Genomic DNA, 56,430 nt, shown 5'->3' with positions numbered 1-56,430 from the left:
TCAATGGGGAAAACAGATTTTAATATTTACGTTAATGTCATGAAAATTTCGTTTAAACTTGTTTTTTAGCATAAAATAAAAATAAAATTTGTTTGTTTGTTGTGTAAGATTTAATTTTATTTCATCTCGTGAACTTTAAAAACAGTATTCGAGAATACTGTTTTTAAAGCCCACTCGATGAAATAAAATTTCATCTTACACACAAACAAACAAATATCCTCTATATCTCCCATATTAACGAATGCGTGTTTGACCACTATTTTGTGAAAATGATATAGAACAGAACAGACCAAACAGTTTATTCAAGACTTGTACAATAAGTACATAATCATTATACATATACATAAATAAATAGTATATATATGATTTGATGTCACAATGGAAAATAGCACATTATCACAAATTCATATTTTGAGAGGATGAACTGTATTTAGTTATAAATGAGAAAGTGCGAGTTTAATATAACTTGCAAGATTTTTCAAAATAATCTTATTGTTTACATTTAACAACTCTACAAGTTTAATTACACTTGGATTGATAGAATAATAACGTTTAATATATTTTTTCTAATATTATTATAGCATGGACATAAAAGTATACTTCAAGGTCCTGTGTATTGTGTATTACAGTATGTACAATAACGCTCATTTCTAGCAACTCTATTCATACCATATCTACATGTTTTTATGCGTAAGGGCTTATTTAAATAATTAATAACCTTAAGTTACTAGGCAGTATATCAAGGTATGGCTCATACAAAAAAATGTATTCTTAAGGTTTGTATACAATGTTAAAACACCACTGTTCTCCTTATCAACATGCAAACTTTGAATAAAAGTGTCTTTCAGTCTCTGTTTAAACAAAGATATAAATGATTTACTGTTAACAATAGTAGGATCATCCCAAACAGAGTTAAAACCATATTGATATAATAATTTTTTTACCTTAGTTAAACAATTACTTTTACCGTTATTGCCATCACTAAGTCACAAATTATACAGTTCTTTAAGAATAATGTTATCTGTTTCAAGTAAGCGAAACCAATACTTAGTTATCTTAACATATCTCCAATATACAATGGGTAACGAGCCAGTTCACCATAAACAGCTGCATTTGAAGTTCTTATATTTACATTTAATATTCTTTTACAAAACTTTAAGATGTATTCTTTCAATTTCTTTAGACTTACTGTGGCCACAAATCTCAGCTGCATAATTTAAGATTGTTCCAACAAAGGAGTTAAATAGCTGGCATAATAACTTCGGTTTCAGTTTCTATTTATTACAGTTTATCAGTAATACATTTAACGCTTACAAAAAGGTATGTCACGTGATCTTGTGGTCAAGTCGATAAAAAATGTAGTGATGAAAAATTAATAAATATTGAAATATAAGCGGATAAAAACAGTGTTGAAAGTTATTTTTGAATGGAATTACGATTATTTAGTTATTCAGTAAAATCTATGGGGAAAGGAAAGCGTACACGGACTGAGAAAAGGAAAAAAAGCAGTGAAGGTGACAACAATGGTATAGATTTTTTCTGAAGATATGTCTGCTATGATAACATGTTTATTTAATTATGTTTAAAACAGTTTATCCTCAACACTTTACTACCAATTTTTGTTAATTTGAAATAACATTCTAAAATAATAACTAAAGTAACGTGACATTGTCTTTAAAGTTTGTTTTAATGCATTGGAAATTAGTATTGAAAATGTATTGTAATGTATCGCAATGTATTATCACACTATGTATGATTATGATTATGTACTATGTACAAGTCGAAATAAAATAATGTTCTGTTCTGTTCTGTTCTGCTTACAAAGCTTTACCAACAAGCTGTTATTGGTTTAATGCAAAATTAACATAATTAAAAACTGTACCTAAAAAATTGAAATCATTTACAACCTCTAGGCGTTTGTCATTATACAAAAAAATTTCAGAGGGACAACAAACCACCATTCTTCCTAATAACTATAACTTAAGTCTTATCTACATTAACCTTTAGACTCCACTTTGTAGTAATTGTGTAATAAAACTAAACTATTGTTTTTTTCCTCAGGTGAATTGCCTAGAATGGCCATATCGTCTGCAAAAAGCAACAGTATTAGAATGATATCATTCAACTCTAAACCACAATTTATATCATACTGCAAAAATAACTCAATGTCATCAATAAAAAGAGAAAATAAAACCGGCGAAATTATCTCCCCTTTACGTTAGCCTACAGCATATTCGAAAAACTCTGAATATCTATTACACACTTTAATACATGATTTAACTTTATTGTACATATCCTTAACAATACGCAATAATTTACCCCTGATACCAAATTTATGTAATTTTAACCAAAGTGCATTTCTATAAACACTGTCAAAGGCCTTTTTAAAGTCAACAAGTACGCAATACAAACGTTTATTGTCGGTAATATATTTCTGAACAATAGATGATAACACAAATAAAGCATCAACAGTAGATTTGCCTTTTCTAAACCCATACTGGGCATCTGACAGTAAACAAATTTATTCACAATAGCTATAAATTCTTTTGTTTATATAGATGCAAATATTTTTGACATACAGCTAAATAAAGTTATGCCTCTATAGTTATTTACCTCATTCTTATCTCCCTTTTTGTGCAAACGAATTATTACTCCTTCAGTCTAATTATCCGGAAAATATCCGCTATCAAGTATTTCATTAAATAAATCACATGAATGTGAAGACAATATATCAATTGACTCAATAAAATATTCATTCAATAGAAAATCGTGTCCGTAAGCCTTTCCTCGTTTCAAGGAATTGAAAGCATCTATGATGTCATTAAATAGATATTGGCCGATCTTAAAAGTCATCAGCATCATCACTAAAGTTGAAATCATGAGTTGAGGCAAAATCCTCAGATTCAACATTAACATTTTGAAATATATCATTTCCTAGTTCAGAAAAGTATTTGAAAAATGACTCTAGGGAAAGATTATTAGTAACAACATTTTTTCTTTTAAAATATTTCCAAAACTCTTTTGGTTTTGATAACCTTAAATATTCAATTTCCTTACCTTGCTTGAGATTATAACAATTTCGTTTTCTCCTCATTATAGCCTTATACCTAGCCTTTAAAAAGCATAATTGTTCCCTATTTGTTGGAGGTTTAAAACGGTAAAATTTTGACAAAGAATATATATATACAACTGCCTTGACCGTTCACATTCATGGTCAAACCATGGCTAAACAATATTTGAGACTGCGTTTTTAATAGTAACATTTTGACGAAATAAAGGATCCGTTACATAATGAATAATAGACGTAAAATTTAACAATATATTATCTATTGACGATCTATTTTGCAAATCAATCTTACTAGTCAGATTGTTTCCAAGAGGTAATCTTGTTAAAAGACTTGATCTAAAATGATTTTTCAAATCTGCAGACCATCTATAGTAAACAAATATTTCATTATCATAAATACAATTTTCAATAACAATATTACAATGTAAACTAAAAGAAATAGGACAGTGGTCACTCCATTCGTTAAAACCAAAAATAATAAAATCTCTAAGGCTTGAAAAATTACCAGGTTTTGTTAATTAAATAATCAATAACAGCCGACCCTTGCCTCGAGAAATACGTGCAATTTCCGATTATATAATCACTATATAAACGACCGTTAACTATTCGAATTCCAGTGCTTTTGCAAAGATCAAGTAAACGATTACCAAACGTGTTACATGTTTTATCTGTAGAGGCCCGGGCTAGGGGTTCATCTGCTACATAATCCTGTAAATCTAGTTCATCATTCAACGTGTCAAATATCACATAATCATGTTTGAAGGCAAACAAGACTATTCCAGTCTCCGACTAAATAAATATCACCATCATTATCAAATTCAAAAATATCATTTTCAATAATTTTAAAAAGATCTACATTATACACTGTCTACGCATGAGAATCGTCACACCATAAATAAATACCACCAATATATACATCTGATTCAAATCTAAAGAATGTTTTATCTAGTTTTAACCATACAATTATGTCATAGTGAATGCGGATAATTTGAATACCGTCTTTCAAAAATTCATGATAATAAACTGCAACCCCACCACTTGATCTCCGTGCATTACGATGCTGAAACTTTCTATAAAGTTAAAAGATACATATCCGTTTAAATCAATATTACTTTTTTGATTTGTCCATGCTTCATACAAAAACACTATATTATATCTATTTAAGATAGAAATAAAGTCCTTATTACATTTTTTATCATCAGTCAGTCAATTAATATTCTACGATAGCACACTCAGATCATCCCCGGCGTACCTCTTGTGGGCGCTGTCCTTGAAAGGATATAAATTGTATATGTCATTGTATACAACTGGTCATATCTACTACATAATCTATAAATGATATATCAGACCACCTCGGATAAGTAAATGTACGATATGGTCATACTTAAAAACGTTATGGTATGCATCAAGTTTATAACCTATGAATAGTATGTATACATGTATATCAACGAGTATAACATGCGACAGATAGGTTTTCCTGTAAACAACATGTAATGGTTAATATAAAAAATAACAACTTCAAAAAAGTTTAAATCCGTAAAGAAAGCAGCGTATGTTGAAGATAATTACATATTAAATTAATAAGTTATAACAACCTATGGAAATATATATATAAATCTGATGTTAGGTAATTGAATTGCTTTAGATATGGGTTACTTTGCTCGAATCCTCGTAAATCGGTGATCGAAACGTAGAACTTTGAATTGCTGGTCTTTTATTGCCCCTTCGTGCAGTAAACGTGCCAACCATTTTTGTCTCATTCCGTTTCTCTATCTTGTGTGTTCTTCCAAGACTCTGTGATTTAAAAGAATGATCAGAACCTTGGGCTACTCCTTTTGCCAGAAGAGGACCATTCTTGTGTAGAAGTAATGCTGGCCAAACAACAAATTCAGTATAGCGTCCCCGTCTTGTGTAGTCCTTAAATGTGGTTGTATCAAATCTGTCTGGGGCGTCCTCTAAAAGTTCTAAAGGCGGGTCTTGTACAACCATTAGCCATCCAATCTCGATACACATTGAAAGATATGAGTCAATGTCCGCAGACCGGTACTCATGGAGACGAAGTCTGGGCAAAATCATCTAATAATGATAAACGAAATAGTGCATCTCTTGTAATCAATGGTATGAATGTAATACTTCATAGAGGAATTTTTAAAGCATTTTGTTCATCTTCATGTCGACCAAATATAATTGAAGGAAAAAAATTTTTTTTATTATTTAAAAGCAGTAAATCAACTGTGTAAGTGTAATTTTAAAAAAGGTAATAAAATCAGTAAAATAAAATCCATATTCATAAAGTTCGTATATAATGTCGTTATAAAACAAGGTAATTGCCTGTAATTAAAGTAAAACGGTTATACAAAGGGTTTAAGAAAAAACAGAAACTGCATAAAAAATAACTAGTATTTCATTTGTAGATTAAATTAAAATAAAGTTTCCTTTTAAAAGGAAAGCTTGCCCAGTTGTGTCATCATCCCATCCCTTTAAAAATGATGGGGTTTTTTTTTTAAAAAAAAAACTCCTAAATCAGCTCTTTATGAAACAGAAATAATTATAAAAAATACTAAATTAAATATTGATGTTTTACATCAAAGACGCCGCCAAATGATGTGAACAGTCAATCAGCATTGAAAATCGTTCTCTATTACAGTTGAATATCCGAAGCACAAATCAATTTCTCCATGTTCTTGGTATGTGCTCGTTTGATAATAAAGTTGCATATTTTTGTGAAAAAATAGAACCTAATGCATAAATTCACAAAGTAATGCTATGTCTGTATTGTTGTGTATATTCGCAATTCTATTAAATCTGGTGTTAAGATAGTAAAAAACCATTATGATACGATACTTTGGTTAAAGTTAGATAAATTGTTTTTTGATTTTATTGATGATGTTTATATTGGCGGTGTTTATATACGGTCGGATGAGTCACCTATATGTAATATTATTAATGCAGATCTTTTTGATATAGTTGAACAAGATATTTTCTATTTCGAAAAATTAGGTACAGTTTTGCTTGCATGTGATTGGAACTGTAGAGTTGGAAACAAAAATGATTATATTTTATGTGATCGGGAAATTCAAGAAATTGATTGCGAAAATTATGACCCCGATAAACAATAGTACGGGCCTCATCCGATACTGTATGTAACACACGGGTATTAAATTGCTCGCAATTGTGTAAGTCAACGTGTATGCGATTAGCTAACGGTAGATTAGGTGATGATTTTGCCACTGGCTCGTATACATATTATTTGTCGTCAGACGTGCAGTACTAGTACATAGATTATCTCTTGTTACAAGAAAAACACTTTTCCCGTTTTAATACACAATTTGTAGAATAGTGAATTCAATATTTATAGCGACCATGCGTTACTTTTTATTTACGATTAAAGCGCTTCACCCGGTATCGATGAAAAAATAACAAAACCCCAACAATGGTGTTTATTTTTAAATGGGATGTCGATTGTAAGGATCAGTTTTAGACGTGGGTATTATAGGAATTTTACCACGATTTAACGATATTTTGAATAGCAATGTTGCCAATTCTATTGAAATAGAACAAATGGTTCTTGATTTTCACATTTAGTTTCCGATGTAGCAGATCCATTATTTAAGCATATTTTTTCAGTAATGGTAATAACCGTTCATATCCAGAGAGCAAATGGTTTGATTCTGAGTGCGCTCAGGCGAAACGAATATATAAAGGTGCATTAGCTTTATTTTAATAATAATAAATCGACTGAAGTCTAGGGTTTTCCCTTTGCAATAAAAAGAAATCTTATAAAAATTTTGATACGTAAAAAGAAAACGCGCATATAAAAATTAAAATGGCAGATGAACTTACCCGTCTGAAAAACCAGTAAACCTAAAGATTTTTGGAAGCATTTTAAAAAACAAGCGAGATACTACTGACTCACAAATTCCTAATTTGATGATTTCCGCGATTATTTTAAAGGGATTTTTTACTGATATTCAAAAGCACATTTATCGAACAAGGTTTGAAAATTTCATAGCAAACAATGATTTCAATATCAATAATGCAACTTTCGAGGAATTAAAAATACTCCTATTACATGTAATGAGGTTACTGTCAGCAATTAAAACGTCTTAAAAGTAACAAATCATCTTGCCCAAGCGATAATTTGTTAAACGAATATTTTATCTCTACAGCAGATATACTCGTTGGGCATTATTACAGATTTATTCAATAAGATATTTGATTCTGGTCACTTTCCCCGAAATTTGGTCTCAAGGCTTTTATAGTGCCATTACATAAAAAAGGCCCAAAAAATACCCCGAATAATTATCGTGGAATAACTCTCATTAGTAATTTTGGAAAACTTTTTACTTCTGTTCTTACTAGAAGAGCTGAAAAATGGTTTGATGATAACAGATGCACAGTTTGGCTTTCGTAGGGGTAGTAGTACAGTCGACGCGGTATTTGTTTTACATAACTTGATAGAACATGTTTTAACTCAAAAAATGCGACTGCCATGCGCTTTTATAGATCTCACGAAAGCATTTGACTCTGTTTATAGAAACGCTTTATGGTTCAAATTGTTTAACATGGGTTTTGATGGAAAAATTTTAAAAATGTTCCAGGCTATGTATACTGTTGTTAAATCATGTATTAAGTATTGCAACACATTCTCAGACTTTTTTGAAATTTCAATTGGTCTCCGTCAAGGCCTGAATAATTCTCCGGTTATGTTTGCACTTTTTTTAGAGGACTTAAAACTATATTTACAAAACAGAATAAATTGTGGTTTGTCAATTTTTGAACTTTGTATCATTTTTTACTCTTTGCTGATGATATGGTGTTAGTAGGACATTCTATAGAAGATTTACAATCCAGTCTAAAACTTATTATATGAATATTTGTACATACTGGGGTTTACAAGTTAATACTTCAAAAACAAAAGTCGTATATATTTAGAAAAAGGGGCCCCTTGAGACAGAACGAAAAACTTTTTTTTATAATAATGAACAATAGACATAGTTAATGATTTCAACTATTTAGGAGTAGTTTTAAATTATACGGGTTCATTTGTTTTACATAATCAATATATTATTGGAAAAGCCATAAAAGCATGTAACGTTCTACAAAATAATATAAATAAGGTAGACTTATCACCATATATTTTCTTTACAATTATTTGATTCTTTTGTTGGCTCTATTTTGAATTATGCATGTCCTGTTATGGGGATTTTCTAAGTCAAAAGATATTGAAAGTGTACATTCTCAAATTTTGCAAATATATTTTAGGCCGTTAAGAAAAGTTCCATCAATAGTGGCTGTATACGGAGAATTAGGAAGATACCCTTTATATATAAACAGATATGTTCAAATGATAAAATATTGGTTGAAAATTTCAAATACAAATAATATTATTTTAATACGATATATAATAACACATTAAAACAATGTTAAAATGGTGTAAAAAATTGACATACAATGTTTAAACTGATATTAGAAAATTATGGTTTTGCAGATGTATTTTTTGAAAACAAATGAAATTAATATAAATGCATTTTTGGTACATTTTAAACAAAAGAGTCTTGGATTGCTTTAAACAAAAATGGCAAGCAGATTTAAACAATAATAGTGTTTTAAACACTCTTTTATTCATCTAAAAACAGATTTAAAATTTTGAAAATTATTTTTAAATACTATCAAATCTAAATATCTAAGGAGTAGTTTTACGCGTTTAAGAATTTCTTCGCATAATCTTAGAATTCAAACAGGTAGATATTGGTAGGAATAGAATAGATAGACAGGAAAAGATTATGCCAAGTGTGTCAATGCTCTGAGATTTGAAGACGAGTATCATTTTATTTCTTATATGCAGTGTTTACCATGAATTTAAAAATTCGATTAATTAAAACGTTTTATTTTTATCGTAGACCCAGTATGTACAAATTCATAGAAATGCTTAAGTCAAACAATAAATCTGTTCTTAACAATCTTAGCAAATTTATTTATTTAGCCATAAGAAAAGAAACGATTTATTGAATTTCATATCCTAGACTTTAAGACTATAATTAAATATTCATTATATTCACTGTTAGACACTTTATTAGTGAACAATTGCAGTTATTCAATATCTAATTCATGTTAATTAAAGCTTATTCTCCATATTGTATAAACTGAAACATTAATTATTCTCTTTCATTTGAATACCAACCGTGACAAAATGTTTTATATGTATTGATGTATAACGAGATACATGTATATGTATAAGTTAAATAAAACTTTCTTCTTCTTCTTCTTCTGAAATTCTAAAATGTTTTTCTGTTGCGACAAAGATTGAAACGTCTGGTATAAGTATAATTGAAAATGATTGGTATGAATTCAAGACAATATGTGCCGAGAATATATCCATTTTTTTAATATTGGTACGAATTGCATAATGTTCGAATGATTTTGAGGACGAACTGTTCTGCAGTGATCTCCCCTTACTGGCCGTAGCCTAACGAGTTTACGGTTGCGGAGGAACCGCCTCTCTGATAATGGACGTGGTTTAGGCTTTGTGACTTGTAATTTAATGATTCGAAAAGTGATATTGATCAAAGTTGTCCTGGTTCCCTTCTGCCCTGTCAACGAAGACTAAATGCGAGCATACGGAGCATCATTTTAAATTTTTGCGACAATTTGAGGCGGAGCCGAACTTCAACAGAGGCGCGAGCAAATGAAGTAAGTAACACTGCCTCCAGTCGTTACCTCTTTCAAAGGTTAAGTTTTAGAACGATCGACTATAGACTGGCTCATTGGCACTTAATTTATTATGTAAATAAAATTAGATAATGATAAAAAGAATATGATATTCAAACATGGCATTATCATTTCACTAAGACGTTTATTCAAATCCCTTAAAGCTCCGTGGCATGTTGTTCATCAGAAAAGCTATTTTATTAGAAAATTTGAGAACAGTGTGATTTTGTTAAAACAAAAACAAACACACAAAATTGAGTCTAAAATTTTCCCCATTGCTGTATGGACAAACGCATATCTGCAAGCGGCGTCTAATAAATTGACCTTATATACCAGTAACAAACAAGGTACCTATGTTTTTACAGGTATACTGTAGATCGAGGGTCAATTTATTATCACTATTTTTTTTAACTATTTGTATATCAAAAAGGGTTTATTTAGTTGCTTTTTTTTTTTTTCTCGAAAAAAAAATGGTTCAATTTTAAAGGGGAAGGTAGGGTAACCCCAAGACTAGACGAGCACCTGTGCCCATTTGTGCGACCAGTGTTATGCATGCAAATTTTGACAAAAGAGGGACCAGAAATCCACTAATTATAACTGAACCGGAACATGCTAACGATAAAAGTAACAACTTTTTGTAAAAACGAATATTTTTTGTCAAAAACGATTTGAAATCTATTCTCTATTGTATAAAACTAATAAAGAAAATAATCAATTGTAACAATACTAATACTGACTCTCCCACATGAAGGAATTAAAAATATCTATCTATCAAACTGAAGTGAAACAAGTGTGCACATTTCATTCCCACTTTTTTCGCAGAGAGAGTCCTTCGTTTTGGCAGTTGCTAATTTCATTTAAATAGCTTTATAGACAAGTAAATGCACTAAAAGACTTCGTTACGTGGTGCCGCAATTAATATGCATGTAACAACTATGTTACATACCGACACAGGATGCGCTATCTGTAGATCAGCACGTGGTAAGGTTAATGATATGCATGGGCTATTTTAGATTACCTACAGGAACTTGAAATTCTATCAATATTAATGATAATATCCAAAATATACCCCCTATACAGTATAAATAAACACAAGGAATGAAACGCCTTTCCCCCACCCCAACATAATTTCATAGAATATTGATAGTATTTCAAGTTCCTGTGGATTACCTTACACTGTAGTTTTAACTCCACGTTAGAATTGCGTTTAAATATAAGACACAGTAGATCTAACTATTGTATAAAACTATTAAAAAACAATAATCACTCATAAAAGAAACTACCTTTTGGGTCTTGAAAACGAATTGAAACGGAACATTTTCGTTTATAATTTATTTCTTCATTCTACTTACGCTTTAAACCGATAAATCAAGTAAAAATAGAAATCCTATTTATATAAACAAACTGAGATTACCTAACACCCCAGTTACACAGAGCCATCGGTGATTGATCGGTATTATTTTTAGTCAAATTATGGAGTGAACCGACGACAGCGTATTTAACACCGATATCACCTATTGGTCACCTGTTTTCCACCTATCAACTGCTATTGGGGAAAGATAAGTTTCATCGGTGAAAAATTACCGATTGAGATTTTTAAACACGTTTAAAATTCTCGATCGGTGAAAATATTTTTAAAATAACCGACGGCAACCTATACCACGAGATATGCAAGCTCTTAATCACCGATATCGCCGATCGGACAAAGATAACCAAATATGAATCACCGGCCATATCTGACGGAAAGTGTTTAACCACTGATGACTAGCAATCAAACACCGATTAAATAGGGATACACCCGATTTAGCTCCGATTTACAAGCGATAAAAACCAAAGGTATCTCAGCATTTAATCATCGACCCATTCCCGTTTGAGTTTGCTTTCTGTCACCGATGGCCGTTTACACAGAAAACCAGAAATAAAATCACGCATGACAACCGATCATAACAGCGAGTAAATTTAAAATTAAATGACCGATTGGGGACCGACCGTCTGTGTAACTGGGCCCAAATTATAAATGCTTTTAAAACTTGTCAGGGGTGTTAAACTTTGTTTCTTGTCCATTGTTTTATTTTTAAATTGGCTAGAACTAATCTTAAGCTGTAGTTGAAAATGGCCAATTTCTCCGAAAACTAGGTCAAATTACCCGAACATTTTGCCCGAAAGGGTACTATAAATTTAAAACTTGTCATTCATTACCATACTCATTTCTTCTTAAGAATAAAGGTCTAATAACTTGTCATATATTTTAATATTCACAATAATTCAATGATTGTTTTTAATCAACAAACGCCATAAATATAAAGCGGCTTGTATCCTTCAGTCGTTTTTCAAAATGGCGGACAAAAAATTCTGTTAAAATGTGATCTATATACTTTCTTTTAACTGATTAAGTACGTATGCGTCATTATATTGCATTAACTTTGATATCAAAATGTTACAAAACGTTTTCCCAACTCAACAAATCATTTAGACAAAAATAACAATTCAAATTAACAATGGAACCCCACAGCTTTACAGCATTTAAGTCAGCTGCCATTTTGCCAATTGAGGATCACTTAACTATGGTGTCTGATTTGTGCCATTTCGTTATTGTGTTTGGTTGTGGTTGTTACAAGTAGCAAAACCTTGAAGAGAGACAGAATGAGAAACATATATAACAATTTATTTTTTCACACACCTTTTTACCTTTTTCAGTATTTTGTAAATATAGGCCCTTCAACCGCAACAACACAAAAAAGATAAAATGATGAGAGGGGACACATTGTTTTCCATGTGTCATAGGGTGAGAGAAATGTGCAGCCTGACTGGAACTCGAACCCGGGACCCTAAATAGTGAACACTTCTGAACCGTGACATACTCCCCTGCTATATTGAAATTCTTCCTCGAATTTCGCAGAGATACAGAGAAATGGAAATGAAATGCTGAGCTAATTATTATTCAGTCACGGTCCCCCATTGGGCGCAAAGTGTCAATGGCTGAGAAAAATATGCAGCCCGAGCAGAAATCGAACCTGGGACCCTTGAAATACCATACCGCTGCTCTATCGACTTAGCTATCTGGCCGCGTACACATCATCTCCCCAAAATAGTGAAAAATTCTTACCCCTGCTATATTTAAATTCATCCTTGAATTTCACAGAGTTACAGAGAAATAAATATAAACTCTGAAGCTATATTCAGTCACGGTCCCCCGTTTGCCCCCCAAGTGTCACAGGGTGAGAAAAAAATCTGCAGCCTGAATGGAACTCGAACCCGGGACCCTCAGAATACTGTACCATGGCTCTATCGACTAAGCTATCCGGCCGCTTACACATAATCTCCGTTAAATAGTGAACAGTTCTGAACCATGACATACTCCCCTGCTATATTGAAATTCAATTCCTCCAATTTCACAAAGTTACAGAGAAATGTAAATTAAACTCTGAGCAAAATCAGTCACGGTCCCCTGTTGGGTGCCAAGTATCACAGGGTGAGAAAAATGTGCAGCCTGACCGGAACTTGAACACGGGACCCTCGGAATACTGTACTGCGGCTCTTAGTCATATTAGCTATCCGGCCGCTTACAAATCATCTCTCCTAAATAGTGAACAGTTCTGATACGTGACATACTCCCCTGCTATATTTAAGTTCATCCTCGAGTTTACTGAGTTACAGAGAAATGTTAATTAAACTCTGAGCTATATTCAGTCACGGCCGTCCTTGGGCGCCAAGTCTCACAGGGTGAGAAAAATGTGCAGCCTGACCGGAACTCAAAAAATAGATAAATACAAAATCCCTAAAGAAAGCCCAACACGGCAAAATTGAAAATATTTAGCGTACAATCGGCTTAAATTTGGCGTTTAATCATACTGTCACCTGTGCGTGACCCATCGATGACTCTTTTTTCATTATTTTGTTCTGTTGCAGTCAAGGGGGCAAATAAAGTGAAGTGAAGAGAGCAAACAAAATAAAAATAATTATTGTGCAGCCTGATCGGGACTCGAACCTAGGACCCCTCGAGTACCATACCACGGCTCTACCGAATGAGCTATCCGGCCTCTTATACATTTTCTCCCTAAAAGCTATTGAGATAATTTCCTGCTATATCTAAATTCATCCTCTTTCTCAGGCTACAAATCAAATTTAAGTGAATTTAAACTCTGGGCTATATTCAGTCAGCTTCAAATTTTGGGTACCAAATGTCCACAGATTGAGAAGAATGTTGCAGCCCGACCGGGACTCATACATAGAGACCTTGGAATACCGTACCACAGCTCTTACTAATTGAACTATCCAGGGGCTTACACATTTTCTTCCCTGAACCGTGACACAATAACTATAGTATTACATCAAGAACTTGCCTTTTTTGTTAACAAAAATAATACCAAATAAAAGGTATTGGGGAAAGGTCTTGTTTATTATAGTGCCTCACTACTGTAAGGGCCAGCCATTTCTGACTTATGAGACACCTATAAAATTTCTTGCATACCATGTACCTCCCAACTCCTACCACTATGCCAGGTAACCATTCAGTTTAACTACCTAGCAGCTCAAGAAGCGACTTTTTAGACACGAGTCCCACGATAAACATTCATACTTCAATTACCTTCCCTGTGGGGGCTTGAACCTTCAACCTCACAAACTGAAGGCAGACACCTTACCACTAGGCCAACGATACCAAATACATGTATACACTGAAATATGTTTGTTTGTTTGTTTGTTTGTTCACATCGACACAGTATAGGTCATATCGCGACCTTCCAGCCTTACTGGTGGAGGAAGACCTCAGGTGCCCTTCCGTGCATAATTCAGGCACGAACGGAACCCCATTAGCTAAGACCACCGACATTCCGTAAGCTAGTGGATAGCATTCCTCACATGAATGAATCAAGTTCCTGTTCGGGGATTCAGACACAGCCGTGAGGGCAAGTATTTGAAGTCCAACGACCTTACCACTTGGCCACGGAACGCCCTGAAATATGTATTTTACCTTTGTGAATTTTTACAAACGACTCTGTTGAAATCTGCAGGGAACCACATTCATTCTGTAAATAAAATTTCCATTTAAATTTCTTAATTTAACAAGTTCCTTCTTATATACATAACTATGGTTTTTTCATTGCTCACTCACCAATATCCTCTAACAAGTGAATATCAATTTGTATGATTACATGAACAGAAATTAAAATGTTTACATGCATAAAAAAAACTTAATAATTTTAGTCCAGTTTGATTAAATATATTATATTTAGGATTATCACAAGATTCTTAATTAAAGTCCTACCAATTGGTAATTTTGTAACATGGTGAGAAAAATTTGCAGTCTGAACAGGACTCAAACCCGTGACACTCAGAATACCTTACTACAGCATGTACAGCTCTACCGTCTGAGCTATTAAGTTGCTTACACATCAACCCCTCTAAATAGTGAACAGTTCTGAACCATTATAATTACTTCTCCGCTATATTGAAGTTTGTCGGTAATACAGAGCTATGTGAATTAACTCTTACAATGTAGCTATATGCAGTCAAGGCAACAAAGTTGGGCGCCAATTGTAACCGGGTGAGAAATAATTTGCAGCCTGACCGGGATTTCTCGAACCCGGGACCCTCAAATTACCATACCATTGTGATCTTGACTGACTGGTGAGCTATCATGGCCAGTACTTGACCATCATTTCCTACCCTTGAAGCTTAACGTGAACAAGTTATGAACCCATGAAATATTTCCTACAATTAAATACAAATACTATGTATTTAAACCCTTCAAGAAAAGTTTGTTCAGTATATCAAAGCAAATTAAGTAAACGAAATCTCTATCCATTCGGGATGTGATCTGTCGTGAGTTGTAACATACTTGATCTTAGGATTCCAAGGTCATGAAAATGCTTCCTGTACAGAATTTCGGCACGGATTCTAGTGCAAAAAAAAAATGCCCGGAATTGACACGAATCAAAATTTCTGGGCGGCCCGTTTTATCAAGTTTTTCGTATTTCTACGACTTTTTTTTTTCGGGTTTCGTACGTCTGCAAACAACTTTTTGAAACGCCCCTTTTTTTGGGGGTATCCCCAGACGTTGTTTTTCTGCAACGTCGCAGCCTTTGTCGTAGACAATAATTCACGCGAGACACAGTCTAGCCAGTGCGCGTTTTGACGTCACATATGAAATCAAAGTACTAAAAGTACTGATGGGATTTACATGATTATAATCAAGCGGATAAATTAACATGATTATTATAAAACGGATAAATACTTTTTAGTATCATACAAAGAACAATTTTATTGAGAAAAACAGCTAATATTTTCTGCACTCGATTAACCCCTCAAAATACTATGCCACGCTACGGTTCCACCCTTAATGCCTGGTCTGTACTGAATTATGTCTCAGAATGGATTGTTTTTGTCAGAGCAAACACGCAGGTTTAATAACGTTTAAATCACTTGATCACTTGAAGAAAATAGCGATGAATGTAAATTTGTTTGTAATAATTAACCAAAATGTAATCGGGTAGTATTTGATTTCGATACACAATACTAAATAACTATAACAACTAAATTGCCAAAAATTAACAGACGCAAAAGGTGGTTTATGTTAATGACCGATCAATCACTTTTTGAAATTAAAACAGACAACTAAAAAATCAAAAGCATTTTAAGAAACGCCAAAAAGTATGATAGTAAATTAAAAGCTAGCTGTCAATTTTTAAATACCACCGGACTTTTCGCGATCAATCGTAACGTCACGGCTATTGTCTATAATAACCTCGAAGTTAATACGGACTGAAAGTATTTATACCACGTGGTGTCAGATGAGAGAGTAATATTTGATAGTGTATTTAAAACGAATGTATGTATATGATATCTAAAGGAAAATAAAGTCTGTTTCTGTACAATTTTGATTGAAAACGTCTAACAATTTTTTTTTAATTTAAATACGCCCATGCACTGGTGTACAATGTTAAACAAACTGACTTAATGTCAACAGGTTGGCATTTTGTATTTTCGGTTTCTATAAAAAATAACAATCAATATGTAAATAATGTTTTGGTTTACTTGATATTGAACATAGCGTAGGTTAGACCGAAATACCGTATCCGTTCTGTGTATTCGTACTATTGTGTTCAGAAGACTGACGGAAAGGGCCGAAAAGTTGCGATAATAATAATAATAATAATAATAGTAATAAAGACTTTATTTACTTTATTTAACGAGAGAACTCATTTGAACAAACATATCAATCTTCCATGGGGCCCTCAACAAGGAACAATTTAAGTCTAACATATTCAATTGGTGTGGCGATTTCACGAGAATAAGGAAGAGTGAAGAGTGCCCGTAATTGTCAGGCTACCCACGATATATATTTATAAAAAACAACAACAAAAACTAAATTATTGTTGTCGAAAGCATTCAAGTATAGTCATTTTTGCAAAGTATTTTCCGAGGAATACGGTACACACTAGGAGATAAGAATAAGTCTTTCTCGTTGTTTGAAACAAAAATATATAATTTGCGTGTATATTATAGATTTACAATTGGCAATGCATCGAAATAATAAATTGCTGTTTTGCTTTTTCTTGGTTTTTTTAATTGAAACGGAACACGCTGTTTTTTTTAATTCTATTCCTATTTGTAATCTAAGTAAAATATTTCACTTTAATGAGTCGTGTATATTTGTTTGTTTATTGTTTTTTGTTTCGGAATTAGATTAATTGTTTATAGGTATTTATTCATATATTTCATGTTGTTTTCTAAATAATCTCCTACTCCCGGCATTGTAATAACAGTTTGGACACTAGATTTTTTTTCAAGTCTTGAAAAGAATTGAAATACATAATTAATATATCATGCAGTTTGTGCAGACTTATTAAATACATTTTTGTTTTGCCTGTATTTCTGAAGAAAGTAGTGGTGAATGTGAAATTATTAAAGTTGTTATTGTAGCAAAATTTTGATTTTCATACAAATTAAGAAATCATTAAGGAACGCGCACTGCTTTTTTAATTGAAACTTAACACGCTGTTTTTGTTTTGTTCCGACTTGTAATTTATATGAAATATTTCACTTTCAAAATGAAGTGTCTTTTTTTGTTTTTTCCTTTTTGTTGTTGTTGTTTTCGAAAAGAGGATTTTTTTTGCATAGATATGTATACGTACGTATATCTCATGTAGTAGTAGTATACTAAATATTCCCCCACCACCGGGATTGCAAATTACGTAGTTCGGATTCTAGATTTTTTAAAAATTTAAAATGCATTATTAATACATCATGTAAATTGTGCAGACTTAATTATTTATATATCTATACTGTGAATTGCAGTTTATCACTAAATTTGATAACTTAAATATTAGTGTTTTCATCCACGGTAACTTTTAGTTAATGCCGCCTTGTCTTGTTGATCGTTTTTATATTAAATTATATTATATTGACTGGTTTTTTTTTCTTTTTAATTTTTTTTTCCGGTGTCATGACCACGGTAACATTCCGGTGTCCTTTATTTGATACCATATGGGTTTTCCTTAAAGAAATATCTTAACTGATGTAAAATCTAGTAAAAGTATTATGATTTATCAAGATTTGAAGAAAAGACGTGAGTAGATTTAAGCGAAATTTTCTTGTCCATGCTATTTAATTTTTATTCTTTTTTTCCACAGAAATCTTTGGAACTCATTATTAATAGATAGAGTATAACCGTAAGGGCATAATTCCTCCAAATGAACGATATTATAGACATTTTATGGGGTATAAAATTTGTATGTTCAGTTTCTTTCTTAAACTTAGAGCGCATGTATAGAGTCCCTATTTTGCGTTTGGCATTAAAAGAAAACAAATAAATACAATTGAAATATGTTTTTATTCTAAAAAAGTTATTTCATTAAAAGTAACGTGCTGAGCATGTATACATGTAAACAGTGATCGCCAGTCTTGACGTCACAGAAACGTCGTACGACAGCCCCAACACTGTCGTAGAGCTGCGACATTTTCTACGACGTCGTAGGCTACGACAAACGTTAATAAAACGGTCTAAACGTTCTGCGACAAAAAACTAGCCTACGACGTGTCGTAGAGCGTTGATAAAACGGCCCCCTGGGGGACGGAAACGCAAATTCCGTGTCATTCCGTCTCACAAGAAAAATATTTTGTTCACTTTTCTGGGCGGAAAACTAGAAAAATTCCGGCTGGAATTTTATTTGGAGCAGAATTTATACTTAAACATTTCATCTTGGACAGAATTTTTAACTTTGAAATTTTCTTGGGAAGGAATCGTCTTCACTATGGGCGGAATTCTATACTTAAACATTTTTCTTGAACAGAATTTCACAATTATAAGATGTCTAAATCATAATTGTACTCTTGTTTTTGCACTTACAGACATTGAAATTTTAACAACTGTACTTATTATTTTTGTTGAAACATGATACTTGACCAATAATTACAGGTGTATTTTAAGAATAAATAGATTTATTTTATTTAGACATTAAAATAGGCTTTCTTTTAGATAATTGTGGCAAATGATATATTGTCAAACTAATTTAGCAAATATTTTTTGTACTGAAAAACAACTGTAATAATCTTAGTGTAGAATTTGAAAACATTCACCTCCAAAATGCTTAAGTTTATAATATAAAGATTTTTCATACAGCTTTTATATACATGAACTGTATTATGAATTTAGGACATCATCTGAAAGCAACATTGGAATAAGAATGCTGTTTAAATTTGAATATACTATAGAATATAGGACAGCCACAGGACAAGATAGTCACAGTCCTTGCCATTTTAAATTCTAAGAATTCATGATTTTGTTATAAAAAATTATAAAAAAATAAACAAAAACAGTGCATGAAATAATCACATATATTATGCCCTTTTCATCTACATGTATATAGAATTGATCAACCAAAATGCCATTTAGGTAAATAATGTACTAGTGGTACCTTTTTATTTATTAATAACAAAGTAGACCATCTTTCTGAATCTTTTAAATATTTATAATTATCTTCAATCAAGATATAGAATCATATCGGTTTGAATCATTTTTTTGTTCTTATTGAAATTTGATTGTGTTCAATAGATATTTCAAGCTCTTTATTACTTGATTTTAAAACCGGAATTAAATACAGAGCATGCACATCAATATCAAATGAACGTTGCCATGGATGTTTTTTATCGTAAGATTTATCGTAAGTGATTTTTTTATCTTAAGATAAAATTTTAACTTACGAGTGCCTTTGTGAAAATAACTTAAGATTTAACTTACGATTATCGTAAGTCAAAAACTTAAGATAAATCGTAAGATTTTTTGTGAAAATGTCTGCTGAGGGTCTCTGGATTGAGTCTTAGTCAGGCTGCATTTTTTTCTCACCCTAGTTGTGATATTAATAAATATTACCTGCATATATTAATGATTTATAATGTTTTAAGTCAATATTGTTAAATATTTAATCATTGTCTATGTAACTTTATTTTTGATAAGACATTGTAACTGTACAACTTCTTAAGTATGAGGGGGAGAAGCCCTTAATTAACTTAAGTGAGTTTTTAGCTGCAGTCTCCCTTACTCCCAGGAGAGTCCAGGACCACCGCAATAAGTTATTGGGATGTTACGGAAAATCCGGGGTGAAATTATTGTTGCGGTCACACTAACCACGGCAGCACTACCATAATTCCGAACTAACCCAGACAGAGCCCCAGTCGAGCCAGGCAGAGCACTGAAAAACCCTGGTGGATTGTAATCCCGTGAAAATGATTACATTGATACATAATTTTTGTCCCCTGCCTTTTTCGAAGAAAAAAAGGGGGATATAGAAATAGGCTCCATCCGTCTGTCCGACCGTCTGTCACACGTTCGTGTCCGTTCCATAACCTTGTCATTTATTAAATGAATCTTAAATTACTTGGCACAAATGTTTGTTATCATAAGGCGATGTGTCATGCGCAACAACCAGACCCCTACCTCCAGGGTCAAGGTCGCACTTGCTCATTCAAGGTCAACATTGTCTATTTAAGGGTATTGTCGTGTCCGGTCCATAACTTTTTATCTTTGAAGGGATTTTGTAAATACTTGCCACAATTGCTCACAATAATGAGAAGATGTGGCATGTGTAACAACCGGTCACCTACCTCCAAGGTCAAGGTCACACTTGGAGGTCAAAGATTAACATAGTCTTTTACAGAGTATATTTCTTGTCCGGTCCATAACTTTGTCATTTATCAAAGGAATTTAAAATAACTTGGCACAAATGTTTGTTATAATAAGACGATGTGTCAGGCACAACAACCAGACCCCTACCCCTAGGATCAAGATCGTACTTGCTCATTCAATGGCAACATTGTTGAGCAACAAACTTGTAACAATAATAAATTTATTACAGAAAAATTATTAAAGAAAAATAAAATAACAAATTACGTTTACAAATACCTGAAGTCCAAATAAAAATGAAATCTTAAATGTCTAGTCTGATCCTGGAATGATCCTTTTTGAATAACACATTTAAATCCAAGTAAAATCCAAGAACACTTTATAATAAATTCCCACAATAAAATCCACAAGAATAATTTAAACTATTTCAAAATAATCCAAGCTCCAATAAATCACTTTATATCCAAGTTGAATAATACTCCAAATATAATTTTCTTAAAAGGTAACTGATGACTTAAAAGATCACTGATGACTTAAAAGGTAATACGAAAGAAAAATGTCTCCTATATATATCAAGCTAAAAAGTTTCTAGAATAGTCTTTCATTTTCTACAATAATCATAATCTAGCAACTTCAACAATAAAGATCATTCCGGAAATTTCTATCTAAATATAATGCATGAGTTTTCTACAACAGTTAAGAAAGTTCTAGTACATACATGTAGTTTATGTTCTAAAAATAGAACAATGATAATATTGGAAATACCAACTGGTCAGATATAAATTATATACATGTAATATGTTGCATACATAACATTGTCTTTTGAGGGTATATGTCGTGTCCGGGCTATAACTTTCTTATCTTTGGAGGGATTTTGTAAATACTTGCCATAATTGTTTACAATAATGAGACAATGTGTCATGCGCAACAATTGGTCACCTACCTTCAAGGTCAAGGTCACACTTGGAGGTCAAAGATTAACATAGTCTGTTAAAGGGTATATTTTGTGTCCGGTCCATAACTTTTTCATATATCAAAGGATTTTGAAAATACTTGGCACAAATAGTCACTATAATAAGACGATGTGTCATGCGCAACACCTGCATCCCTACCTCCAAGGTCAAAGTCACATTTCGAGGTCAAAAGTTAACATAGTCTGTTAAAGGGTAGATATTGTGTCCAATCTAGAACTTCTTTATAGTTCAATGGATTTTGAAATAACTTGGCACAAATAGTCACAATAATAAGACAATATGTCAAGTACAACACCTGCACCCCTACCTCCAAGGTCAAGGGCACAGTTAGAGGTCAAACGTTAACAGTCTGTTATATGGTATATTTTGTGTCCCGTCTTTAACTTCTTCATAGATCAAAGGATTTTGAAAATACTTGGCACAAATAGTCACAATGATAAGATAACATGTCATGCATAACACATGTGTCCCTACCTCCAAGGTCAAGGTCACATGTAGAGGTCAAAGATTTACAAAGTCCATAATTTTTTCATAGATCAAGGGATTTTAAAAATACTTTGCACAAATAATCACAATAATAAGACGATATGTCAGGCCCAAAACATGGATCCCTACCTCCAAGGTCACACTTGGAGGTCAAAGATTAACATAGTCTGTTGTACATTTTGTGTCCCATCTATAACTTCATCATAGTTCAAGGGATTTTGAAAATACTTGGTACAAATGGTTACAATAATAAAACGATGTGTCATGCACAACACCTGCACCCCTACCTCCAAGGCCAAGGTCACACTTAGAGGTCAAAGCTTAACATTCATTTGATTTCTTTAATAAATTTATTGTTGCATTTTCAGATCTAGCATTGATCATAAATTTGGACTGAAAGTCCTAAGATCCATACCTCAATCTTTTGAAATAGCACAATTTTAAGCTTCATATAAAACTTCCCCGAGGCGGGGGACGTTGGTACTTCTGTTACAAATTCTTGTTATTTAATAAAATATCTATTGTTCTAGAACAGTGATTTATGATGATTTTCTGAAAAATCCTTATGCAAGACTGGATGCCGTAATGTCAAGCAAATGTATACCTCAGTGCTTGCAGTGCTTTGATTTAGAATATAATCTTGATCACTTTATCAATCAAATATCTTTTCACGTCTGGTGGCTTTTTTATTTATAAACTATATACCGGAAAAGAAATAAAACACAATTATTTGTATTCATATGAAAATGACGACTCATATGAAAATTCCAGTAAAATGAGCTTTTTTAATACCTTCCCGCGTTTTGGGCAAATATAGCATTCGCACAAAAGTTATACCATAAGATGCGGAATTTATTTTGGAATAAAATAGTATATATAATTTAAAATTATTTCGTGTTATTTGGAGTTTATATAAGACCGTACGTGTGATTATCACGGCACTACTCCCAACCGTGTGATTATAACGAAGCGTGGTAATACAAATAGTAGAATTTAAAAATAAAATACCATTAAACACAGAACTGGTTTTAGAATAAAATAATCATAATTTATCATTCGGATAAAACTGATTAATTATAAAGTCGTGTGTGTGATTATCACGGCACTACCCATAACCGTGCCCTTATTACTCCGCCGCACAATATCACAGAACAGAACCACTTTATAAATTGTTAAAACTATTGAACACAGTTGAAAATTCAAATTGTAAAATTTGTGTCAACAATGCTTGAATAGTAGAACCTCTTGACCTTAAATATCTATTAATAACCTGCTCATTGGAATCCCTTCCCTTTTACGTATGTATTAATATGTTCCAAGCACTAAATATATAAATATAACTTTATATATGTATACAGTCTAAATCGTGAGCAGTTATTTAATGAGGTAGTTTTATAAAGGGGACGTAACTTTGTCAATAATCAATTATATTCAGTTTGAACCTCTGAAATTAAACAATTTTGGCTCATTTGTACATATATTTTTACCGTTGCCCATTTCATCATCCTAATCACAACTGTGTTTTGTCTTATACTTAACCTGTAGGATGCGAATGTGTGTGTATACAATGTTCTCAAATGGAATTCACGGATTGTTGAAAAAAAAACTAAAAACAAAAAGTTTGCCTTTTCCAGTATCTATACACCCACAGATCGCGACGCTATTATGCTAATAAGAGATTTATCAGGTGGTAAAAGATTTAGGCGATAAATAATGTGCTTGTTTACAAAAATTATCAATACCCATATTTGTCAATAAACTGATATAAGGAATGGTGAACACTTCAAACAGTTTCAAACAGTATGTTTCGTGTTTTAGTGCACAATGTTAACTTTCACGCCTAGCGATTTTAAGAGAATTGACACCAATACGTATTATGCATATAACCAACCGGATATGACATTGATAATTTCAATCTAGGTAAAAGATATTTCTTTATCATAATATTTTTCGACATGAACAAGTATAATTTATGTAAGAAAAAATAAAACAAAAATTATGAATAGACGCTTTTTTTCCAATTCCCTGCAATTACTTTTTTCAAGATGCTCCTGTGTGTTGGATAACAAACATATATGTAAAAAAGAAGGACAATTATTTGACACAATTCATTTTAGTAAACAATATTATTAATTCTAGTATGTTTGGTTAAATATAAAACCATGCTGCGATTATCACGGCTTATCACGGCTTTACTGTCGCAGGCGGTTTATACATTTTTTACAGAGATCAAGTTTGCTAAACATCAAAACATTATAAAAGTTTGCATTAACCGTCTACAAAATTGATTTCGGAGAAAATAGTATTATACTTTACATAATTCAAAAATGTTTGATTAAATTAAATATAATTTCGTACGCATGGCCGTTGTATCTTCGGCGCGATATAATCGAACACGTGCACTATTCTAATTTCTAATACAAATTATACATTTCGGCAATATAAGTAGCTCTATCTGATTGCAATTTTATTGATAACCATTATTTAATGTAATAACTTACGTTCAAACGCTTCGATTTGTTAAGATAATGTTATTCTAATTAAGAAAAATGACACATCAATGATTGTCTATTTACATCCCTGGCAAAATATAACAAACACACATAGCTATTATCAATATTTAAAATCACAACTGTCTTGAACACGATAAATATAACACATTCTAAAAGTAGAACTAAAACTTTAAAAAAAATATTTATTAGAACATAATTATAATTATTCATAACGAAGGTTGTCATAATTATTTAAAAATCGGTGCAATACATGCTTTTTAAAACACTCCCGTGTGTTAGAAAATTAATTAATTCCAACAAAAATTATACTATTAGATGCGGAATTCATTTTAAAATAAAATGGTGTGTGATTTAACTATTTTAGAGTAATTCTAAGACCATACGTGTGATTCTAACGGCACTTCCCCTAACCGTGTGATTATTACGCCGCCGCTTGGTAATATTAAAGCTGTAGCGTAATAATCACACTGGTGGAAATATTCCTCATAAATGACAAATCTTACATTATTGGAACAATGTATATCCCACCTATATCCCATAAATTTTTAACGAAGATGAACTTTTTAGATTCGAAAAAGAGGTCTCGGAGAAAGCAGCTAAATATAACTATTGCATTATACTAGGAGATGCGAACGCTCATTGTGCATGTTTGCCTGATTTTCTATGTTTTGATAGGTCAATTGCAAGAGGGCTTGATCTTGATGAAGATTTTGTTAATGACTTTAACTGTGTAGAAGATTTAAAACGGCTAAATATTCCCCTTCAAAGATTATCGCCCGATTCAAAGGTTGATGCCACGGGCTTAAAATTGATCGAAATTTGTCAAACCTATAATTTTTTTATATTAAACGGACGAATCGGCGACTCAAATAAATTCACTTTTAAAAATGTGTCTACGATTGACTATGCACTAGCAACATACAAATGTTTTTAGTATTTTACTGACTTTCGGATATTAGAATCAGACCTTCTTTTCTCCGACGGTCATGCGAAATAATTATAGACATTAATAACTTGCCGCCTAAGTATATCCGCTTCCGACTCAGTTCCGAACGTACCACTTAAAAAAACCCAAATGGGTTAATGACCTTAAGTCTAAATTTGTTATGAACATCCAATACCCTGAAGTCGATAATATAAAAACCAAACTACAAAATATGCAACAGACCCCATCCGCAACAGACATAAACGACATTGCAAATAAAATTTCATCTATTTTCCAAAATGCAGCAGAATTAACCTTCTCATCGAAAAACACATTTAAATTTAAAAGAAAACCAAAAAGTAAACCCTGGTATGGGCCTCAGTGCCAAAAATTTAGGCGTATGTACAATACCGCTAGAAAGAGGTACAACTTACACAAAAGTCATGAAAACAAACAAAATTTAGATAAGGCAAGTAGGTCATATAAGCAGATTATGAATAAATATATCAGTATACATAAATCACGAAATGAAAAGAAACTATGCATCTAGGCCAACCAAAACAATACTGGAATCTCCTAAATAGACTCAAAAATAACAACTATTCCAAAACAAATGACTTGCAGCCAATAACTTGGAAATAAGTTGACTTATCAACCGTTTGTCCTATATTATCATTATTATGAATAAATTAAGCAAATATTTGTTATGTATCATAGTTTGGGGACCTTTCTGTTGAAAATGCGTCCGAGTTAATTAAATCGTATACATATACATGCACAGTGCGTTAACTGGGGTGCAGGTATAAGTTACCCGCACTCCAGAGCATGCCCATTGATTGGCTAATTTTTTCTGGGGTTTTCTTATTGTGACGACAGAGAAAGGCAAGGCGACAGAAATATCATATTCAGATGCTCGTTCATTGGTTCCTTTTTTCTGGGGTTTCATATTGTGACAACAGGAACCGTGCTTTTATGTTTGACTATGATACAAAAGAAAGATCATCAAAGCACTCGGCAATCTGATTACGCCCCCTCGTACAAATCAGGTAGCCTCGTGTTTCGATGCTCTTTCTATTACTTGTCCGTAGTAATGAATATAATTCAAAACAACAATAAATAACCTTACACTATCCAAGCAATGGATATACATCTTTTAAGTGTTCTAAAGTTGTAAGCTAACTTACCGCTTTAATTTCATCAACCACCTTCAATGCCTGTAACTTTCGAAATTCTTTTATTTCTTTCATTAACTGTTGCGACATCCCTAATTTCAAAGGCGATGGTTTGAAAGCCTGAATATAGAGTATGATGAAAATGTCGTGTGCCTATTTATATGATCTTACATTATAATTTTGATCGTTTATTTTTTTCTGTTTCAAATTAATGATGATCATCTCATCGACAATGTCATTGATATATACCAGAAACAACAAGGGACCCAAGATGGAGCCTTGAGGAACTCCAGCATTTACAGTTGACCAAATTGACCTTGTACCAGGAAGAGTTACAGCTTGACGACGGTCTGAGATGTAGTCAGAAATCCATGCAAGATGGCGTCCATCCAACCCAACAGTTTTTAATTTAAAAATGAGTCCTTTGCTCTAAACTTAATTATAAGCTTTGCTGATATCAAAGAAAATTGTCCTAATTTCTAACCCGTCATCTAGAGCTTTGCAAAATGTATTATAAAGGGACGTAAGCTGATTGACGGATGAGTCGCCTGGTGTGAAAGCGGACTGTCAAGTGGAAACAAAATTGTTATCCCTAAAGAAATTATATAAATGTTTAAATACAACAGGTTCAAGACCATTTTTCCGGACAGCATAGTAGGGATATTGGACGATAGTTATTTGGCATAGAAGGGTCGCTTGTCTTGAATACAGCACAAACATGGGCTTCCTTCTAAGACAAGGGAACCTTGCTACATTGAAGAGAACAAATGAAAAGAGAAGATAGTGTAGTTTTGAGTTCCGATGCTGTTTCCCGTAAAATACTGTTACTAATTTCACCAGGACCTGTTACTTTGTTGATTTTAAAGAATTCAAAGTATCTTCTACATCTTGTGAAGTAATGTTTATAATTTCGAGTTTGATTTGTGGTTCGTCAAAGTTAATTGTTGGCAAGTCTTTATCAGAGTTTATAAGTGTGGATTGACTACAAAAATATTTAATAGATTAGATTTGGCTTTGATGTCAAATAGCAAAGAGTCCGAAACAGTGTCGACTAGAGGATGGATTACTTGTTTGTCAGAAGGGGAGATAAAACCTTTGATAAGATTCCACCAGTTCTTTGAGGCATAAGACTCATTTTTAATGATTCTGCAAGCTTTCGGATATGGTTTTCTTTGGTATTCCGAATTAAGGCAACTTCTTCATTGCGGACCTTTTTAAATTTTTCCCAATGAGTTTGGATATTAGTGTGTTTTGCTCTTCGATATAATTTATCGATTTCCTTATATGTGTTGTTAACCAAGGTGGATCGTTTGGCCTTACTATTATGGTTTGTGTTGGTATGCATTTTTTGCGAGCTCAAGTAGTTTATTGGAAAAGGAACATGTGTAGTTATTGATATTATTATCCTGAAATTGGTCCCAGTTAATAAGTTTGATTTTATCTCTTAGTAAATTAAAATTTCCTTGGTTATATAGCAATATTTCTCGCTTAAACGTCTGAGCAGATGGTAAAGAAAACAATGCATAGATTGGACAATGATAGCGCTGGTTCTGATCAAAACTGGTTCTCCTACACCGGAAATGACAACATTATGGCATTATGGTAACTATGAAAAGATCAAGAATCGAAGAAGAGTTTTCTGTAAAATGAGTGGGATTGTTTATTAGTTGTTCTAGATTGAATTGATAGCAGAGAGATTGAAGCGTTCTTGTCATTTGAGGATTTGAATCATTAAAGTTGAAGTCACCCGTCACAATGATGTCGGCTATACCCGAATCGAGAGCCAAACTAAGAGAGTCCTTGATTAAATTGGTGTGGTAAACACTAGCGTTTGGAGGGCGATAGAAAATTGCTAAAAGAATTCGCTTTGGGATGAAGTCATAAGTTCAATATATATGCACTCCAGACCTGGGGGTTCAAGATCAAGTCTACGCTTATAATACAGTGTGTCTTTTACATAAAGAATAACCCCGCCATACGAGTTGTCGGTTCGGTCTTTTCTCCTCTCAGGTTGATGAAAGTGAGATATTCTAATTTCGCTCGAAAACGTATCAGATTTGAGCCATGTTTCTGAAAAAGCAAGAACATCAAAATTTACAAACTCAGCTTCCATGATATCTATATTGTTTGCAGTGCTTTGGACATTATAATGTAAGACAGAAAAGTACCTGTTATTAACCATCAAATCTGACAAAGAGGAAGACGGTGATGAAATGTTTGAAAGAGACGAGTCACACGAGTGTAATGAGGTTAAGGGTCCTGGGTTTGGATGTACGTCGCCAGCTACCATTATAAGGAATAAAGTCCACGCAGATGATACAGCATACACTAATACAAGAAAAAAGAAACCTAAAAAAATATTTTCCCTTGATTGTAGACCAGGAAGGAATCGCCTGAGAGGAAATTTAATGTTTTCATAGGTTGTTGACGTCATTTCCGTTTGAAAGACAAACATGTAAAAATATTTGACACTGTTACAAAAATAATCATATTATGCAAAAGAATTAAGAATTTTGTGTTGTATCATTAAGTAATTGATGTTAAAAATAGTAGGAACCGGTTTGCCACAGTCATGCACACGTATAACTTAAAACTTTCCGGCAGGAAGTTTATGCCATCTGAATAAAAACAAGAAGAGAAGGATTTGTATTATAGATAAAGAGCAAGATTGTTAAAAAAAGATAAGATAACATACACAAAGTTTTGATGATCGAATAAAATATGATTGTAACCGACGGAACTGTCTTTATTTTGATATACTCACAAAATGAGAAAAGCGCCGAGTAAGATACGTAATGAATCAAAATACAAATGTTTTTTAAAGACATAAATAAAAATGTATTTAAAGACAGAAATAACTAACATTTCACTGGTGAAATTAATAAACAAATGTATTCAAAAACTACGAAAGACCTGTAGGGCAATTTCGACTTCATGAATTCCGATTTCATCTTTATGAATTCATATATTAAACTTCGTGAATTCACGTTTTCATCATACATAATTCATGAATTCACGATTTCAGCTTCATGAATTCACGATTTCAACGTCATGTATTTACGATTTCAACTTCGTGAATTCACGATTTAAACTTCACGAATTCACGATTTCAAATTCACGAATTCACGATTTCAACTTCATGAATTCACGATTTCAAATTCACGAATTCATCTTCGTGAATTCAAGATTTCAACTTCAGGAATTCACGATTTCAACTTCATGAATTCACGATTTTAACTTCGTGAATTCACGATTTCAACTTCACGAATTCAGGATTTCAGCTTCATAAATTCACAATTTCAACTTCAATGTATATGCCACGTGATCGTGACGTCATTTGTTGCCATATTGGATAGCTTAGAAGTTGCTTGAAAAATATGGTTAGTGATCTTTTACTTATATAAGTTTAAATATATCCTTATTTTCATTATAAATCTGTTAAATTATTATTAGGAAACTTATTCATATTAGCTGGTTTAAAAAGAAAATATATGGGGATCTAGAACACATAAATCTGGCTATATCCTGAATTGGACACCGGGGTCTAAACCAAAAGTTTTTATTTTAAAATACTCTTATACACCAGGGTTCAATCTGCGCATCTGTCTGTCAGAATTGCATTTGCGACTATAGTAGGTAATTGTATTGTGTTATCTAATTGCATATGCTGGTGTTATCTTTCATCATTATTTCTATGGCGTTGACTGCATTGGCAACAGGAGAACGTATTGTAAATAAAGAAACGATGATGGATTTGATAGTTCATTATTTATCGGTAGGATGTAAATACAAAGAGATAACTACCAAGAGATATTAGCCAGTCTTCTGTTGATTCATGGAATAAAAGTTAGTTATCGTCACTTATTGAAGTATTCGTGTCCGGGTCTAAACTGCGTATGGCACTTCGATGGATACGAAATAAACCTTTGTTTTGCAATTCATGGGACCGTAGAAAGATACAGCCGTAAAATTCTGTGTCTTGAAGCTGGTTCAAAGTCAAGTTTACAATTTGAGATGAAACAAGTTTAACTCTCTTCAGTACTTCTGTAACAATTCGAAAATTTTCTTCAACCTTGACATAAATGCTCAAATTGATAAGGTGTTATACATACCTCATATCACTTTGTGCTGACTTTGGGTCAAGGTCACCCTTAAAGGTCAAAGGTCAAATATCATCCAATTTTGTGTTTGCTCTGAAAGTCTTTTACCGCTTCATGGCTTTCCAAAAAATTGGGATCATACATATGCATTGCAATGGGAAGAACCTATGTCACGGCCTTGCAGGCTCACTGTAAATGCAAAGTTCAATTATCAGACAATTACTGTAGAAATCCTTTTATTCTGAAGAATTTTTAACTTGATTTTAATGTTTACATAAATAAGGCAATGTACAGAACACAAGCCATTTCTGTTCAAAATGAAGGTCACCTTTGAAGTAAATGTTTTCATTTAAAAATATTTATAAATTATACTAAATGTACCAAATAGGCTGTGTCAAAGAGATCATTTTTGGGTATTCGTCACTCCTGTGGCAGCTCTAGTTTATAAATGGACTGTCTTCATAATTAGACTCATCATCTTTTAGGGAAGATCAAACTATCTTTGACTTGTCATTCTCACTTTTTTGCTGTGATTGACAATAAAACCTTGTAATTCGTATATGGAAATTAGAAATACCTGGTTCAATATAAAATTACAGTGCATATGTGTGTGTGCATGTGCGTGCTTATGCGTGTGTGCGTATGCGTGTAAAGTTCTATAACTCTGATAGTTTAAATTAGTTAGTTAGTTAGTTAGTTAGTTAGTTAGTTAGTTAGTTATATGAATTTTATAGGTTAGAAAATATCACAAACAAAAATTGTTCCTTAGTTATAATATGAATTTGTCTATATACATCGACACATATTTGCGGATATACTTTCAAGTTGACTTACAATGACCCTGCTTCATAAATGACTTTTTTCAGGTCCAGTCATCTTTTGTTCTCAAAAAATTGATGTGACTTGCTACCAGTTTGTTATTGTATGTCCTATTCAATCTCATTCCGTCTTAGGTACCGGTAGATGAATTAACATGAACTTGAAATATCAATGCAATGTAACGATGCATTATGTTCTTTTAACCCTTTCCCCCATGAGCATATTGTGAAAAATGGCCGTTTTCACTGAAAAGCCTCCTGTTACAAGTTCAAACTGCTATGAAACTATGAAAAATGCTTCAATACTAATCAAACTTGGCACAAATGTTGACTGGACCATTGCCTTGGTAACGACATGCTCAGTATTAAATTTCCTGTTACCATGGCAACGAGGGGACATCTCAAAATTGCCAAAAATCACTATTTTGCCTCGATTTTTTGCATCAAAATTTATTTCAAAGTGCTGCAACTTCTCAAGGGATTGAGATAGAGTCAAAGGCTTTTCAGCGTTGGTTACACGTTACCTTATGATCGACCTGGGGTCATTTTTAGCCTCTCACAAGTCCAAACTTTTCTTGGCGATGAGGGGGACTCCGCCCCCCTTCAAACCCCCCAAACAGAAGGGGGCACATCCCCCTTCTGGCAACCCCCTGATGTATCTTTTGGATGGGGGGCGGCGCCGAAAAAGTGCTCACTTTTTTTAGCAACATTTCTCAAACGAAACCATGTGTTTCGGGCCCAAATAGGACATTTTTTCACTATTTCAGGCCTAAAAAAGGGGGGGTCGAAAGTGCGTTGTTTCGCGTATATATGTGGTAAAGGGTTAAGTTTTATAACTCTGATAGGTAGTTTAAGTCTATTTGGTCTTTTTATTCAATTTAGCGTCAGAAGATTATTGTTTTTTTAGTTATCTGCCCTTTTATTTTTACCAACATCATGTTTGGCATATTATTATACTTTTATAAAGGCAATTAATCGTAATTATTATTGGTTCACTCCATAGTTGAAAGTGGTGTTTGAGGGTATGAATCACCTTCAGTGGAAATTTTGAATATGATTTATATTAATTATGTCACATGAATGATTTAATACGAAAGAAATTATACTTTATTATAGACTCATGTACAAAAGTGCATCCTATAGTGCAAGGAACTTATCTATTGCAAAATTAGAATTTAGAAAAGGACAAAGACACTCGTTTTAGACGTGTATATTATACTCTAATGGAGATAGGGTGTACATACTGGTCACCTTGTCTATTCATCTGTCACTCATATTCCGATACAAAGGGGAAATAACTTAATTTAACTGAAAAAAGATGTAAAGTTCACTCAGCAGTAACCGAGAACCATAAGTCTGCTTTGTTTAATTTTTCAAATTGTTTCCCCCTTGGAATAAATGGATTGTTTTTTTTTCAAATTTGTTCAAAAATTTTATTTAATGTTAATGTACATCAAACATATACATTTTGATCGTCCTTTAATTATGCCTCTCAGAGTGGGGGACATGTATATTTGCACATGTTCGTCCAGCTGTCTGCCTGTCCGTCCAAAAATGTTGTGTCGCCTGTATCTGAAGAACTGAATCTAAAGTCAAGAAACTTCACAGGAATGTTGATCAGCGTGTGGTGTTATACACCCGGGGGTTTCAAATGTGGATTAATTTGAAATTGTTAGAGTAATGGCCCCTCACTTAGTCAAAATTTGCAACATTCAACCTGTGTCGCCTTTATTTTTAGAATTGCTGGAGCAAGAGTAAAGAAAACTTCACATGAATGTTGATCAGCATGTTAAGCTAAGCACCTGAGATTTCAGGTGTAGAATTAGAGTTATGGTCTTTGAATTATGTCAATTTTTTTAAAATTTTATAATTATTGTTCTGCATGCAACTCAAAAAGCCTTAGAGCTTGTCAAAAAACGTTAGAGGAATGTTGATGAGCATGTGCACCTGGGTCATACATCAGATTTTTATCAACCATTCTGTATTTCTATTTTTACATTCACTCTGTTATTACAAGTTATATTTTCTGAAATCATTATTTTGATCTAATAATTCCTTTTTACACACTTGCGTCTTTGATTAACTTTTACCTTTCTCCATTGGTTCACTTTGTCTTTATCCTCTATTTTAGCTCATGTCTGTACATTCGAAGTATTGAAGTGCTCATTTATCATTGGGTTTTATAACAAAATATAAGAGATACATGGGAAACAATCAACACTTGAGAAATGTAGTGTCTAGACATAAAATTGTATCTAGAAGCATTGGATGAATGGGGCATCTGTGTCCTATAGACCCATTTCTAGTTTTATCTTACTTTCGATGGGTCATTTTGATCATTGTAACTAATACAGATTTTAACATTTGATCACACAATCTTAATTTATTCATCCCATGCATTGAAATAAATGACAGATGTTGAGCGATTCTACCATCAAGCCGTATTTCTTCTTTAGTTCCTTAATTTGTTATCTTTGTTTTTATTTTCAGGATTTGTTCAAATTAAAGTAAATTTCACGAAAATTGTTATATTGTTACCTACATCCAGCAAGGCGACATTTTGTTTAACAATAGATTAAAAGACGACTATAACATCAGCCGAACTGTTCAAAATTTATCTTCTTACGTCTGTAAATAAGTTACTTCCCATGTAGACTTAGTTTTTTTCAGTGCATTTACGTGTCCGTTTGTGCCAGTTTTTTGCATCTATTGAAATCAAAATTTTTTTTTTTGGAAGTCTTGTGTCGCCCTTCTGTATTTTTATAGATAAAAAATAGCGAGACTTTTGCATTATCAAATGAAAGTTTTGGCGCCATTCATCGTTAAATTTGTCGCATGCTTAACTAAATTCTTATGAGAATCAAAAAGTAAAAACATTCACGATGATAAACATTAATTCTCGTATGTTTCCTGTTTACAGCACCAGTGACATTTTGATTAATGTTTTTTTTTGTTGTTTTTTTTTCAGAGAATGTATTAAATAGCTACTTATCTATTAACAAGAGCAGTGCACTCACTATTCTTAGTGCTTGGTAGGAAAATAAGAGTCTGGATAATGTGGAATTTTCTAAGGTCAAATAGGGTCATATGTTCTTTAAAAATCCATATTAGAGTAACGGGCCTTGGATATAGCACATTGTGCTTCCAAATACGTTTCAATCCTTCCTCTTAGTAATTTTAGAGATACCAACTTGCACCTAAGTGGGACGTCTACACAGACGCCTGAGTGAGTACAAAAGCGCTACCTAGTCTTCTAGTCGACCAATTACAAGAGATTTAGTCAATCTTAAAACTTGACAGGCGATATCATAACTGCATCAAACAGGACACAATAGAAACGGATTGAAATTTGTAGCGAGCTTGATAGCGTTATTTAGGAAGTTAAGTTTAGAATAAAATAAAAGAATTTGATGGCCATTTCCAGGAACAAAGCTACTGTTGACTATCGACGAAACAATTTCTCGTTTAATGATGCTGACACTTGTATACCGTCTGTTATTCTATCAGGATGAAGCAACAATGATATGACATTTACTGTCGTTCCCCCGCCCCATCACTTAAAAAAAGATATAAAACGGCAACAGCCATTGTGTTAAGAATGTAAATAAGAAATCTTGAGGGATGTTGCACATATTCATTATCCCTCATGTACAGACTTAATCTAACCAAGCCCGCAATTCTCTTGTAATTGTGTTGTGATAAATGCTTCCGAGGGATAACTTCGTTTCCAGATTTGTTTAACAACTTTGTTCAGCACGACATTTTTGTTGTGTATACATTTAAGATGGTATATTAGTTTCTTGTATTTGGCCTTTTTCAATTTTGGTGGTTCCAGTATTCCTATTTGAATACTGTATAATCACCCTTGGGAAATTGTTGCCTGTTTTTTTAAATTTTGGGTCTTTTGACGCCCTTCCCTGTGATTTTGCAGGCCCCAAACCCCTCAGACCCCCTTTTAAAAATTTCCATTTTTTTTAGTTCCGCTTTTAGGGCAAAACGCATTTTTTTTATTTGGGGCCCAAAATTACGCCCCTTTTAAATGGAAATGACACTTGTGTCACTTTAAAGGCCCAGTAACCCCCGTATGAACACATCGTGGATGTTTCAAAATTTCAAAATTCACCATTTCGTTTTAAAATTTAAATTTCTGCTTAACCCGGTGCTAGGGGGCCCGTGGAGGGTTTAAATTGGGCACTTTCCTTTAAACCGGGGTCCATAAAAGGCTTAACCAAACCGAACCTCCCAACCCTTTTTCCAATTTTGTCGTTTTGGGATGTCTCTAGGGATTCGGGTTTTTTCCCCTATTAATGTCCACAACTTTACCTATAAGATTGAGGCAACACATGTTGATCGACATAATCAATTTTTTTTAAATATGACTCTCTTTTGAATGCATTCATTTAACATTGTTTGTTAATGAATGAAAGTCCATTAATTTTTTTTTCGATTAAAATAAAATGATCAGTCAATGTATTTATTACCTTATCTGCTCTTTACACTTAATCGTCGTATAAGTCGGGTCCTTTTCTTCAAAAGTGTCACGAAGAAGGCGGTTTGCTAAGACAAACTATTTATTAACGGCGTCGCCTCGATTTGTTGTTTATCCTAGCAAACGTTTGTAAGAAGACACTTTCGAATAAAAAACTCTTACTATATCCATTACGAAATTTAAAAAAAATTTTAAAAATCCTAAGGAAGGGAATAAAACCGTTAAACCCCAACTCTCCCCCCCCAAAAAACGGGTTTTAAAATTTAAATGCAATTAAATAAAATATGAAATGGAAGAAAAAAATGCATTTTTCCACAAATTTTAAATTTAACTTTATTTATAAAATTTGGGATATTTTTTGTAAGCAGGGGATTCGATTTTATACTAGTTTATACAGGCACCTGCAAAAAATATTATAAAGAATTGTCAATTAGAGTGCTCTAAAAGAAATAAAAAAGAAATTAAAAATGTTTTGGCAATCGGTTGGAGATTCAAAAATCACAATTTGAAAAAAAAGACAAAAGTAATTACAAATAAAGCTTTTATTTACCATTCAAATGACCTACTCTATAAGTTACACTTTTACAGTTTCAATTTGATTTAGCACATGCACGTAGATCACGCATATCAACGCGTTCTTATCAATCATTAATCGTACAATAATAGTAAAATCACAGTAAATATTAAATCATATGAAAAAATATCCATTAGAATAATCATATTCTGATGACTTAACATACATGTTTTTTTATTCTTTTAAACGTATGGCTTGCAAATTTATGAATTCCAGCTGAATTAAGAGGAAAACATATTTCACTGGCCATTGTACAAGTTGTTTTCATCATGACTCATTAAATTGAACCATTTGTATAATTAAAAAGATATACAATTCGGAAACTAATGTGTACCTTCAACATCTTCTTATGAGCACAAGTACCTTCAAACTATTAGAGTGACCTTGACCCTGGAGGTAGGAACATGTGTCTAACACACAACACGTCATCTTGATGTGGTACACATTTGTGCCAAATTTTTTTTAAAACTCTTCAATGCATGACAAACTTATTGTCCGGAAACGAATGTGTGTACCTATAATCTCTAATTGTGATAGCGCGAACCTTCAAAATATAAGTTGACCTTGACCTTTGAAGAAGGGACCTGGTTCTTGGACGCGTCACAACGTTGTAATGTGACAACGTTGACATCTGTGCCAAAGTTGTGTCAAAATCCCTCAAAACATGACAAAGTTACAATCTGAACATGTGTGTTGTGAAAGTGGGGATGGGACGCCCGAACGGACATGAGCCTTAGTAGTAACACATCGTCTTGATGTGGAAGATATTTGTGCCAAGTTATTTTAAAATCCCTCCATGCATGACTAGGTTACAGTCGGAATGTTTATCTGCAAACTCTTCTCAGAAAATGAGTATCTTCAAACTATTAGACTATAAGTATGACCTTGACTTTGAAGGTAGGGACATGGGTCTTAGGCGCAACATGTCGTCTTGATGTGGTAGGCATTCATGCCTAGTCATTTTAAAATCCTTTGATGCATGGCAAATGTTCAGTCCAGACACGAATGTGTGTAATTATTAACTCTAATTGTGATAATGTGAAACTACAAAATGTGACCTTGATCGTTGAGAAAGTGACGTAATTCTTAGACCCGACAAATCGTCCTGGTGTGGTTGACATTTATGCCTAGTTATTTTAAAATCCTTTTATGCACGTCAAAGTTACAGTCAGGACACGAATGTGTGTACATATTAATTCTTATTGTGATAGTGCGAAATTTCAAAATGTAGTGTGACCTTGACCTTAAATGTAAGGACGTGATTTTTAGATGCGACACATTGTCTTGATATTGAAAACATTTGTGCTAAGTTATTTCAAAATCCCTCAATGTAAGACAAAGTTACAGACCTAAAATGAATGTATGAAGGACGCACAGACAGACAGACGATACGATTTTGATATACCGCCTTTCGGGGGCATAAAAACGTGCATTTTCTTTTACAGTTCAAGAACAGGCTCTTGCATTGTTTTAATTTTGCTGTCTATATCAACATTGAAACACTTATTGGAAAATTTACCAGTTGTAGACCAATCAACTTTAAAGAAAATAAAAACTATTAAACCAGGTAGTAATAACGTCTATCGTTTTATGCTTCTTAATTAAAAAGACAAATTTGCAAGACGCAAAAGTCAAATTTCCTATAATGTTAAAATTGATTATGCAATATGTATCAAAATTAATGAGTAATAAAAGAAAAGTTCAATATAAGCAACGTAATAAACAATTATTCTTTTACAGATGAAATAGACATATACTGATTAAAGGCATACTCTGAACTCCAAACTTCTCTTTCGCTTGAAGTAATTAGATCAAACAAATTCATAAACTCTGGAATGCAACCCCGTCTGTTCAAATTACTTGAATAGAATAAAGCAAACACTGTCTTTGAAAAATATTTCCATCATTGTATAAGTCTGTATCTCTCATATCTTTGAACAAATTTATGACGTCGAAGCTTACTCTACAATGATTAAATCCGTTGATTAGACGTGCTTTTACCAACGATAAATCTTCAGTCCGCTGCATGGCCGTCTGTATATTCTAATCTTCTTAGCTGATTATGGTGTTTTTTCTTCAAGCCACCGAATTTTACGACATTATCAGGCCCCATGAATTGCAAACCCAAAAGGTTTTAGTTTATCGTATCCATCGGCACGAATACTTCCTCCGAAGAAGCCGCTTGCTTTTTCTTCCTTCCATGCCATTTTGATCTGCTATCCACATTAATCTTATCACTGTCAGGCCATATTTAAGTTGAAGTCTTTTCCACATTTCTTTATAACCAAAATATTTACCACTCCCGGATAGATCTCTAAGAATTGCACGAAAAATATCTTCATTATTCGATTCTACTGATCGCCTATGTACATTTAGTATCTTTATGATTTTTAAGTGACGATAATTAACTTTCATTCCATGAATCAACAGAAGACTAGCTAACATCTCTTTGTATTTAGTATTCATATCCCACCGAGAACTATCAAATCCATCATCGCTTCTTCATCACAATACGTTCTCATGTTGCCATTGCAAGAAAAGACCATAGAAATAATGATAAAAGATAACACCAGCATCTGCAATTAGATGAAAAGTACAATTACTTATAATATTATTAATTGTACACGAAAAATCCAATTCTGACAAACGGATGCACATAAATTGAAGCCTGATATATATTTTAAACAGTATTTTAAAATATAAAGATTTGGTTTAGACCCGGGGTCTAATTCAGGATATAGCCGGATTTATGTGTTCTAGATCACTATATATGTTCTTTTTAAACAAATTTATATGATTAATTTTCCTATAAATACTTTAAAGGATTTAAAATGAAAATACTGATTTATCTAAAACTTATATAAGTAAATGATCACTATTCATTTTTTTCACGCAATTTCATTACCCATTCAATATGGCGAAAATGACGTCACGGCCACGTGGCATATACGTTAAAGTTAAAATCGTGAATTCGTGAAGTTTAAATCGTGAATTCGCGATGTTTAAATCGCAAGTTCATGAAGTTGAAATCGTGAGTTCATGAAGTTGAAATCGTGAATTCATGACGATGAAATCATGAATTCGTGAAATCGAAATCGTAAATTCACGAAGTTGATTTCGTGAATTCATGAAGTTGAAATTGTGAGTTCATGAAGTTGAAATCGTGAATTCGTGAAGATGAGATCGTGAATTCGTGAAATTGAAACCGTGAATTCACGAAGTTGAATTCGTGAAGTTGAAATCGTGAATTCTTGAAGTTGAAATCGTGAATTCATTCAGTTGAAATCGTGAATTCATTCAGTTGAAATCGTGAATTCATGAAGCTGAAATCGTGAATTCATGAAGTTAAAATTGTGAATTCAAGAAGTTGAAATCGTGAATTCGTGAAGATGAAATCTTGAAATCGTAAAATTGAAGCCGTGAATTCACGAAGTTGAATTCGTGAAGTTGAAATCGTGAATTCATGAAGTTGAAATCGTGAATTCATGAAGCTGAAATCGTGAATTCATGAAGTTGAAATCGCGAATTCATGAAGCTGAAATCGTGAATTCGTGAATTCTGTATGTTGAAAACGTGAATTCACGAAATTAAAAATTTGAATTCTTGAAGATGAAGTCAGGAGATCATGAAGTTGAAATGGCCCTACAGGTCTTTCGTAAAAACAGAAATAACTTACATTTCAATTTTGTTTTTATTTGAGTGAAATGAATAAACAAAAGTATTCAAAAACAGAAATTACTTACATTTCAATTTTTTTCATTTGAGTGAAGTGAATATACAAATGTTTTAAAGGACATAAATTACTTACATTTTAATTTTGTTTTCATTTGAGTGAAATGTATATACAAGTGTGTTTAGAGACAGGAATTACTTACATTTCAATGTTGTTTTTATTTGAGTGAAATGAATAAAACAATGTATTTAAAGACAAAAAATAATAACATTATAATCTTGTTTATATCTTGAGTGAAATTAAAATACAAATGTTTTTAAAGACATATAAAGCAATCAACTAGATACAGTTTACGTCATATATAGAATTGCGAGTATCACAACTTTAATGTCATGCATTACATCGGCCAGGTTTATATCACTAATACGTTTAAGTAGGTATCAGTCATGGGAATGTTTAATTCATATATATTTTCAACAAGACACCAAATAGCATTACTAATCAAACAGAAATTTACTCATTATAACCAATACAAGTAAGATTGACGAGATAGGTCCTACAAAGTATTCATCGACAATTACAATTGAGTAATTATTCAGTTGTTGATGATACATTTAAAATTCTAACAGCATGTTATCTGTCTGGAAAAAATAAGTTTACATTATGTGTTACATGTATACATATAGAGCTAGTTATAATTATGACCCAAATTCATAAATTCCATAACAATATGCATGCATCTGGTCAATCTTAAAACTCGCTTATCAATTACAGTATCAAGTATATAAGGATGGAAGGTATAACAAGAGTTCGACAAAAATATTCAGATCTGTCCAAAGTTCTGTACCGATATTTATACCAAAATATGCACCGGTCCGATATATCCAAACTTATTATAGGCATAAACATTAACAAAACAAAATAGGTACGCTGTTTAGCTGTGTATGATATTGCAATCATAAATATAGGATACTTAACTACTTAAGTTAATATTCATAGCTCAGACAAAAGTAACAATTCAATAGATGCAGGTAGGCTACATATACAAATATATTGTTAAGCACAAGACAAATGTATGAAGTACACTTGCACGTTTAAGTCTCAGGTGTCAGTTCAGTGTATATAAGTAAGTAGCACGTGTATAGTATAATGTTCAGAAAAAATATCGGTGTATTGAACTTGGATGATGATATAGTCTGTTTTGGGTAGTCGGTTAAGAACTTTTAAGACTCATCAGGTCTTTTTCACATAAGATTCGATGGATTTTGTTATTTCTATCCTTGACCATGACAATTCCGTCGTATGTCCAGGCACTGAGTATGTATTGCTCCTTTGCTAGCTGACGAATCTTATTAAACAGTGCAGCACGCATTCTGGTGAGATCTTCGTTTACAGATAAGCCCCGTAGTTTACTTGAAGCAATATGGCTCCATCTTAATAGGTAAACATAAAAAATTAAATCAACTAATGAAAGAAAACATATATTTCATATAATCTTTATCACAGTTCTGAACTGACATATATGATATCTAATTTCAGAGTAAATAATATACTTTTATAGTACATGATATTATGTTGCAAACCGATTGGTCAATGTGTAAACAATGATGTATAATAAAGGAATGACTTGGCTGAGAACAGTGATCACAATATACCCGATAGATTTTTTTCAAACTCGTAACTTTGCATTGCTAGTTCTTTTATTTACTAAAGATACATTAGACAATAAGTGTGTATGTATGTAGGAAATGTACCTTTGCAGGGCTTCATCCTTTCCGTCTTTGTCGATCTTACACTGTTGACGTACGTCGTGATTTTCCTTCTTAAGAACTGCTATTTCTTGTTCTAAATTGTCTACGACATCTTTATGAACATGCGTATTTATCATTGTAGTCAGCCTTTATCAAAGAAAGTGTATTTCTTTAAAACGAATAATCAACTTTACGAAATGATACAGAACTGTAGTTTTACAATATACAATGTAATAGCAAAGTGAATCATTAAAGGGATTCATTTATTTATGATTTATTATACTCATGAACATGTTTCTGTTTTATGATTCATGTAATTTAAAAGTGAAATAAATTATGAGCTTTTATGTGAAACAAATCAGTAGCAGACTGTATAAAATGCATAAATACTAGTAAATATGCACTATTGGATACAGTCTTCCTTTGCTTTAACTTCATTTCTAAGATGTTCTTTGAGTGAGTCAATTTCTCGCTCATATTGTAGGTAGACCTCTCTGTTCGAACCTTGACTTTGCTTGTAGCTTGAAGCAACATTACCCAGTCTACATTTGTAATTATAAAAAAATATAATGGATGGAAACATATAATTTATATATTCTTTATTAGTTCTAAACGGACAAATATTCCAATGAAATATTATTTCAGAGTAATCAATATACTTTATTATTTTGTTAACCGATTGGTCAATATGTAAACAGTGATGTATGATAAAGAAATGACTGGGGTAAGAATATTAATCACAATATACCCGATAAATTTGTTTCAAACTCGTAATTTGGCATTGCTACATGTACATTGTAGTTCTTTTAGTTACTAAAGATACATTAGAAAATAAATGTGTATGTATGCAGGAAATGTACCTTTGCAGGGCTTCATCCTTTCCGTCTTTTACGATCCTACACTGTTGATGTGCGTCGTGACTTTCTTTCTTAAGAACTGCTATTTCTTGTTCTAAATTGTCTACGACATCTTTATGAACATGCGTATTCATCATTGTAGTCAGCCGTTATCATAGAAAATGTAACTTTACTATAGACATATTTCTTTATAACGAATAATGAACTTAACGAAATGATACAGAACTCTACTTTAACACTATACAATGTAAAAGCTAAGTGAATCCCTTTCATGAATATTTTAAGATAAAAAAAAGAAAAAACCTGTACTATTTGCCAGAGATGCTGTTATTTTGATTTATTATACTCATGAACATGTTTCTGTTTTATGATTCACGTAATTTAAAGTGAAATAGTTTACAAGTTTTTATGTGAAACAAATTAGTAACAAACTCTATAGAAATACATAAAAAAATATTTACTGTTTGATACAGTCTTCCTTATCTTTAGCTTCCTTTCTAAGATGTTCTTTGAGTGAGGCAATTTCTCGCTCATATTGTATGTGGACCTCTCTGTTCGAATCTTGACTTTGCTTGTAGCTTGAAGCAACATTACCCAGTCTTCATTCGTAATTATAAAAAATATAATGGTTGGAAACATATAATTTATATATTTTTTACTACAGTTCTGAACGGACAAATATTCCAATGAAATATTATTTCAGAGTAATAAATATACTTTATTATTTTGTTAACCGATTGGTCAATATGTAAACAGTGATGTAGGATAAAGAAATGACTGGGGTAAGAATATTAATCGCAATAAACCCGATAGATTTGTTTCAAACTCGTAACTTGGCATTGCTACATGTACATTGTAGTTCTTTTAGTTACTAAAGATACATTAGAAAGTAAGTGTGTATGTATGCAGGAAATGTACCTTTGCAGAGCTTCATCCTTTCCGTCTTTTTCGATCCTACACTGTTGACGTGCGTCGTGATTTTCCTTCTTAAGAACTATCATGTCTTGTTCTAAATTGTCTACGACTTGAACATGTGTATTCATCATTGTAGTCAGCCTTTATCATAGAACGTGTAACTTTGCTATAGACATATTCATTTAAAATGAATCATCGACTTAATGAAATGGTACGGTATTTAACTTTTCACTAATCAATGTAATTTAAGACATCATAGCTGAGTGGATCCTAATTATGAATATTCCAAGATAAAGAGCAGACAAACTTAACAACTAGCCAGATATGCCGTTATTGTGATTTATGAGTCTCATCGAACATGTTTTCTATGTACGATCAACGTAATAAATAAGTCAAATCGATACAAACTTTTATTTGAAACTTATAAGTTTACAGACTATATAAAATACATAAACATAAGTTTACTGTTGGGTATAGTCTTCCTTTGATTTAGTTTCCTGTCTAAGATGTCTTTTGAGTGTTGCAATTTCTCGCTCATATTGTAGAACCTCTCTGTTAGAACTCTGACTTTGCTTAATGCTATTAATATGTAAATATATATGGTATCACAATGTCAAATAATTGCAATGCAGTTTTTATCAACATACATCAGATTTGGTACCATCAGGTATGGTATATACTACAATCATAAACGAACGTAGTTTAACGTGATAATCAAAATTAATGTAGTGCCGGTTTGTGTGCTGTACATATATATGTTCCTAACATCATTATTTCAGAGTTGGGTCATTTAAAAATAAAGCAATCGACTATCCACAAAACTGATAACACATAGCCTAATTGCTTAGACATTTTTATGATACTCAATCAAATGTGCTAGAACAATAGGCTTAGATATAATATTAGAATAGCTGTATCCATTCATACGAAGTTTTAACAGTAATAGTTGCAACACAAAAAATGATATCAAAGATTGAATACGTAAAACCGTTTCAAACATTCAAACCAATGGCAATATTTTTTTCGGTAACGTTTCAAACAAGTGTACATATTTGATTTTAGTTGCTTTATAGAGAACGACACATTTCGATTTATATCAAAAATGGTCAAAATAACAAAAAAGGAAGTTCATATCATATCCTAATTTTAATGTTGACATTAAAATTATACAAAAGACATTTAGTGATCATTTTAGATGTTTCATTTGAACGGTAATTGACTCTACCTTTCTAATTTCAGCTTTAGAGAGTTTACCTCACGGTCTTTCAATTCACATTGTGTGCAATATAGTGATCTTTGCTTTTCAATAACTGATGTATTCCTTTCTATTTTTCGCTTTTTCCTGTTTAGTATCTGAAAAGAAAATATATTGACATTATCATTTTGTATACTTCCTTCGACTTGAAGCATCTGCCTCTAGGACGAGTTTAACTTATCCTGCCGTCAAATTTTGAAAATATTTAAACATGTTTCTTAAAACGTCATGCATCCAGGCAATATGGATTATCTCATGAAAATTTGTCATGATATATGTTAAACTGGTGGCACCTGGATGGTGTCAATATAAATCCCAGTGATGATAAGAAAAAAACTAGACAAATAATAGAATAATTTATGATTTTGGAACAAATTTAACAGAATGCATTATTTGCATGGTATTCACGAAATATCTGAGCCGTAGGTCTGGATTGAACATTTTTTGTATATAACAAGTAAGTGATGCCTTATGTCAAGTATGAGGTTCAAGAAAAGAATAAATCACTTTCTCTATTAGGTAGGTCAAACGCCGACATGGACTTTGAATACTTTTATGTGAGGAAGGTAAGTGAAGAGGAATAGTTTTCGGACAAACATAACAGTGATTTTTTGGCGGCCGCAGTATTGATCTCACATATATATTTTGACAAGAAAGAAAAACAACATTTGCCTTCCTTAACTATGTAAATATCTATTTAACAACACACTAAGTTCATTCCATTGTCGTGACATTGACCATTAAGCTAGCGACATTATTATTCATTGCCATCAAGTGTATTTATTTATATTGAAATTTTGTATCATGCAACTGTTATGGCCCGGACACGAATATTTACAGCATTCATACTTTATAACAATGCATAAAGTTCAATCATTGCTGTGACCTTTGAGTAAGGTATAAAACACATTGTCTAGATATGGTGGTACATGTATATTGTACCAACATGAAATTCAATCATACATGCAGATCTGTCAAGGACACGAACTCTGCAATTAAAACTATAAGACAAATACACTATTCCCTCCTGTTGTCTTCTTATTCCTTTGTGTACAAGTGTATTTTGACGTCTTTATGCAAGACAAATACTTGTTCGAACACATACACTTACGCACTCACGCAAGCACGCAACTTCTTTATAACATTTACAACAAATGCAATAAGCACGCCAGAATATCAATCTCAGTTTAAAAAGAAGCATACAAATTGCCGGAATAAATTGTCCCGAAACTCTCATCAAACCACCGCATGAGCAAATGGACATTATTACACAATTTAGCAACAAAATTAATTAGATATGTAATACTTTAGAAACTCTCTTACTAGACCTCGTCACAACAATGTTATGTAACTTTTGTCACTATTTATAAAGTAATAATCTTTGCTGTTTTATTTCCATAACCCTTATTCTTCTTTACAATTCTTTATTTAAGCATATTTATATTATCAATATATCTATGCAATAAACGTAACAAACGAATTATTTCAAATAATTTAAAATGTTTAGATCTCTAATCCTTGTAATACTTACACTATCTATGAAAGACATTTCAGTCTTAAGTGCTTCTAGATAATCTGTATATTTAGTTTCATATTTTTCCAGGTGTTTACTCTTCGCCTTCATCTGTTCCTCATGTACTTTCTCTCCGTATTTATGAACAGCGTCTGCAGCTTCAAACATCGCTTTACAGTGGAGTTTTATTTCGACTGTAGGATGGTCGAACCTAGAAATCGTCTCTTGATCCGCGTCATGTCTAAAAATTGGAAAAAAATGATCATGTCAATGTCTCAGAATTTAAGTTGTAGCAATTTACCTAGTGCTGTGCAGAACTGAATGCAAAATATATGTTATGAAAATTACATATAACATTCAAATAAAAATAATAAAATCTTTGAATGTGCTTTGAAACCGTCGCAAAGAACAGCCAGTTAAAATCTGATAAAAACAAAAAACATTGCGTGATTTTTTAGCTATAAAAGGACAAAAATAGCGTTTAGAGTTGCTATTTAAGTCAATTTTGGATAACTTAATAGATTCGAATCTATGATAAATTTTTAAAGCATTAACTACATTATTATTCTTTCGAATATTTTTTATGTTTTAGAAGAAAGTCTTTTCAATTAAATGATTTTTTCAATCAATGCAAATAACTATGGTGGCTGATTAAGAAAACACTTTTCTGCGTCGTGTTGTCGCTAGCGACAGCACGGCAAAAGGCCAAACGGCGCGTTGTCGGACTTTCGTCTTTTCGTCCTTTTCGCTTACGATGCACGCCAATCGGCGCGTTGTCAAGGCGGCGTGTTGTCGCGATGTCACATTGTCTCTCGGCTCAAATAGAAGGATTGACTATTTGTGTATATATATACTTATGTAGCAGGAATGCCTATCATTACATTTTACTGATATAATCTTATTTTCAGAATAATATATAAACAATGAATATTTTTCCTTAGCCTTATTTATACATTTAATATCTTTTCAAAATCATTCAACAGGCACTATTTTTTCTATCTATAGTAACAGTAAGCATAACTTAATGCATTATTTCATGATATTCATGCTATTCATATCTTATGTAAGGTTTTTATCCAATAGAGGGTTGTTCATTAAATTTAACTTAATACACTTCAATACATTTTAAAGCACAATATTGATTCTCTATATTGTTTACTTAATATTTTGTAACATTCCTCTTTTTGTTATTTATTTTCAAGTCATGCATTTTTCATGAATTGTGTGATTGCAGAGAGAAGTGGCTATATAAGCCAGTATTTTCGGTCATTTCATTGCCTTGTCGACAGATGCAAAAGGTAGCGTATGCCTATTATCGCCTGACTTGGTCATTTCTCTCTATTTTCCCTATGTTGTTTTTTTGTAACTAATATTTTCATTTCGTGACATTTTAGGAAATCAATTTAATACTTTGACATAGAAACATATTATCTTAAATCTATTTTGCAATAAAATTGTTGAACTCTGAAATGCCTATGTTTTTCATATTTGAATTTTCAATTTAATCTTCAATGAACCTGGGTAAATAACTAGGACGTTAATTGTGATCACTTTTTGTCCGTTTGTCCGTCCTGTTACATTTGGTGCGTAGTGACCAAGATTATTTTAAAATTCAATTTTACTTTTTGTACTTTGGTAGCCATTGAGAATTGAATTTGTGAAATCTTATTCATAAATTGTTTCTACCTCATAATTCTGAAAATTATTGACATTTTTACTGAATCAATATATCATAGGGTTAATTAAATAAATTGATGTAGCTCTATAGATGGCATCTCACAGTAAATGTAAAATTGAAGACACTGGTCATTTCAATTTGTGTAATAAAAAGTCAGATTTTATAGGAATTTCTCAACCTACTAGTCAGTTACAAGGCTGGGGAAATTGTCCAATAGAAAGGGGTATTTTACATAATTTGACTTCTTTTGAAAATGACACATGCATGCAGGGTGTTTTAATACCTGAAAAGTGTTATGATTTTCCATCAAACAAATCAAAAGAATTAAAGTTTGAACAAATTACTCAAATTTCTGAGCCACCGTTTTATAGCTGTCCAACATCACCTAATATTCAAGATAAACCTATTGTTATTCCTGTTCAGCATAATTATAAAACTGAAGGTGAATTAGAGATTGGACATCCTGAAAACTCTCAGACATATGAAATGCAATCTAACATGTATTCTCCAGTCTCTTCTTACATGGATCTTCCAACACAAATTACATGTACACTTGAATCAAATGATCTACAGGGTGTAACACAAAATCAGACCTTGAATACATTTCATAATAAAAGTTGTCAAGCTGACTTACACATTTCACATGATGAAAATTCCATACCACGTGTTGTGTTAAAGGGTGATTTATATTCTTCCAAAAATCATACACCTTCAACTTTACAAAAACCTATTAATTCTCAAATTACACATGATTCATATAACACAATTTGTAATCCAAATCAGACTGTTTCTAATCAAAGTTATGTGCCAACGATTAAGAAAGACATACATACTCAAAGTTATTCACCACTGAGAGTAAATCCATATAACAATGAAACTATGTATGGTGATTATCAAGCTACAGTGACTTTGCAAAATCCTCAAAATAGAGAAAACATGCATTACACATACATGTACACTTCACCTAAACCTCAAGTACAAGTTGCATCAAAGTCCTCCTGTCCTATAGTTGACACAAATGTTTTTAAAAGTAGGGTACATGTACCTTCTGCAAACAATGATAATTATCATGTACAGGGTGTGTCCAAAAATTCATACTCAACAAACAATATGGAATTTAAAGGCAGTTTGCCTGATATACAGCATCAATTGCTATCTTCACAAAATGTTCTGTGTGATACAGCTGCTTATCATCAGCATTCAAGATTAAATCAGTTGCCACATATTAACACAGATCAAGGGCTTATCAATAGTCCTAAGCACAAAGGCTTGCTGCCTGAATCATACATACATATATAGATAGCACATTCCCTTTAAAAGTTTACGAATAGAAGCATCCATTGGGAAGCTAAATCTCCAGCAATAAACAGCCAATTTCAGTATAGGCAAGAACATAATGGCTTTGGCATACCTATCAGTCGGAACCAATTAATATGCAGCATGTCTTAAGCCAAGAAACAACAATAAACACAGAAATCACTCAACCTGAACCAGTCACTCCTTACCTTACTAGAACTGGTAGAAGAGTTAAACCGAAACAAATATTTTCACCTTCTTAAATTTACTTTTGATGCAAGTCTCAATAAATTGCAACAAGAAGTAATATTCCTACAAATAAAACAATAATATCTATAATTATATAATCGTATGTTTATATGACATGTTAAATTACATGTTTTATGATATATATATTTCTAAATTGTCTAATTGTAAATAGAACTGTAAGAGTAAAACAACTCTTAATGACAATTTACTAAAACCATGTGAGCGTATTTGTATATACATGTAATATTATATTAAATGTATTATGATGATTATTACACTGCTGCTTTGTTTGATAAAATTATTTAAAATTTGAGCTTGGATGGATAACAAACTTTAAAATGTTATTCAGAAATAGCCAAATTTTGCTTTATTAATTTGTATGTATATTTGCATTATTCAAATGTATATATGTTATAAACGTTGAATTGAAGAACAAATCAGAGTTCCTTTTTACATCAATTTAACTAATTCATGGGAAATAGAGATATTATGTTTTAAGTCTATGATTTCTTAGTAATAAATTAAGTTATTGCTAAATGCATATAAATTATGTTTTTAAAGAAAGGATTTGAAAGAGTCATTTTGATTTATCCTGTTTTTAGTTTGAAATATATGACATAAATGCGGATGTACAACTCGGTTTAAAGAAGACCACTTGTATTTAATAAAAGATTTGGCCAATCTTAAAATACACAATTGAATGGTCTGGCTCTTTAACAAATGAGCCTAGGAAATTGGTTTTCCGACGATGGAACTTATCTCAGAAAGTTTTGTCATCCAGACTGAGACATTTTGTTCAATTATTTTCAACTGATTACTGGAATAATATTAAAAATGATTTTTTTTCTTGTATTTTTTCAGAAAAATGGATAATCTAGAGATCTTAGCAGGTTACTCTGAAGCATTAGATGAGTTTAATGCTCAGTTTATAGATAATGACCAGAAGCCAGCAGAAAGGCCTCTCTGGCCTAATATTCCCTCCTGCTGCCCAGTTGAGGACTGTTTGGAAGTTTACCAGAGTTTCAGCAGCTTTGAACGACACTGGAACAATAAACATGTCAATAAAATAAAATTATACAAGTGTCCAAACTGCTCTTTCAAGTCGGCTAGAGAATATAATGTAAGGAAACACCAAGAAAAGGTACATAAAATGAAGAGTGCGATTGAATTTGAAAAATCTGAAAATGGAAAATACATTAATCCAGGAGACAAACTTCCATACAGGTTTGATCACCGCCAAAGAATGTCTAATAAAAGAAAAGCTATTGAAGGGACAGACCTTCTAGTCAGAGGCGGACAAGTGTGCCGGGATCAGTTCGCGGAAGAACACAAGGGAAATGTCGTTGTTAAATACAAACAGAATAAAAAATAAACTGTTTTGAATTCAATAATCAGAGTGAAACAAAAATTATATGTGATTGATTATTTTCTTATTTTATGTTGTTATATTATAACATGTTGTATTATTCCTGCATTTTTTTTTTATTTTAACAAAATGATTTTTGAAAATTTTGGTCTTAAGAAGGGGGAATGTAGCAGGAATGCCTATCATTACATTTTACTGATATAATCTTATTTTCAGAATAATATATAAACAATGAATATTTTTCCTTAGCCTTATTTATACATTTAATATCTTTTCAAAATCATTCAGCTGGCACTATTTTTTTCTATCTATAGTAACAGTAAGCATAACTAAATGCATTATTTCATGATATTCATGCTATTCATATCTTATGTAAGGTTTTTATCCAATAGAGGGTTGTTCATTAAATTTAACTTAATACACTTCAATACATTTTAAAGCAGAATATTGATTCTCGATATTGTTTACTTAATATTTTGTAACATTCCTCTTTTTTGTTATTTATTTTCAAGTCATGCATTTTTCATGAATTGTGTGATTGCAGAGAGAAGTGGCTATATAAAGCCAGTATTTTCGGTCATTTCATTGCCTTGTCTACAGATGCAAAAGGTAGCGTATGCCTATTATCGCCTGACTTGGTCATTTCTCTCTATTTTCCCTATGATGTGTTTTTGGTAACTAATATTTTTATTTCGTGACATTTTAGGAAATCAATTTAATACTTTGACATAGAAACATATTATCTTAAATCTATTTTGCAATAAAATTGTTGAACTCTGAAATGCCTATGTTTTTCATATTTGAATTTTCAATTTAATCTTCAATGAACCTGGGTAAATAACTAGGACGTTAATTGTGATCACTGTGTGTCCGTTTGTCCGTCCTGTTACATTTATATATATAAGCTTAGCGACAGAACGACATCGCGCCGCACGACAACGCGCCATTTTGTGTGTTTCGCTAGCGACAAGACGACAGTGCGAAAACGCGCGTTTGACACGTTTCGCTCAGGACGACAAGACGAAAATGCGATAACGATATAGATTGTGTTGTCACTATCGACAACGCAACGCGCAAAGTGTACCAAATCAGCCACCATAACTAACACTAGCTCAGATATTTTTTCTGGCTTATCAAAGCCACAGTTTATGTTATACGTGGCCGCTTTCTTTCTTTCTTTCTTTCTTTCTTTCTTTCTTTCTTTCATTTTAATATATCAACTGTCAATCGAGTTATTGTAGAAAAAAAATCACGAAAATCATTATCGTGTCCAATGTAAATAAAAGAATAAATTTGCAACTAAAACTTGTTTCAAAGGAATCGAAATCGAAAGTGCTTCAAAAATATGGCAAAATAAACGTAAAAAGCTTTCTTTGTTAAAGTCAACATACTTTACCTACCTTTCAATAAATCCAGCTTGCTCGTTTTCTTCCCGTTCTCTTTTTCTCCTATCTGACATTTTAAATCATGCATTTAAAGATCTAAACCAGGAAGCTATATGTCTACAAACACTTGAAAAACTATAATTATACATATAGAAATCAATACAGTATGCGACCTTTTACAGAGTAAAATCATTAAAGGGTGTATTTTGCTTTGTTTTATTTACTGTAGTATGTTTATACTATCTAGAGGATTAAGCAGTTTTTCAAATGCACATTTAAAACGTTTAGAAGTAGCTTTATCATTTGTCATTGAAATATAAACTAGAAATGCGTCCATAGGACATAGATGATTCCACTTTTTTGACAGTTTACTGACGTTCAGCAGGACATTATACAGACGAACAGACATAGGAAATTAAACATGACTCCATCTCCCCTTAAGTGGTTTGGACAAAAAAATGACCTCCATATTTTCCATTGTTAAAATCTTGATTTCTACCAATATTAAGCTGTAAAACAAGCAAAACTCCAGATGCAAAACTACACATATGCTGAACAACATACCTGCAACAGATTAAATACGTTTTCAGCTACGCAAAATTGCAAATACTGATCAATGTTCCCGTAAAGTTTATTGACTATATTTCAAGCACTTTGAGAGGTACACGTGAACACATTTTGGTGCGGTTTTTACAAAGTCAAGAGCAAATACTCTACAAATACATATACGTCACGCAAACCCTAGGTGACTGACTAATATTTCTGTATTTTTGGGCTACGCGCGAAACAAGTTGCAAATTGCTTTTTTTTAGTCAATGGCAATAACTACAAATACTGAACAAATCCATAGGCAATCCCCAGCTGCAAACTACACATATTGACCAATATCCCTGTAAAGTTTCATGCCATTAGATCAAATTGATTTTGAGCTATACGGGGGACAAATTGAAAATTCTATATTGTTTAACTGTAACAAAACTCCACACGCGAAAGCCAAGGTGCACAACTTCACATGCTGATCACACGCCGTATACATAAGATAAAAATTCCATGGGGAATTGTTATTGGCCTGTGTGTTTGACGTCATAAGGCCAAACAAAATGATTTCGAGGTTCTGGTAACATGCTGAAAAATAGTAGGGTCAGTAGGGCGGAAACACATTTTTTAATTAGTATTTTATTAAAATTTAACTGATGTCAGATATATACACTATAGAATACTCCATTGTTCTAGGTTAGGTGCGGAAATACAGGGTCGGTCAGGTTACTGGAGCCGCAAGATCATTTTGTTTTTGCCTAATCTCGCGTGAATGAGCCTCGCGAGAATTGTCTTTTTTTTTAAACATGAACGAATATCAGTATATAATTAAGTTATCATAATTATTTGAAAATAAATCCGTGATGAAATAATTTAAAATGAAAAAGCAATGCTTTCATTTAGACACGTGACTAAAGTTCTCGCTAAAAAAAACAACATCCTATGAAAATGCGTTATTTACACCACGTGGATTACACACGCATAGGGGTTTGCCTTAAATACGAAAGAGACTTTTTGACCTAGCCGGTGCTAGGATCATGGACGGTAGTTTGCACTTGACAGTACCGTCCATGAACAGGCTCAATCAAACTGAGCCTGCAACATTTTCAATTTTGCCGTGTTGGGCTTTCTTTAGGGATTCTTTTTTCTCTATTTTTGGACGAAAGAGAGCGAAAGTGAGCGAAAATGACTTTAAAAATATGAATTATAGCGTTTTATTAGAATTTTACAATATTATAATATAATAAAATTGCAGTTTGCAGACGAATAATATTATCAAAAATAAACATAATATTGATTTAATCGCCAGATCTTCCTTTTGCAGATACATGTACATTGAAAAATACCAAAGTTACTTATAAAATATCCAAAAAAAAAGCTTTTAAAATGGAATTTATGCTAAAATTGCATTTTGTACACGTATATTATCAGAAATTAATAATATTTATTGTCAAAAATAATCATTATGAGGATTTATACCCCATTTATTTGCATGATTTTTATATTCAAGTTTCGCTCACACTGAAAAATACGAAAGTGACTTATAAAATATTAAATATAGTAATTTAATTGAAATTTATAGTAATTTTGCAGTTTGTAGACGTATTTTTCATAAATGATTGAAATTTTTTTTCCCCAAAAATAATGATTATGATGATTTAATATCAAATTATTTGCATAATTTCTATACCGTATACAAGTTCAGAGATCTTCCTTTCGCTCACAGAAAACAATAAGAAAGTGATTTATTCGGACGACTGTGAACGAGAGGAACTGAAAGTAAAAATATAAAATGTAGCATTTAAATTTATGGGTCGTCAGACCAAACAAATAATGGTAGCGAAATTTCAGACCCTGATGTTCTTATTTGCAAATGTTGAAAGTAGTCCAAACTCTTCGAAGCGGTTACTTCCCTTCATATGTACATTAACGCCGAAAAATTAACGGGAGATCACTGCGTAATGATTGTCAAATGACAGGCTCATTAATTTTCGTAACGAAAGAAATAGTTTCCGATTGGTCGAAGATTTCTTATATTGTGTTATTCTTATAGATATATTTGCTTATATTCAGCTCCATAATTATTTACTTCAGTGTTAAAGAACAGGTTTACCGTGAACAAAATATATCGAAATAAATAAAGGTTACAAACTCTAAGTTAGAATAATATGGTGTTCTTCAGGCTGTTATCTTATAAATCCCCGTCGTCGAGGGGTTTACACGCTCGCTTTGGAAGCGAGAGGTCTGGAGTTCAAACCCCAGTTCAGGCAACCCATTTTTTTTATTTGTTTTTATTTATTTATTTATTTTATTATCATATTTGTTTAAGCCAAATAAACATTGAATTGAATATCAGTGTTGCAATTAGTCTTATAGCCAATTTACTATAGCTATAACACTGGAAACAGCATTGGTGACACTATACAAACAAATTGGTTTATACTCCCACAACCTACACCTTTCTGACATTCTGAGACCCAAACAAATTCAGCGCCTTCTGAGCTTTGATTATCTTATGTTTACATTGATTGGATCTCTGGTCAATAGTTTAAGAAATCAAATGATTGGTATATGGATGGTTGATTTCAAGATATTTTTATGTCATGTGATTTCTCGGTGGGAGTGTCATTGTGTCTTTGTTATTGTCAAAAAAGATGTTGTTGGTCAAGTTCTTTATTTTTTAAGTTAGTATGTATTTTTAGATGCTTTATTGTAAATATGGAGAATTGCATTATTGTGATTCTCTGTTGATTGATTGTGAAATTCGTTCTTTAGGGATACTTTATTTCTCTCTATTTTATCACATAAGCGTTGTTAGTGCCGTGTGAAGGCCGTAAAATGTCGCCCGTACTTTCAATCAGGGATGTTATTTTTCCGATCCTTAAAGATCGTCCAGCACGACGTTATTGTTGGTTTCAGTATTCCTCACTTGAATACTGTTTAATCACCCTTAGGATATCGGGCCTGCTTTTAATATTTGTATTTTGGAAACTTACCTGTGATG

General features: G+C 32.4%; 4 protein-coding genes across 5 annotated transcripts; 1 reads left to right on the top strand and 3 right to left on the bottom strand.

Annotated features, from left to right (window-relative positions):
- Window positions 1-2,413: 2,413 nt before the first annotated feature.
- On the bottom strand, window positions 2,414-27,086 carry LOC132759599 (uncharacterized). 2 transcript variants are annotated; one of them, XR_009629744.1, is made up of 3 exons: window positions 26,983-27,086; window positions 3,468-5,143; window positions 2,414-3,107 (listed from the first exon to the last, which is right to left on the bottom strand). XR_009629744.1 is itself a non-coding variant. In XM_060751413.1 (2 exons), exons 1-2 carry the CDS (start codon window positions 27,058-27,060, stop codon window positions 4,709-4,711), a joined length of 513 nt encoding a protein of 170 aa, XP_060607396.1. In that variant the 5' UTR covers window positions 27,061-27,086; the 3' UTR covers window positions 2,414-4,708. The 2 variants fall into 2 exon arrangements, 1 of the variants encoding a protein (XP_060607396.1); XM_060751413.1 differs by having other exon boundaries at window positions 2,414-5,143.
- A 13,580-nt stretch (window positions 27,087-40,666) lies between these two features.
- Window positions 40,667-42,531, bottom strand: LOC132759606 (uncharacterized). Its single transcript, XM_060751419.1, has 2 exons — window positions 42,379-42,531; window positions 40,667-42,057 (listed from the first exon to the last, which is right to left on the bottom strand). The coding sequence occupies exons 1-2, from the start codon at window positions 42,510-42,512 to the stop codon at window positions 41,838-41,840; spliced, it is 354 nt and encodes a 117-aa protein (XP_060607402.1). The 5' UTR covers window positions 42,513-42,531; the 3' UTR covers window positions 40,667-41,837.
- Window positions 42,532-46,664: 4,133 nt separating this feature from the next.
- LOC132759605 (uncharacterized) lies at window positions 46,665-53,065 on the bottom strand. The gene is made up of 2 exons (XM_060751418.1): window positions 52,905-53,065; window positions 46,665-47,156 (listed from the first exon to the last, which is right to left on the bottom strand). Exons 1-2 carry the CDS (start codon window positions 52,961-52,963, stop codon window positions 46,883-46,885), a joined length of 333 nt encoding a protein of 110 aa, XP_060607401.1. The 5' UTR covers window positions 52,964-53,065; the 3' UTR covers window positions 46,665-46,882.
- On the top strand, window positions 47,776-51,564 carry LOC132759598 (uncharacterized). Its single transcript, XM_060751412.1, has 2 exons — window positions 47,776-48,213; window positions 51,000-51,564. Exons 1-2 carry the CDS (start codon window positions 48,131-48,133, stop codon window positions 51,508-51,510), a joined length of 594 nt encoding a protein of 197 aa, XP_060607395.1. The 5' UTR covers window positions 47,776-48,130; the 3' UTR covers window positions 51,511-51,564.
- Window positions 53,066-56,430: the final 3,365 nt, after the last annotated feature.

The sequence above is a fragment of the Ruditapes philippinarum genome, unplaced genomic scaffold (assembly GCF_026571515.1).
Source record: "Ruditapes philippinarum isolate M1 unplaced genomic scaffold, ASM2657151v2 ctg2735_1_1_1_1, whole genome shotgun sequence".
Classification (NCBI taxonomy): Eukaryota; Metazoa; Mollusca; class Bivalvia; order Venerida; family Veneridae; genus Ruditapes; species Ruditapes philippinarum.
The sequence above is the reverse complement of the archived record's forward strand: the minus strand, read 5'-3'. Positions and strand labels throughout refer to the sequence as shown.

Excerpts from the sequence above, each read along its gene's own strand:
- LOC132759606 (XM_060751419.1), bottom strand. The coding sequence starts at position 42,512 with ATGATAAATACGCATGTTCATAAAGATGTCGTAGACAATTTAGAACAA. Across the intron at positions 42,058-42,378 it reads AAGGATGAAGCCCTGCAAAG|ATGGAGCCATATTGCTTCAA; the intron begins GTACATTTCCTA and ends TTACCTATTAAG.
- LOC132759598 (XM_060751412.1), top strand. The coding sequence starts at position 48,131 with ATGAATTGTGTGATTGCAGAGAGAAGTGGCTATATAAGCCAGTATTTT. Across the intron at positions 48,214-50,999 it reads CTTGTCGACAGATGCAAAAG|AAAAATGGATAATCTAGAGA; the intron begins GTAGCGTATGCC and ends GTATTTTTTCAG.
- LOC132759599 (XM_060751413.1), bottom strand. The coding sequence starts at position 27,060 with ATGTCGCAACAGTTAATGAAAGAAATAAAAGAATTTCGAAAGTTACAG. Across the intron at positions 5,144-26,982 it reads TGGTTGATGAAATTAAAGCG|ATGATTTTGCCCAGACTTCG; the intron begins GTAAGTTAGCTT and ends TATCATTATTAG.
- LOC132759605 (XM_060751418.1), bottom strand. The coding sequence starts at position 52,963 with ATGTCAGATAGGAGAAAAAGAGAACGGGAAGAAAACGAGCAAGCTGGA. Across the intron at positions 47,157-52,904 it reads CAAGCTGGATTTATTGAAAG|ACATGACGCGGATCAAGAGA; the intron begins GTAGGTAAAGTA and ends TCCAATTTTTAG.